This window comes from Scardinius erythrophthalmus (genome assembly GCF_964197995.2).
Source record: "Scardinius erythrophthalmus genome assembly, chromosome: 7".
NCBI lineage: Eukaryota > Metazoa > Chordata > Actinopteri > Cypriniformes > Leuciscidae > Scardinius > Scardinius erythrophthalmus.
In genome coordinates this window covers 6,175,504-6,247,592 of record NC_138227.1, presented here as the reverse complement: position 1 = coordinate 6,247,592, position 72,089 = coordinate 6,175,504, and the positions used below count along the sequence as shown (strand labels likewise).

The 72,089-nt window shown below is 40.9% G+C and overlaps 2 protein-coding genes across 3 annotated transcripts; both read left to right on the top strand.

Annotated features, from left to right (window-relative positions):
- The first annotated feature begins 25,354 nt into the window (after positions 1-25,354).
- On the top strand, positions 25,355-63,390 carry LOC308693492 (uncharacterized protein). Of its 2 annotated transcripts, none has more exons than XR_014030458.1 (4): positions 25,355-25,522; positions 60,980-61,349; positions 61,452-61,547; positions 61,783-63,390. XR_014030458.1 is itself a non-coding variant. In XM_081370413.1 (4 exons), the coding sequence occupies exons 3-4, from the start codon at positions 61,463-61,465 to the stop codon at positions 62,817-62,819; spliced, it is 1,122 nt and encodes a 373-aa protein (XP_081226539.1). In that variant the 5' UTR covers positions 25,355-25,522; positions 61,191-61,349; positions 61,452-61,462; the 3' UTR covers positions 62,820-63,390. The 2 variants fall into 2 exon arrangements, 1 of the variants encoding a protein (XP_081226539.1); XM_081370413.1 differs by having other exon boundaries at positions 61,191-61,349.
- On the top strand, positions 26,890-55,230 carry LOC308693493 (uncharacterized protein). The gene is made up of 6 exons (XM_081370414.1): positions 26,890-26,957; positions 27,045-27,109; positions 27,638-27,722; positions 51,863-51,907; positions 52,079-52,313; positions 53,414-55,230. Exons 5-6 carry the CDS (start codon positions 52,229-52,231, stop codon positions 54,265-54,267), a joined length of 939 nt encoding a protein of 312 aa, XP_081226540.1. The 5' UTR covers positions 26,890-26,957; positions 27,045-27,109; positions 27,638-27,722; positions 51,863-51,907; positions 52,079-52,228; the 3' UTR covers positions 54,268-55,230.
- Positions 63,391-72,089: the final 8,699 nt, after the last annotated feature.

Below are 72,089 nucleotides of genomic sequence, written 5' to 3'. Positions count from 1 at the left end.
ATGTGGAATGGCATACCTGTGATTTCACAATCCCCGCAATATCGTCGCATAAATATCCTGCATATTCCATCGCATTTTTTAAGAAAACGTGCCACATAATCAAGGATTTTTGCCCGTAACAATCACAAAAAAACTCTGCGTTTTTCTGGAGGGACTAGTTAATGTTATTAGTTACACCGGTACTGCTGTGTTGACTCTGCTGTGAAAACTTGGCATTTTTTGTACCCAATTAGCATAAAGAGGCTGACGGATTTATTTAACTATTCCTATGATGATATCACTCACTATTCTCTATTCACTAAGTCACTATTCTGGCCAAAATTATGTGAAAAGTTTTTGGTCAAAAAACTTAAAAAATGTTGGAAAGAGGAATGCTAATATATTAATATATTATATTACGAATATATTACCTGGTGTTAATCCATCCAGGGGCAATGTCAGCTCTGTCTTGCCAGGTACAGGATCTTCTCAGCATAGATGGGTAGCCATGTTTCAAACAACTTTGATGCAGCATCCCAATGCAGGACAAGAAAGTTCTGTGCAATCTATAAAATGGAAAACACATTTTTAAAATTAATTCAATGTAGCACACTAATAAAACGTTTTAAACAATGCATCCTCATATTCAAGATCATATTTCCCTATACCTACCATGCCTTTGGTCATCAGGCGAGGGAACTCTTCGAGGATCTGATCGATGGTCCAATTGTAGTCCCTAATCCACTTGGCCCTGTAGACTGCCGTGTTCTGCATGTGGGTCTCTATCTGGCTGAGGGGCTGAGAATTGTTTCTCAACCATTATTTAAGCTGTGACACACGTTCGTCTGATATGGTACATTCTGTAAAAAAAGAACAAAGTTGTCAGTCACTGAAATATTATTGTTTTGCTTCATCAAATAATTATTCCATTTAATAATTACCTGGTATGAGAGCCCTTGCAAGAGCGCCATCAACTTAAGTTATACAAAATATAGAGAAAACAATCCTCCCTCTCTACAATTCATATGACAAATTGCATAAAGTTACATGTAAATAGTCTATGTTTTTACTGCACAATAATATTTGTGGCTGCTCACTGCATAGGGCACAGAAATATATTATATATTTCTTAATGTTACAGGCCCCGCGCAGAAGGCCAAGTAACGTTAGAGAGACAGTTCTGTTAAATAAGTGCATCCGATCTTTATATGTATACATAACTTAAACCAAACACAAATAAAAGTAAACTCATAATGAACACTATAACCTTGTAACTGGAGTCAATTTGAATCGAATTAAACGCATTTCACAATAACCTCGTGTGTTACAGCATTCACAAAATGGCGGACAATCTGCATAGACCTATATTCAACATATTCACAACCCCGAACGTCATTAACGTTACCCGAAATATCTGCGGTATGAACATATACATTTATATTACAGTGCATATTATCAAGTTGTTGTAACAATAGTACCTGCAAAATAACAGGACAAATTGATGAAACAGGAGACACCGCGTCACGTCGCACCAAATCCTCAGATGTGAGGGGGCGCAGGCGCGCACAGAGTCCTCCTTTCAGTTTTCAAAATTGTCCCGGTTTCTCACCACAAAAGACTATATTCTTTTTACACTAATCCTGTAATGATTTACTTTCAAGTCCCACATCTCCGCATGAATAAAAATAAACTTTTGCTTAATGTATAACACCTTACAAAAATGTAATTCAGACCAAATAAGCAGGCTATCCGTGCTGATAACGGCTAAATGGCTAACGTTAGCTACGTTGTTAGCCAAACCAACCAACTAGCCTCGACATCGACAATATACAGATAGTAATTTAATAGGTAACGCAACACAGACAATGTGAATTAGACATGTAGTGTACACATACCTTTTATTATTTGTTTGCCTCGCTGGATGATCAGTCAGGTTCTCTGCTGTGACGAGCGCTCGGTGTGTGGACTCTGGTGACGATATGATGACGTTCGAAGCACAAACAACCCACGTGCTGGGTCAAACGATATAATGTTGGATTGATGGATTTTGACTCAACACATGAGTTGCACAAAATAACCCAACTTCCATATAAATAACCCATAATGGGTAAAGAATTTCATAACCCAGCGGTTGGGTAGATTAAATAACCCAGCATTTTAAAAAAAATACCCAACTTCCATATAAATAACCCATAATGGGTAAAGAATTTCATAACCCAGCGGTTGGGTAGATTAAATAACCCAGCATTTAAAAAAAATACCCAACTTCCATATAAATAACCCATAATGGGTAAAGAATTTCATAACCCAGCGGTTGGGTAGATTAAATAACCCAGCATTTTTTAGAGTGTAGTGTTGCTGTAAAATGCCTCAAGATTTGTGTTTTATATGTTAGAGAACAAGAAAGAAAATTATTTAAAATTATTTTGATTGAACGCTTACTCAAAGAAATACCAAAATTAAAAGAGACTGGAAACAAATGTAGAAAAACAACAACAATCAGTTATTTGTTAATATATGATACAATTTCCTGAATTTGATCAGTTTTTTTTTTTTACTTTTTTTTAGTTACATAAAGCCTACATAAACAGATGTATATACATTAACGAACATCTGTGCAATAACAACAAATAAAATTACAATTTCACTGACAATGTGTAATTTTGTGAATAAAAGGTTTCTACAGATCCAATAATTAAAATAAATGAGATTCAGATAAAGCAAACGTATAGTGAAATAAACTTTAATTCTGTGATGTTAGTTTTGTCATTTAGCTGTCAGTGTAAGGTAGTTCTTTGTTTCTAGTAAAACGTCTCTGGTTACTGATGTAACCTATGTTCTCTGAATAGGGAATGAGACGCTGCGTAGCTTTAAGATGCAGTGGGAACGCCCTCTGGGTGTGCCGATTGTCTGAAGCCCTTATAGAATCACGCCAATTCATTGGCTGATGGCACGGGCGCCGCCCCAATGCTCTTACGTCGTCAAATTATACAGGCGCACGCGCCATCTGCTCCTCAGATTTCTCTGCCGAAAAAGAAGCTTGTCGGCAGCGCGAGGAGGTTGGCAGCGAACGCAACGTCTCGTTCCCTATTCAGAGAACATAGGTTACATCAGTAACCAGTGACGTTCTCTTTCATAGGTTCACTCAATGCTGCATAGTTTTAAGACGCAGTGGGAACGAAATACCAAACTCGCCAAGCTAAGCGCTGCCGTAACTAGTACAATGACCAGATAACACACAACTGGTTCAAGCAGATAAAATTTGGGAACCTGGAGTCATGTCGAGATCCAAACTGTAAAATCTGACAAAAGTGTGTGGAGAGGACCAGCCTGCCGCCACACAAATGTCTTCCAGATGGGCCCCTCTAAAAAGTGCTTGAGAGGAAGCCACACTTCTGGTGGAATGTGCCCTGATGCTAAGAGGTGAAGGCAGACTGTGCACCTCATATGCCAGTGAAATAGCCTCTGTAACCCAGTGGGAAAAGCCCACGGCGGCCAGCACCAAAACATACCAGCTGGTTAGATTTTCTCCAACCGCCAGAGCGATCCACATAGAACTTCAATGCTCGGACAGGACAGAGCAAATTAAGTTTCCTGTCCTCCTCAGAAACAAAAGGAGGAGGATGGAAAGAGTGAATGTTAATAACCTGAGAGCGAAATGCTGTGGACAATACTTTGGGCACATATCCTGGTCTCGGTCTCAAAGTCACCCTGACCAGACCAGGAGCGAAGTCCATACATGACTCGCTGACAGAAAGAGCTTGCAAATCCCCCACCTGCTTCAACGAAGTCAAAGCTAACAAAAGAGTAACCTTGAGAGTCAGAATCCGCTCTGGAGCTGACTCCAAGGGCTCAAAGGGAGCCTCCGTTAAGCCCTCCAGGACGACCGACCAAGAGAGAATTCCAGGGGAGCGTGCTGGTTTCAGGTGCCTAACCCCAAGCATAAAAGCTGAGACTAACCTCAGTTTACCCAGGGGGATCTCATCCGACTCTCTATGAGCGGCAATAGCAGCAACGTATACTCTCAGAGTGGTAGCGGCAGCTCCAGAAGCAAACTTCTCCTGTAGGAATTCCAGCACTGAACCCACTGGGCAGCTGACTGGATCCCTAGCATGTGCTGAACACCATGACTCAAAAACCTTCCACTTAGAGGAATACAGCCTTCTCGTGGAAAGGGCTCTTGTACTTGCAATGGTCTCCTAGACGTCAGCGGGAAGACCAAAGCTCAAAGCTAGCGGCCTCTGATGGGCCATACACATAGCTTCCAAATTTCGGGGCGAGGATGCCATATCCTGCCCTGAAGCTGGGATAGTAGATCCTCCCTGACCGGAATCTCCCAGGGGGTGGATTCCAGAAGAGGAACCAGCTCTGAGAACCACGGCTGGGACGACCAGAATGGGGCTATAAGTAAGAGACGGGCTTTACAAGGGACACTACCGCCATATTGTCCGTTCTGACAATGACATGACGTCCTTTGAGAAAAGGTAGAAAGTGGTGCAGAGCCAGAAAGACGGCTCTCAGCTCCAAGCTGTTTATGTGCCAAGAGAGGGTCTCACCAGTCCAGATCCCACATGCTGGTCTGCCTTCGAAAACCGCTCCCCAGCCGGTCAGAGAGGCATCCGACGTAATCATCTGGCGACAGAATACCGCACCCATGCTGACCCCTTTCCGAAGGAAGAGGGGGTCTCACCAAATTGACAGGGCATGGAAGCAACTGTGCGACACCTTCAACAGGCGAAGGGCTGGACCTGTGGGCCGAGCCCCTGAGAGCTTCATCCACCACAGAAAAGGTCTCATGTGGAGCAGACCTAGGGGTAGCACAGGGGAGGCTGCAGCCATGAGGCCCAGAAGCCTGCGGCAAGTGCCCACAGAAACATGATGGCCTAGCGTGAAGCGGGCCAAACATGTCACCAAACTGGAAATCCGTGCAGGAGCCAAGCGGGCCTGCATAAGAACGGAATCCATGTGTACCCCCAAGAAAGCTGTGTGTATAGCTGGGGTAAGAACGCTCTTCTCCGCATTTAACCTCAAATTGAGAGACTGAATATGACGGAGGACAATGTCCCTGTGGTGAGTCACTAACTCCCTAGAGTGGGCTAAAAGGAGCCAATCGTCCAGGTAATTGAGAATACGGATGCCCTGGAGCCGCAATAGGGCCAGAGCAGCATCCATACACTTCGTGAACGTCCTCGGTGCTAGAGCGAGGCCAAAGGGGAGGACCCTGTACTGGTACGCTCTTTCTCCAAAGGCGAACCTGAGGAACCTCCTGTGTCGTCGTATGACCTGGATGTGAAAATAGGCATCTTTGAGGTCTACTGTCATGAACCAATCTTCCATCCGAATTTGAGATATGATATCTTTCAGCGTCAACATCTTGAATTTCCCTTTGTAAAGGGAGGAATTTAGTTGGCGGAGGTCTAGTATGGGTCGCAGGCTGCCGCCCTTCTTTGGGACTAGGAAATCAAGACCCCGTTGAAGCAGGGGGGGGGTTCGACAAAACTGAAGCGTGTAGCCGAGTCGAACTGTGCGAAGGCTCCAAGGCGATACCCCTGATAGGCGCTCACATTCTTGAAAGAAATGTGATAGAGGAAGAGGGGTGTTGCAGTGCAGAGGACATACCTGAGTCAGGGTGTCGCGCTGATTCCCGTGGGGTGGCATGGTTGGCCGTGGAGGAGAGCACCTGGTGTCCTGACACGTGATGGGAGGTACCACAGCCTGGATCAGAGTGACTGGGTCTGCCTGCTCCTGAGGAAAATGCAATGTGCCTCCAAGGATGCGATCGGCAGGTATAAAGTGCATCGGGGGTGAGGGGAGAGAGCAAAATGTGTCTCCTTCCTCCCGTGCCGAACTGAGTGAAAAGGGTAAAATAGGGACTGCACTTCGAAACACGTTGGGTGGCGAAAGTGACAGGGTAGGAAAAGAGAGCTGGTTAGAGGAGGGCAGAAACGGTCTGTCCCTTCTTTTTCTGACCGGAGGGTCAGGAACGGCTCGAGGAACCTGGAGCGGCCGGTTTGTTGGACCGCTTCAGCTGAAGACGCCTGTGAGGTTGCTGGCGGATAAACGGGCGACCGCAGGCTCCCCACACCGTGGTTGGTGGGGGATGAGCCGGGTCACTCCTCCTAGTAGGGAACTCCGCTCTATGAGAGGGGTGTTCTCTGGGTTGAGAAGGGAAGGGGTTGGAAGATTCCCTAACCCTCCTAGGCATAAATTGCTTAAACGCAGCCAACTGAGACTTAGCAGCTCGGAATTTCTCAACCACCGTGTTGACCGCCTCCCCAAACAGACCAGACTGTGAAATAGGGGTGTCTAGGAGAAAAACTTTCTCTTTGTCGTGGATCTCTGTGAGATTAAGCCATAGATGGCGCTCAGCGGCAACTGCACCCGCCATAGAACGGCCTACAGCGCGTGTGGTGTACTTGGTGGCTCTTAGGGCCAGATCCGTGGCTTTACGAAGCTCTTTGACAGCTTCAGGAGTCACTCCATTTCCCTCGTCCATTTCCTTCAGGACGTCCGCCTGGTAGGCCTGAAGAATGGCCATAGTGTGTAGGATTTCCCGATAAGGGAGGAAGTAGTCCTACACGCTTTAGAAGGCAGGAGGGAACGCGACTTCCATGACGGTGCAGGCGACTGAGCGAGGTGATTAGCTAATGTGTCCTCGACCGCTGGAATGGCGGAATAACCCTGCTCCACAGAACCCACGAGGTTGGTGAAGTCAGCGGCTGCCGCATTTGTCAGACAAGCAGAGAAAGGCTGCTTCCAGGATCTGGAAATCTTGTGATGCAGATCACTGAAAAAGGACAACTTTTTTCGCTCTGGCCTAGAATTAGGGCCACTAAGAAATCTCTCGTCGAGTTTAGACGACTGTGACTCGCGGGACTCTCGATAGCGTGCTTCTCCGTAGTGCGCGAAAGCACATCCATAAGCTCTGTGTAAGCCGCAGTAGGCCGCGTTTCCTGGCCGCTAGGCGGGATTGCGTCGTCGGTTAAAGCAGGCCCGAAATCCTCGGAGTCGGAAGCTGCAGTATAAATTACATCTTCCAGTCCGAAAGAAAGCAGGCTTCCAGCCTGCTCACTGGCTTTTGCATAAATCATCATGTGCGAACTTGACTGGCATGCCACGTGCGTGCTCGGGAGAGGGAGGGAGAGAAAGGGCGAGGCCCGTCTGCTCATACTCCACATCCTCGAACTCTACATCCGAACCCCAGGTTCGAACCCTCTCGGGAGCGCGACGGGGGGGAAACAAATGACTCCTTCTCAAAAATCGCGAGCCTAGAGCGGAGGGTTTTGAGAAGCAGATTGTCACAGAATTTATATTTAGACGATCCTAAAACAGCCTCACGCGCATGCGAAAAACCCAAACACTTAACGCACTTACTGTGAGGGTCGTCGCTCGCAATGAAGTGAGCACATGGCGGAGAGCAACGACGATATTCCATTGCACTTCACCGTAAGGAGAACAGAGTTCCACTTATTCCAGTCGCTGAAGTGCAGTAGACGATGAAGCAGTTGTAATCCGAATTTTCGGGCTCAGAAAAACCGAAAGGGAAGGGCATGAAATGGCTGCTTCATGAAGGCAGAGAAATCTGAGGAGCAGATGGCGCGCATGCCTGTATAATGTGACGTCCTGTGGCCTGTTGCACAAAGCTGGCTTCAGTTGCTAACAGGTAAAGTTCGAGATTAGTTTGAGCAAACTGGCTTTTTGGATTTTTTCTGAAATTAGCAGAAAACACTCGCATCGCGCCTGCTTGGGTTGCAGAATAATCAGTCCCCTTCTTCAAAAGCACTTATTGTAAATGATACGATTAGAGATCAACCTAGATGTGCTGTGTTTGACAGAAACCTGACTAAAACCAAACAATTGCATTACTTTAAATTAATTTTAGAATGACGGAACAATCATTTATGACACTTTATTCAACAAGAAAAACTCATTCCACATGTCATATGACATTACGCTATTTCAACGTCATTGCACACATGCTGTCCGTTCAGTTTCGGTTTTCAATCCAATCTAGTGTTTTACATGTCCTCTCGATTGGATTAGAAAAGGAATAAACCACCCCTTTCAATCCAATCAAAATTTCATTCAGATCGAGCTCATTCGGATCGATTAAGGTGTTTTTTTTTTTTTTTTTTTTTTTTTTTTAAATAAAATAAAACAACAGTGGTACTGGTATCTCATAACAACAAGTACAGCAATTTTTGTAAGACATTCAAATGCATACAAATGCTTAGAAACAAAGACATAAATAAAAGGAAATTATAAACCAAATTTAGAAAGACATAGTCACTGGGTACCCTCAAGAAAGTTCCAGAGGGAGGACCAAATGCGCCAGAACACCTCGGATCTTTGATGTAAATCATAAGTTAGTTTTTCCAGTGGTAAAAGTGTTGCCGCCTGACTCAGCCACATATTAATTGAAGGTATCTGAGCAGTTGACCATAATAATAGTATACATTTTTTGGCTAAATATATACAAAAATTCAATACACATTCTTTATCACGATCAAGACACAGTTCCACTGTACAATTCAGAAGATATACTTTTGGTGACAAAACAAAAGTCTTTCCAATTATTTTTTGAGTAATTTTGTGGATCTCTTTCCAGTACATTTTGATTTTGTCGCAGTCCCAAAATACATGCATCACTGTGCCAATGTCTACCTTACATTTAAAACATAGCTGAGAACAATTGGGAAATATTCTGTGGAGGCGAACTGGGGTTAGATAAATCCTGTGAATACGGGATAGATATTTGAGCAGACAGATAGCCACTCCTCATCACTAAAAATAGACCCCAAGTCCTTTTCCCATATCACCCTTAAAGAGTCAAAGGTTGAAAGACCAATATTTGACAACAATGTATATAATTCAGAGATCTTTTTTTTAAGTGTACATGAAGACAAAAGCAGTTTTTCTATTTCAGTAAGATCAAATTGTATATTACCTTCTTTTAACTGTAACTCCAAAAAATGTCGAATTTGAAGGAATTTATAAAAATCTTTACTGGGGAGACTAAATTCCTGTCTTAGCTCCTGAAATGATCTTATTTGGCCGTCATCAAATAAGTGACCCAATTCCGACACTCCTCTTGACCTCCAAGTCAAAAGGCCAATATTCTGTATGGGAGTGGGAAAATCGGGATTGAGCGAAATTGGAGACTTAAGAGACAACTTATTTGGGATGGATAAATATTTCTTAACATCCCTCCACACCAAAAGAGTATTTGTTACCGTAAAAATACTAGACAGATGTTGATTTTTTTGTACATTATGAATAAATGGTAGGGAGCATAACAGCCTGGGAAAGCATCTTGTGGATTCAATCCCAACCCAGCGTGAATCAAATCTGTAAATAAACCAACTTAACATGTGCTTAATTTGTGCAGCCCAAAAGTATAATTGTAAATTGGGTAGCGAAACCCCACCCAATTCCTTTGGTTTCATCAAAAGCGAAAGTTTAAGTCTGGGTTTCTTGTGATTCCAAATATACCTTGTAATCGAAGAGTTAATCCTCTTAAAAAAGTTTGTATTTAGGTAGCATGGCAGATTCTGGAATAGGAAGTTTAATCTCGGAAGAATGTTCATTCGTATAACATTGATCCTGCCAAAAAAAGAATTTGGAAGGATCGACCAATCTGATAAATTCTGATTAATTTTTGTAATTAAAGGGGGATAATTGGCTTTAAAGAGGTCTTCCAAATTGGGAGTAATATTAATTCCTAAACACTGAAATCCAGAAAGTGCAAGATGAAAGGGTGATTTTGAAATGGCTTCAGAGGGAGCATGCATATACAAAGCTTGAGATTTGTCCAGATTAATCTTGTACCCTGAAAAGTTACTATATTTTTCAATTACTGTAAGAATTACATCGGTAGAGGTGTCAGGGAGTTTAAGATACAATAAAACATCGTCCGCGTACAGAGATATACGGTGTTCCTCTAGACCTATTTTAATACCATGTATGCTACTATTAGTTCTCACAGCAACCGCAAGTGGTTCAATAACCAGAGAGAATAACAAAGGCGAAAGAGGACAGCCTTGACGACAGCCTCTGCTTACTGAAAATCTATTAGACAACATTCTATTAGTGTTAACCTGAGCTATAGGATTAGAGTATAGGCGTTTAATTAAATCAATAAAATTAGATCCTAACTGTATTTTATCTAAAACTGCAAAAAGGAAAGGCCATTCCACCCTATCAAACGCTTTTTCGGCGTCTAGGGATAAAATAAAGCAGATTCCTTGGTAAAATTTAAGTGATCTATAATATTTAGAACTCTTCGGATATTGTCTGAACCGTACCTGGATTTCACAAAACCAGTTTGATCTGAATTGACAACGTAAGGCAAAATATTTTCAAGCCGTCGAGCTAAGGACTTGGCTATAATTTTATAATCTACATTAAGTAAACTAATTGGTCGATAAGATGAACAATTTGTTGGATCTTTGTCTTTTTTCAGAAGCAGACTGATAATTGCCAATGACCAAGATTCAGGCAAAGAGTTTTTCTCAAAAATATTATTCATCACCTGCATTAAAATAGGGGAAAGCTCAGGCCAAAACTGCTTATAGAACTCTAACGGAAACCCATCTGGGCCAGGAGCTTTACCGGATGGCATTGACTGAATAGTATGCCAGATCTCATCCTTGGTAAAAGGGGCATTCAAAAGACTCCTAGCATCATCAGAAATACTGGGAAGAGAAATCTCATTTAAATAATTAAGCAAATCCTCATTTGATCCATGATAATCAGCTGTATAAAGGTTCCTATAGAAATCAGAAAAAGAAGTGTTAATGTCCTGAGGGTCAAAAGTCATGTTGCCTGCAGATGTCTTAATTGCTTTTATAGTTCTTTCACTCTGCTCCTTTTTTAACTGATAGGCCAAAAGGCGACTGGGTTTATTACCAGACTCATAGTAGCGCTGTTTTGTATAAAATAATAATTTCTTGGTATGTTCTGTGTGGTCTAAGTTAAGTTTAGCTTTAGCATTATTTAATAAAATCCAATTAACTTGATTTGGCAAACGTTTATGTTGTTTTTCCAGGTGAGATACTTCGGCTTCTAATTCTTTCCTTTTCTGTATCATAAGTTTTTTCCTTAAAGCAGCATAAGCAATAAGATGACCCCGCAACGTAGCCTTAGCTGCGTCCCATTTTATTGCAGGAGAAACTGGAGAGTTCTGATTGTCTTGCCAATACTGAGTTATTTTCTGTCTAAAAAAAGTGCAAAAACTAGTATTACTTAAGAACGAAGTATTGAATTTCCAATAATTAGACTTTTGAATAAGTATACTAATATCAATGACTAAATAAACCGGGCCATGATCAGATAACACAATAGGGCCAATTTGACAAGAACTCACATAGTGTATACAATCGGAAGGTATGAAAAAATAATCTAGCCTTGAATAAGATTTATGGGGGTGAGAATAAAAAGTATAATCTCTGTCTTTAGGATGCAGCTCCCTCCAAATATCCACCAGTCCCAGATCTTTACAAGTGTTACGTAATATATATGATGACTTGCAACCCATTGAAATCTGAGGTGAGGATTTATCTAGATTTCCATCAATTATGCAATTGAAATCACCTCCTAAGAAACCCATGTTTTTGCAGAGCTGATTAAACTTTAGAATCACATGAGACATAAAATTAGGGCAGTCCACATTTGGGGCATATACATTGCCTACAGTAATATGTTTTCCAACAATTAAACCAGAAATTAGCACGAATCTTCCTTCAGAATCATACTCAGCATGTTCAAGGGCGAATGGAATGTTTTTATGAATAAGAATTGCGGTGCCCCTACAATTTGACGCGAATGAGGAGAAGTATATCTGGCCGACCCAGTCTCTTTTCAGCTTCAAATGTTCCTTATCGGATAAATGCGTTTCCTGTAATAGCGCTATAGATACACCTTCTTTTTTAAGAAATGTAAGAATTTTCTTTCTCTTAATTACATGACCTATGCCTTTCACGTTCCATGTTACTAATTTAAAAGAATTAAGCATATTAAAAATTGCAACAAAAAGTCATATGAATGATAGTATGCAAGAAAAAAAAAAGTCAATTGTGCTAGTACGAGATACCGAATACGAACAAGAGAGTACCACAAATAGAACGCAAAACAAACCTATAAAACCCTCCCCCAAAGACCCCATCCCCAACTGATGAGGCACAGATAATATCAAAAAGTCACAAAACCAAATAAGGAACTTTGAAAAAGTTGACAACAGCATACTGAAACCACCAAGTTATAGCTCCGTCATAACCCGCTCCACTGACATCCCCAACAAATAATTATCAGTAATGGGTGACACCGTTGGAAAAGATAAATAAACAAATAAATAAAACATAACCAATAATTTTTATATCCGCCACAGACAAAATAACTTGAACGTTACAACCCTGCGTGGCGGGCGGCAACTTTCTGGATATTAACTGCTACCTTAGAAAGTATCCTACTTGTCCAATGGTATCATCAGAATGTTCCACCGAAAGTTAAAGTATATATTTCAGCCAAGAGTCAAATTTAGCTGTCAAGCGAGTCCAAAAAAGCCTTGGCTGAGTCCGGGTCGTTGAACAGGCGAATCTTTCCATTATGTAGACATCTAAGCCTGGCTGGATAGGCAAATCCGCGATACAAACCACGGGCGGCAAAAGCTTTCCCCACAGTCCCGAACTCACGACGCTTCTGCAGCAGTCCAGCTGACAAATCCGAGTAGAATCGAAGCTCTGAGCCATTGTGAGTGATCGTCTTCTTCATGGCGGCTTTCAAGATTGTTTCTTTATCAGTGAACCTCAGAAACCGAACTAAGATGCTTCTCGGAGCTGAGTTCGGGTTGGCAGACGCGAAGGTGGGAGATCTATGAGCCCTCTCAATGTCCAGAACAGAGGAACCCACTGGCAGGTCTAACCATTTTGGGATCATGTCTTGAAGATACGATAAAAGTGAACCAGAGCCCTCGGCTTTCTCCGGCAGGCCAACAATCTTCAGATTTTTGCGGCGGCCTCTATTTTCAAGGTCATCTACTTTTGCCTGCAGCTGATCTACCATCGTCTTCAAGTCAGTCACCTGCCTTTCCGTAGATGTCGCCGAATCTTCGGTAGATGAAATCCTCCGTTCGGCTTCTTCCAGGCGCGATTCGGCGCCAGTGACTCTCTCAGAGAGAGCGGTAAACGAATTCTGAAGGCAAGAAACGGAGTTGGCGATACCCTCCAGATGACTAGTGATTCCATCGAGGCGTGATCCATTAGCCTTTATTTCTGATAGAATCAGTGACATATCCAGGTGCGAATCGGCTGCGTCAGTGTTAGCATTAGCCGAGGGCGCATGGACAGTAGGCTTCTTCGTATCCTTTTCTTTAGCCTTCTGCGAACGCGTCGAGGCGAAAATAGGGAAATCCTTATCAGAAGGTGTGTCTGACATATTTATAGTTTGTTCAACGAAATGAAATTAGAATTCGGAGGAAAAAGCGTGATTTATTAAGTAAGTCGAGCGGAGCAAAGAACTCACGCAGCCACCTCACTCCGGGTCACGTGACATCCCCCCGATTAAGGTGTTTATATGAAGGCTTTTCAGTCCGATTGAGCCGTCAATCCGATTACTTACTTAGGCCTTTAAACTCCCATAGGAACATAGGCCATCGACGAAGCTCTTCCATCCTCTCCGGTCTTGGGCCCTCCGCTCCAGATGCTGCCACGTCAGCCCTTCTTTCTTCATCTCCTGTTCTGTGGTTCTTCTCCTGGTGGTTCTCGGGCTGCCTCTCTTCCTCCTGCCCTGTGGGTTCCACGTCAGCGCCTGTTTAGTGATTGATTTCTTTCTCCTGAGTGTGTGCCCTATCCACTTCCATTTCCTCCTCCGAATTTGCATTTCTATTGGGTCTTGTTTGGTGAGTTTCCACAGGTTGGCGTTAGAGATGTTAGGCCAGTATATTCCTAGGAGGCGTCTGAGGCACCGGTTGGTGAAGGTCTGCAGCTTATTGAGTATGGTGGTGGTAATTCTCCAGGTTTCTGAGCCATAAAGTAGAGTGGTCTTTACGTTTGAGTTGAAGATTTGCAGGTTGGTCTTGAGTGACAATATTCAATATTTTGAATATTGAATGTTGTCCTTCCTTTTCCGATCCTGGCTTGGACATCATCCTCCATGCCACCTTCCCTTGAAATGATGCTACCAAGTTATGTGAAGCTGTTTACATCCTCTAGTGCATTTTGATCCATGGTTATGGGTGTGTTGTTCTTGCTGTTGATAAGCAATACTTTAGTTTTTGATGAGTTTATTTTGAGACAGAGCAGAGCAGAGCAACTGTTTCCTCAAGTTTTCCAGATTTTTCCTGCATCTGTTGGTGTGTGTGAGCCAGTAGTGCCAGATCATCAGCGAAATTGAGATCTTCTAGCTGCTCTGTCAATTTGCATTTAATCTCCAATGGGTTTGGGGCTATTGGGATATCTGCTGTCAGTTGAGGAGGCTGCCTGTTGAGCAGGTCTCTGAAGTGTTCAGTCCATCTCTTCACCTGGTCTTCCTTGGTTGTGAGGAGTACACCCTGTGAGTTTTTAATATGTGCCTGTGCGTGTCTGAAATGGCCTGTGAGCTTTCTTGTAGTTAGGTATAGGTCTTTCAGGTTGTTCTTTCCTGCTGCTGCTTCTGCCTGTTGTGCCAAATCCTCAATACATTTTTTCTTGTCTCTCCTTACACTTCTTTTCACTTCTTTATTTGCTCTTGCATATTTTTTCTGTGCAGCCGCCTTGGTCGCTCTGGTTTTACTTCTGTTTACTACCTCTTTTTTCTTCCTCCTCTCACTCACTTTGCTATCTGTATCTCTGGATAGCCAGGGCTTGCTGTCTGTCTTCCTCCTCCCTACTACTTCTTTGCATGTGTCTTTCCACAAGGTTTTCAGACCTTTCCATATCTCTTCCACTTTGCTTGGGGTTTCTATTTCTAGGGCTTGGTACCGGTTGTGTAGTGCCACTTTGTAGAGTTCGGATGTACCTATATCCTGAAATTGCTGTGTGTTGAATTTGACCCTTTCTTCCCTGTGCTTCATGCATTTTAACTTCAACTGGATCTTTGCTGTGAGGAGGTGGTGGTCAGATCCTGCGTCTGCTCCTCTTCTGACTCTGACATCCAGCAGAGAGTGTCTAAACTTCTGACTTATGCAGATGTGGTCTATCTGATTTTCTGTGGTGTGGTCATCAGACACCCAGGTGGCTTTATGGATGTTCTTGTGTTGGAATACTGACCCACCAATGACCAAGTTGTTGTCTGCACAAGCTGCTGCGAACCTCTCTCCATTCTCATTCATGGTACCTAGTCCTTCTTTTCCCATTACTGTCTCAAAGCCGTTGTTGTTGCCCCCTATCTTTGCATTCATGTCTCCCATCAAGATCATGACGTCCTTCCTTTTCCTGGCCTGTAGAATAGTGTATAGTTGGTTGTAGAATTGGTCCTTTGTTTCATCATCTGTGTCGTTGGTGGGGGCGTAGCATTGTACCACTTGGAGGTTTATGATCCGTGAGTTGATGGGCTCCCAGATGAGAAGGGCCCTTTGTGCTTCCTTGGACAGCATGAACGCTACTCCCTCTGTGTGTGGTGCAGAGTCATCGGGATGTCCTGAGTTGAGTATGGTCTCTCAACTCGCCAGCTTGACCTGCCCTGACTGGAGCCACCTGGTTTCTCGCCCAACCCCCACCTTTGGGGGAATGTTTTGGAGTTGGCTTGTTAGTCCTCTTCCCTCCCCTATTTTCTTCCAGGTAATAGATTACAGCCTCCTACCACGTGAGGCCAGACATGCTTTGGGTCGTGTACAAGCTGTCTTGGCACATCAAGCCCAACCAACTCCTGCTGCTGTGTATTGAAAGCTGCACTAGGCAAGCTAACCCTACCAGCAGCGCAAGACAGGTCAATCTGATTACTAACAGATTATTTGGTCGCATGTGAACGTGATAGACATAAATCAAAAGGTCTTTAGAAGACGTGCCTACTGCTTCGTTTAAACATTGAGCGTTTAGTTTGACCTGTCCTGCACCGTAAAAACAAATTTGTTCAGTTTACTTATTGTGCAAACTCATTGCCTTAATTTAAGCATAACTTAATTGCATCAAGTTCTTCTTACTTAATCCACTTAATTTTTGTCAATTTAATTCTTTCTATGATCTGAGGTAGTGAACTCCCAGAGTGCATTGCGGCATGAATAAATTAATTGCTTTGTTTTACTATTTTTGGCTTTATGTTACCATTACAATTTTATTGACTATTGTTATTGGGGTTATAATGACAAGAGACAGTAAAATTGTAATGGTCTAATTATTAAATTAATAAAAATGAAAAAACAAAAAAAACAAACAAACGTTGCATTGGGTTAGTCACTCAATTAATTCATTTGTGCTTCGTTCCCACCCTTCTAAATTATTTTTGCATTGATAAGGAGTTATCACAAACTAAGACTGTTTAGTTGTGCTAACTTACAATTAATATATACGCTAGTAATGTAAGATGTCACCAATGTAACGGTTATAACTTGAAGTGACGATGATGTCCTAATATGTATGGAGTGAGTCTTAAAAAAGGTCTTAAAATGTATTAAATTTAACTCTGTGATTCCTGTATATATTATAATCTTGTACAGCAGTTGACATTCAAATTTTGACTTTAACAAGAGGATTACGAAATTTACCTTTGGTACATCAAAGACCTGATATTTGATAGACAGATCTCACTTGTTTTCTGATATTAAATCACGGTTCATTTCAATATTCACATTTATCCTCCTTGAACTCATTCTAACAATTTGATGTTTTAATATGTTTATGTCAAACCAGATGGAGGGAAAAGAGCAAAGGCATGGTCTAAAGTTAAATGTAATGATGCTGTAGTTTGTTTCAGCCTGTTGACACCTATACAATGAGCTTAATGTGCCAATTTACAGAAGATCTCAGACATCACCATAATGAATGAGCTGAAAACAGGGAACTCTTGGAGACAAATAGGCTTTTCAGCAGCAGTTTAACATGATGGCTCTATACTTTTTAAACGCAGATTGGATAAAAACACAGTGATCACAGTTCACACCTGCAGTGAAGCCCCTCCCACAACAATTCACCAATAAATACTGGGAATATTCCCATCATCCTACAAGAGAAGGACAAACTCCAGGAGTAGCAGCTGAAATCTGTGTGACTGTTAAAGATGGAGTTTATTAAAGAGGAGATTGAAGACATGAGGGATCCAGAACCATCCAGAATAAAACATGAAGATACTGAGGAACAAATAGGTTGGTGTCCATTCTTGATTCTTCATTGTTAACTGCTTTGGTAGATGTGAATTAATAAGCAGTATATGGATGATTAATGATTGAGAAATGCATCTGAATGATCATAACCTTTTATATAGCAGTTGTCAAACATATTTTTACTATATTAATAAGTGAATGACAGAACAAAACTTTGCCACATAAAAGATCTGAAACCTGATCTCTTTTGCTTTCTGCTATTAAATCAGGGTTCACTTGAACTGATTCTAACTGTATTTCTGTGTATTTTAGACCAGGTGAGAGTAAAAGAGCAAAGGCAAGAACTGAATGAAGTGAAGGAGGAACATCGTTACTTTAAAATTCAAAGAAAAAAAGCCAAAAAGACGCACACCTGCACTCAGTGTGGAAAGAGTTTCACTTGGAAAGGAGGCCTTAACACACACATGAGAATTCACACTGGAGAGAAACCGTATCCATGCACTCAGTGTGGAAAGAGTTTCATATCTTCATACCTACTCAAGTGTCATCTGCGTGTTCACTCTGGAGAAAAAACATTTAACTGTGATCAGTGTGGTAAAGATTTTATTTCATTATCAAATCTAAAAACACACCTGAAACTTCATTCAGGTGAGAGGCCTTATGTGTGTTCTCTCTGTGGAAAGAGTTTTTCAAGGCTGGACGGTTTTAAAGTGCACAAGAAAACACACAATGAAGTGAGAGATCATGTGTGTTTGGACTGTGGGAAGAGCTTTACTACAGCGGGCAATTTGAATGTGCACCAAAGAATTCATACTGGAGAAAAACCTTTCAAGTGCTCATATTGTGACAAGAGTTTCACTCAGTCTGGAAACCTGAAATTACACAAGCGAGTTCATACTAGTGAAAACCCGCATGACTGCACTCATTGTGAGAAGAGTTTTAAACATAAAAGAAGCCTTCTGACTCACATGAAGATATGTTGTAAGAAGTTGTCAGAATGAGCAACAATTCATTTTCATGTCAAATACATTCAAGTAAATGGTGTGAGATGAACAAAATATGGAGTTGGTTCCAAAAGCACAGTATCATCTAGTTCTACCAGAAAGATTCGGAAGGCGAGATTATATCACAATGACATTTATTAATTAATAGACCACAAATAAAAACGGTAATTTGAATTATAAAGTAATTTGGCGCAACCGACCCCCCCGGGGAGGTGAGGACAGGGACCATATTGATGGTGGTGGAGAGGATGGGGGTGAATGTTTGCGTCATCATCTGCGAACTCAAACGTGTAATTAATGATTTTTTTATACTAGGGCTGTGCGATCAGACTATATATATCGGATGGACAATATAAAAAGTCTATCGATACATATTATGCTCTATCGGTTATATCGTGGTGTCGCAAAAAAAAAAAACACTTTTTCATCATTTGAAGGACTGCAATCTTACACGCCGCCATGGTGATGCTGGCAGAAACGTGCATAACATGGCGAGTGAAGGGGTGACAGAACCGGATGAGTCCGAGCAGGACCAGCCAGAACAAACCGAGGAGCTCGTCCTAAACGAGAGGCTACCTCTGTAGCATGAACATGGTTTGGTTAAATTTCTATGTTTGGTTGACTATTATATTTTGTTATTACATGGCTTGGTTGAATTCTAATGTAGAATGCGGTGTGTTATTTCTTGATAACAGAGCGCTGCTAAGGATAACACACCGTTGCCATGCAAAACAGAGCATTGCTATGGACGCAGGATTCTAACCGTAGAGAGGGAACGGACTATTTTCTTTAGCGGAAGCAATACAATCGTTTTTAAATCAATAAACTCCTTTTTAAATCAATATTTTGTGTCAAATTATTGATTTATTTGGTAGGTAGCCATGTAATAAGCGGGATAATGTAGAGCGAGACGGTTGTTATAGCGAATACAACCCCTTCAGGCTGATTCAAGCTCCGCTTCGGGTCGGGGTCCTGATCAGCCTGTCGGGGTTGTATTAGCTAAAACAACCACCTCGCTCTACATTATCCTTTGCATAATGAACATGCTGCGATGTCAAGTTAGCAATGCTAGAACGTGTGCGCGTGAGGCATCGGCACAATCACAGGAATTTTTGTCCTTCTGAGGAGCCTGTTACTCCGTAATGTATGAATGAACAAGAAGGGTGGCTGACTGCATACTGATCCACTCAAGACTGGAAAAGTCTACAAAACATTTTTTATTTTATAAATTGCATCGTGCAAAGTGCATGTGAGTTAAAAACAAATAGACACCAGCAAGCAAACGTTTCAGCACATTGCTATCTTCAGTGCTCACTTAGCAAACAACATTCACCATTTTTTAAGCAGGTCAGCAATTAAGGACAATCAGCTGAATACAATTATCTCAGATAAACCTCAATTATCACAACTAGAATTCCAAGCAAGTTCCATCTTGCACACATATAGCAGAATGTTTCAGATATAGAGCTTCAAAGGATGATACAGCATTACAGACACAGGGGAAAAAAATAGTAATAATAATAATTATTTTACAAAAAACAAGAAAATTCTTCATTCATACCCTCAGGAAATAAAGATGTAAGTTCAAAGATCCAAAAAGCCTCCCTTTGCAATAATTTTCTATCTCTATCTCCACCTCTTCTATGAGGTAGAATCCCCTCAATGCCCAGGACCCAGGTGAAAATAAAGTGTACTTGAGTGCACTAAAAAAAAAACACTTAAATACAAGAAAGTACATTTGTAGTACATTCTTATTTTTTGTGCTAAAGAAACCTGTAAAAATTATACACTATAAATACACTAATTAAAAGTATATTTTTACTTAAGTAGTACTTAAGTGTAATTGCGAAAGTATACTAAATACCATTGATATTTTAATGTATTTTTAGTGCATATAAATAAAATATACTATTGAAAAAATACACAGAAGAGTTTTATTAGTGTATTTCTTACAAGTACATTTTTAACGCATTAAAAATAGTTCATTGTTAGTGCACTTTTAGATAGCTATCATAAGTTTAAATTAAATTAATTTTACTTAAAATATATTCAAAATGTAAGTCAAAAATTTAATTTTCCCAAATGTGCTATTTAAGTACACTTTATAAAAATAAACTAAATATTACTGATTCTTAAATTGATTTTAAGTGTATTCAGATAAGGTACACTATATTCAGAAGTAAAAAGTGTGCAAGGATCACTTTACATTAAATTTTAGTGGATTTTATATACCCAGGTGAAAAAGACGTAGTATTAAATGTACTCATCTTAGTTCATCTTCAGTGTGTCTCAAAATAGCAGTTGAGTACACTAAGATGATCTTAAGTTTATCTTAAGAAGTACTAAAGATAAGCTTTTAGTATATTAAGTACAAAATAAGTGCGCAAAAATAGAGCACTTTAAGTACATTATGGAAGTGTACTAATTAAGTGTACTAAGTGCACTTAAATAAAATGTATTTTAGTGGGGGGTTTTTTTCACCTGGGCAACTTCATGTCAGACAGAGAGTGGTTGGCAGACTTAAAATGACGAGAAATTGAAGATGTATCATCCTGTCTCCTAATGGCACTTGTGTGTTCAATCATCCTTGTGCGTAATGCACGTGTAGTTTTGCCAACATATAGTTGCATACCACTTGCAAAAAATTTGGAAAAAAAAGGCCACAATGTAAGTTCTACTTTGACATTCTTTGTGGCCTGTTAGTCACTAGCAAAATATTTATTTAACTATACAAATAGTATATAGCTATACACACTGTCAACTATAATTCAACATTCTCAACAGTAATATAACATTGTTAAGTAACAGGCTTATTACTCATATATAAACACAATAATCAGTCAATTACAGGCCTAAGCCAATAATGTACTGTTTCACTTTCCCTTTTAAAACATATTTCAAACACTTCAAAATGGAAATACTCAGGTTTGTGCAACAAGCATACAAAATACACTCACCTAAAGGATTATTAAGAACACCTGTTCAATTTCTCATTAATGCAATTATCTAATCAATCAATCACATGGCAGTTGCTTCAATGCATTTAGGGGTGTGGTCCTGGTCAAGACAATCTTCTGAACTCCAAACTGAATGCCAAAATGGGAAAGAAAGGTGATTTAAGCAATTTTGAGCGTGGCATGGTTGTTGGTGCCAGACGGGCCGGTCTGAGTATTTCACAATCTCCTCAGTTACTGGGATTTTCACGCACAACCATTTCTAGGGTTTACAAAGAATGGTGTGCAAAGGGAAAAACATCCACTATGTGGCAGTCCTGTGGGCGAAAATGCCAGATGTGAAAAGGTCAGAGGAGAATGGGCCGACTGATTCAAGCTGATAGAAGAGCAACTTTGACTGAAATAACCACTCGTTACAACCGAAGTATGCAGCAAAGCATTTGTGAAGCCACAACACGCACAACCTTGAGGCGGATGGGCTACAACAGCAGAAGACCCCACTGGGTACCACTCATCTCCACTACAAATAGGAAAAAGAGGCTACAATTTGCACGAGCTCACCAAAATTGGACAGTTGAAGACTGGAAAAATGTTGCCTGGTCTGATGAGTCTCGATTTCTGTTGAGACATTCAGATGGTAGAGTCAAAATTTGGCGGAAACAGAATGAGAACATGGATCCATCATGCCTTGTTACCACTGTGCAGGCTGGTGGTGGTGGTATAATGGTGTGGGGGATGTTTTCTTGGCACACGTTAGGCCCCTTAGTGCCAATTGGGCATCGTTTAAATGCCACGGCCTACCTGAGCATTGTTTCTGACCATGTCCATCCCTTTATGACCACCATGTACCCATCCTCTGATGGCTACTTCCAGCAGGATAATGCACCATGTCACAAAGCTCGAATCATTTCAAATTGGTTTCTTGAACATGACAATGAGTTCACTGTACTAAAATGGCCCCCACAGTCACCAGATCTCAACCCAATAGAGCATCTTTGGGATGTGGGGGAACGGGAGCTTCGTGCCCTGGATGTGCATCCCACAAATCTCCATCAACTGCAAGATGTTATCTTATCAATATGGGCCAACATTTCTAAAGAATGCTTTCAGCACCTTGTTGAATCAATGCCACGTAGAATTAAGGCAGTTCTGAAGGCAAAAGGGGGTCAAACACAGTATTAGTATGGTGTTCCTAATAAACCTTTAGGTGAGTGTATTATGACAACAGTCATCCTTCAATTCTTCAAAAATATTTTCACACAAATACAGACCTACATTCATTACCTCAATAATCTATCAATTACAGGCCTAAAACAATCATGTACAGCACTGATTCTCTTTCCCTTTTTCAACAACATAAAACACATAAAACACTTTTAACAATATAGCCAACAGATTTCAAGCAAGCAATACTCCCTCACTCTGAGGGCTCAGATGAGATTATCTCCCCACACATATATTCAATGTGATGGCTGTGATTGCACACTATCAGCAAGTGCTTTGTAGTCTGGCTCATAGTTTGACACAGCAAGTCTTACACTGTCTGTGAGATGTATATTAGTTGGACAAGATCTGTTCTTTGACTTGATTATTTTCATTTGTGAAAAGGCCATCTCACAGAGATATGTTGATCCAAAGTAGGCCTTCACCTTAAGTGCACAGGATGAGAGAAGGGGAAACTTTTCAGTGTTTACAAGACCCCAAAAATCACTGTCTCTTGACCTTGCTTTCAACTCGATGTCGTTTTGCAGTTCAATTATTTCCATGTCAACTCCAATTGGTAAAGCAACTACTTGCTGGAATTTGGTGGATACCTCCTCAATCTCAATGGGGAGGAACGGGTTTGAGATAAATACAACAGCCTCCTGCATGTCATTTAACTCCTGAAAATGGCTGTTAAATTCGGATGCCAGTTTCTCCATTTGGGAACAGAATTCCTCTCGGGAGAAAAGCATCTTTGTTTCTCATGTTTTGCGACATTTTTTGCGAGGTTTGGGAAGTGCACTAGGCTTCCATTCTTCAGCTGAGAAGCCCACACTCCTACCTTGGCCTTAAAGGCATTGACAGCGCTGATCATGTGGGTCACGTCTTTGTCTTTTCCCTGAAGCTCATAGTTCAGCTCGTTCAATTTTGCTGTTACGTCCGTGAAGAAACCCATGTCTAGCAGCCATGCATCATCAGACAGTTCCTCATGCTGCTCATTTCGTGACTCCAGAAATGATTTGATTTCAGGCAGCAAGTCCACAAATCGCTGCAGTACTTTCCCACGACTCAACCACCTTATGGAAGTCCATTTGCCCGAATCGAATTTACAATTTTAACGACAAGTGTCATGACATGAGACAAGTCCACTACTTTACTAGCCAGTGCTTGCTGATGGATCACACAGTGATAGTTTAAAAACCTGGGGAAATCGGGATCGCAACGGCCATCTTGTCCAGAGACTCTGGATTGGCAGACGTGACCTGAACAGTCTCTGGATCGGCAGACGTGACCTGAACAGACTCTGGATCGGCAGACGTGACCTGAACAGTCTCTGGATCGGCAGACGTGACCTGAACAGACTCTGGATCGGCAGACGTGACCTGAACAGCTCTGGATCAGCAGACGTGACCTGAACAGTCTCTGGATACTATTCACATGATTTTTTTAATAGTTGAAATTACTTAAATTGTAGACATTTTAGGATTAGGGTTACAATGCGAGTACCATACTTACAAGGGAGCCAGTCCACCACAGAGTAACTTAAACTGTTTGTCTTTCTTATCTTTTATATATAGTGGACAGAACCCACACTATGCAGGTGCCAGCTGCAAGGGAAGGAGAGAGACACCTGCAACCCTCTCTTTTCCCACCTTTTTGTCTTTTCTTCCTTCTCTCCCCCTCACTCTCTCTTCTCTCTTTCCTTCTTTCTCTTTTGACACACATTTCTGTTACCCAGTGTTAATCCCTGTTACCCAGTGTTTTATTCCTGTAATTAAATTGTATTTTACTTCTAAAAAAATAAAAGTTAAATCACTGTTTTTATCAGTTTTGTTTGGTCCATCATTTATGCTAAATCACAGTAATAGATAGACATTCACAGTTAAATACAGTAATTCTACAGCTGCTTACTGCTAAATTACAGTAATACAGTTTTTATTAACGGGGTTTAGTTACCCTTTAAAAGTATTTTTCAAGTATAAAAAATAACATTTGAACATAGTAGTAGGCCTACTGCAAGTGCAAAAATTATATATAAATAGTAAACTATAAGTATAATGTTAAGTTCACTAAAAGAAAACTTGCTAGTATACTTGCAGTATAACACTACTAAACTAGTAGTTTACTGAGAGTACACTAAAAGAGCAAAAATAATATATAAATGGTCAACTTTAAGTATAATGTTAAGTTCACTTAAAGAAAACTTGAAGTATAAACCTACTAAACTAGTAGTTTACTGAATGTATACTTCAAAGTTGCTACAAGTATTAAATAATAAACTACAAGTATACCCATAAGTTCACTTGCAGTACAAATGAGAAACGTAATAATGAACTAGTTGTGCACTTAAAGTTTACTACTGCTACACTTAAACATATACTTTTATATAAAAAGTGGGCCAATTTAGTCCCAAGCGGTATTAAAATAGTACACTTACAAGTACATATTGACATAGTATACTTACTACATAATGTATACTTAAAAATATACTTGAACATTACTTAAGTATACTTCATAAAATTAACTTTAAGTATACTTCTTTTTCGTAAGGGAAGTGATGGTTTAAAAGAACAGTAGTCTAAGACCGCAGGAGGAAACTTACAAGGTTGAGAATAGGGCACACATGATTAAATGCTGCCTAAAGTTAATAGGAAAACACCAGACTGGATTATACATTAATTTTGAAGAAGTGGGAAATGTAAAACATATACTCTTGATAAAGAGGAAAGAACTATATAGGGCCACGGAAAATGGAGTGAGTTTAAAAAACCTATTGAGTTTGCCTGGCACACAATCTATAATTAAGGATGCTATGATCTATATGAAAGAAACTCAGGATTTAGGTTTTATTATTTGTATTTTTACTTTATTTATTTTTAGTTTAGTAACATATATAAAATGACATCCCAATGAGTTTACACCGCAATCCAGAAGATGGCGGTAATGCACTTTGTTCGCAAATTGCCAATAAAAAAAAAAAAAACAGAAGAAGAAGAAGTTCCTCATTGAGAAGTTTTGTTTTGCCCTGCTGAACATCTCTGAGCGTTTCTGCCTGTGTTTTTGTCTTCCCGTGGATTATTCTTGGACTGTTTATTCTCTTCGTGATTCTTTGCTGCCTGCCCTGGACCGTTTTCTATTGTGGACTGATTTATGTAAGTTTGCTGCCTGACCTTATGCCTGTTTTCGCATTACGAGTTGCTTTGTCTCTACTGTTGTGTTTGCTGGAGATTGACCCTGATTGTACGACCAAGATTACTATAAAGCTTGCTGAAGCCTCTTTACAATTAGTGAAGATTTGAGTTTATATTATGGAATTGCCATAAAACCGGAATAAGGTTATATATGCGTTTTTCTGTCAACAGTTTGATGTGTTTTGGGCTTTTATTAACGCGCGTTAAACTCCACATATCATTTTGGCGGATTGAGTCTGGAAATTTCTTTTAAATGGGTTTAGCTTTGATTTTGAAGTTAATGTATGTTTATAGCCATATGTGTGACCTGTGTATTAGATTAACTGCAGTTACTGTTAGGGAGGACTGTAATTAACATGTCTTTTCTCATGCATCCTTCAGCTGAAAGACCGTGAATCTGAAGAAGTGTGTGTGTTGATTGTCTCTATGGCTGCACGATATTGGGAGAAAATTACATTGCGTTATTTATCTTGTTACAATATATATTGCTATATGAAAACAATTTCACCAGATGAATTGAATAGCTTATGTCTATTTGGAAAGAATGAATCAAGTTTAGAATGACTGGGCTGATTTTTTTAATGAAGTAAATCTGCATAGAAAGTAATAAACAAATTACAAGCATAGATACAATAGAACAAAGATATAGATGAAAACAATTTTCAGGTAAATCTATCTGTATTAGGGTACAGAGTCAGACATTGAATAATGAAATGCAAATAACACTGCATAGTCTTCACTGTATAAATTAAATATAATTAATTTAATTAATTATATTTGTTAAAGCAGCAAAAGTCATTTTCTCTTTCTTTTTTGTTGTTTGATTAGCCTTTCTGTGCGTCGTGAATCTGTGTATCACAGACAGCGCACTCAATTTGTCTTGGCTTGAATGGTTTAATATGAAGGTAAAAGGATGTTATAAAGAACTGTATGCGCAGGATAAGATTTGTGAAACTCTACATAAGATTGCAAGTGTAAATTAAATTTGCATGCGCAAAAGAAGATTTGTAAAGGTGTAAATCGCCTTTCAAGTGTAAGAAAAAAAATATTAATAAATAAAGTTATTCGTAAGTGTAATTCATGTATTGTGAAACTGCAGCTTCATGCTAACGCAAAATAAATAGGATCTGTATTCCTCTAACTTCCATTTTTCTGTGCTTATGTAACCCAGGGTAAATATAGAGAATAATAGTAAAATTAATTAATAAAATTAATTAATGTAAAATATAAATAGTAAACCTGAACACACCCTTCATTCATATCTTTGTGTAGGAGTCACATGGTAGTCTCAGTGAACGCTTTCAACCAATCATAGCACGTGAGCGCGTATTACAAGCTGCGGTGAGTTTCCCCAATCAGTAGTGTGAGGGGGAAGCCACCGGAGCAGCTGCACTCGGTATGTCTCTATGCAAGCAATGTTTTTTCCGCTTATTTTCCATCTTAAATGCTTGGTTAACTCTAGTATGCGATCCTGTATTTGTAGTGTTCACCACCGTCGTCTTTAGAAGCCGACTGGTGCCGCGGTGTGTCGAATATCTGCGGGAATTGGTGAGTCTGTTTGTTGTTGCGTCTGCTAGCATGTTGCTATTGGCATTGACATCATTATTGACATCCTTATTTATTATAATGACGGTTTCCGCTAGCTTAATGCTAACAACATTAAGTCATCTAAATGTATTTATATGAGCTGTGGTGGCTGGTGGCATTAGCTTTCCATTCGCTCCTATGGAGTTTTTATTGGGTTCTATGAATTGTAATGTAAACCTGGCACTTTGTATACAGTGCTATGGCTTTAGGTATTTAAATGGTTAATTTATATACTGAATGACAAGATTATCAATTGTATTGAATGGAATGTTATGTTGTAAATAATCCCAACATTTATGGGTGGTTAATTCCATGCATTTGAGTATTTTTATACAATTTTGCTATTGTCATTTAATGTGATTATGACAATTGCTTATGTAGTATTTTGAATACTATTGTGTACACGTAATTATAGAATATAAAACTAGCTAGTAGGTAAATTATATTATGAGTAGTGACTAAACCATGGGTCCTGTTTATTTAATACAGGCCAGGTGCGGCCAGTTGCGGGCCAGTTGATGGCGAGCTATTATTAACTGGAACAGAACCTGCCCCAACAACATCATCGCCCCCTGTGGGTTTGGTAGGAGGCTGTGCAGCTCTGCTCACCCCCTCCACTCTCATACACACACGCACACACAGCCATTCATTAAGCTCTGGCTCATGGACTAATTACATCTCACGGACCATTCGCGTTATCCGGACATGGTGTTCATCTTTTATGAGCAAACATAGTCCTATAGTGTGTTGTGGACTGTCTTTAATTTGAGTACTCTCCAGTTTTCCTGAGTTATATTTTGTTTTGTTTTTTCCTGTGAACTACTGAACTTTTCTGCAGATTTGAAATATTTTGTTATTATTGTTTGTTTTTGTTTTCACTTAATATATGGTACCAACACCAAATTTAAATGATCTGTCTCTGTGTTATTATTTACTTTTTCAACACCTCCTTGAGACGAACATTATCTTCTGTAGCCCAACCATTATTTAACTTTTTATAGCTATATTCATTTGTGATTTAACACATATACTCTGCGTATATGCTACACTTACACTTTTGGCGCGGTTTTAGCGCGCAAATACGGCCAAAAGTATCGCAAGCCTGTGAACAGCAATTTGCAACTGAAACCAACAGAGTCAGGAAGGGCAAAACAGATTAATTGCGTAAAATCAAACTTTGTTGAAAAAATAAACTGCTGCAAATGTCTAAATGACTTGTTGTGTGCATGGGGCAAAAAAGTTCCCGAAATAGTTCCCGTCTTTCTTTTACATGCGCTTCCAGTTTTGGCACGATTCTCTCACTCATTGAGTTTTGCAAGCGCGAAGAGGAGGGTGGGTCCACCTTCTTCATGTAGGCTAGCCAATCAAATGAGCTTCTCGATGACTCTCAATTTACTCTATCTGATTGGTTCAATAAACACGCCAGTCACCAGAACACATCTTATTCTTTATTTGGCTCAGAAATGTTCTCGTAGCCAAAATGATACTTTAGGGAAAAAAAATCTCAGAATGCTTCACGTTAAACTTCGGTCTTCCGACCTTTTACCATCGTGTCAATTTTCAAAGATATTCAGTCAACTCAATTCATTAAAGGGTTAGTTCACCCAAAAATGAAAATTCTGTCAGTAATTACTCACCCTCATGTTGTTCCAACTGTTACATAACTACCCGTCTAGGGGTTGGGGAGTCAGTAACAACAATAATAAAATAAAATTAACTTAAACTAAACAAAGAAAATTAACTCTTGGAGAGAGTACCAGGATATTCCAACCTCCTGTCCCAGAAATCACACAACCACAAAATTCCAAATAATATCTTTGTATTTGAAAATAATAAGGAATAACAAATCACAAGAAAGATAACAAGAACAAAATTTAGTAAGTAGGCTACGATGAAAAGAAATAATCTCTTCGGGGGAGAGCTATGCCAAAATAACAAACAAAACTTAAACTAACTAACCCATAAATCTTAATAACTTACCTAGAACAAGATAATCCAATAAATAAATAACATAAATCTTCCCTCCCTCCCTGTCTATCCATAAACAGGAGAAAATGAAGGATACAAACAAAAATGGCACCCTCCCCCTACCTTCCCCAAATCAGGATAATTGAAGATAACATACTTAACATGAAAATAAGAAGTAAATCAAACATAATACAGGTTCAGTTCTCTTTTCAATTTAAGAACACTTACAACATGTCCTGAGCTCACTTACTCACGAACAAATCAACAAATGTTTAAGCACATAAATCAACAATGCGATCTGGGCCAACAGGAGGAGGAATTAATCCTGGCATCAAAAGTCTCTCTCGTCTCTCAACCGATCCACTCCTGGTTATATCCTTGCTCCTCCCCTTCACCCTCCAATCACATCAGGCATCCAGAGATTGAGTACAGCTGGGTCGAATACCTGTCGTAATAATGAAAGGACAGAGAGACAGAGCAAGGAAAACAAAGAACAAAAACCAGATACACATTTACTCCTATATGACACACCGTATACATCCTCAGACGTAACACCCCCATCACTAAATTTTTTTGCATCAGTAAGAATGCAAAAAAAAAACGATTTCACCTCAAGTCAATCATCAGCTCCCCGCACTCGGGACAGCGCATCGGCCACTACATTGTCCGAACCCTTCCGATGTTTAATCTCAAGATTGTACTCCTGCAAAACAAGTGACCAACGCATCAAACGCTGGTTGCTGTTAGACATTTGTGACAAAAACACTAACGGATTATGATCGGTGTACACTTTAATCGGGCTGCAGTGACCTCCCAAATACACTTCAAAGTGTCGCAATGCCAGCACCAAGGCCAACGCCTCCTTCTCAATAGTGCTGTAATTGTACTGACACTTGGAAAATTTCTTAGAGAAATAACACACAGGATGCTCAATTCCGGAGTCATCCTCTTGTATCAACACTCCACCAGCTCCAACAGCACTTGCGTCCACATTCAGCTGAAAAGGTCGTGTGAAATCAGGAGCGGAAAGAACTGGCGCGTTACACAATAAATCCTTTACTGCATTAAAAGCATGATCACACCTTTCACTCCATTTAAACTTCCTCGAAGTGCTAAGAAGATCGGTCAGAGAGGACACCACCGTTGCGAAATTATAACAAAATCCACGGTAGTATCCTGCCATTCCCAAAAACCTCCTAAGTTCTCTTTTAGTTGCAGGAGTAGGAAAATCACGGATTGCACTCACTTTGGCCACCACAGGCTTCACGTGCCCCTGACCTACCATTTTACCCAGGTATGTGATCACTGCCTTTGCAAATTCACACTTTGAAAGATTCAAAGTTAAAGAAGCTTCCGCCAGACGGTTGAACACTAGGTTCAATTGGTTCACATGTTCCTCCCAGCTGTTCGAATAAATTACTAGATCATCTAGATATGCTTCACAATTTGGCACTCCTGACTAGGGATGGGCATCGTTAAGAAATTATCGATATCGATGCCATTGTCGAGTCTGCTTATCGATGCGATTCCTTATCGATTCCCATATCGATTCCTGTACCATTTGCTGCACACTTACAGCGTGGCTTTGAGAGTTGTTGGCTTTGAATGTCTAATTTAAAGTGGTTTTAGAGAATGAAAACCAAGTGTGCAATATCAATACAGAAGTTGAATGCTTTGACATTTCTAAAAAAAGTAAACATTTCTAAAACAAAGCTTTGTATTGTAAACACACTTAGTCGTGTGTGCTAAACTATAAAAGAGTAAACAACGCATCATGGTTTACATTTTAACTTTAACTTTTATTGTTTTCACAAAAACTTCAATTAATCATTTAACATTTAAAAATTTCTAGCAGTTCTTGTGCAGGAGAACAAGCATGTCTGCTTTTTCTGGGAGGATCCTTGATCTCTCCAGGCTGATCATTGGTTACTTACATCTAGCATTAATGTTTTGATATAATTTATAAGCCAACCTACCATTGTTTGTGGAGCGCAGGCTGTCAAATATAGTGCACTCCTGGTATTTAATGCCATGGATGTTATTTAAATGTTTGAGCATATTTGTTGTGCTCCCCCCTGAGATGCTGACACGCATATAAATGATGACAGTTATATGAAATATGCGTCCGAGGTTTTGCGTTCCCAAACGTACATTATCGGAAACCTAAACAAACAGCACATGAGGAGACTGAGTATATGTGGAGCAGCGTTTACTATGAACGGAGCTGATCTGCACGCATATAAATAATTAAAGCCTCGTGCTTCTCTGTAAAAAAAAAACAGCGCATATATTTTTTGCGCATATCACAGCCTTTACGATTTCATGATAGCACTCTGCTATTTTATGATTGTAACTTGTTTTAAATAGATCGCGTAGCCTTAGAAAACGGTGTAATAATGCGCTTCATGGATTCGATCTAAACAGGCTATGAAAATGTGAACTTGGAATATAAATCTGACGGCACGCACTTATCACACTGTTGGATTGACTTGGTTTACTTCTGTTGGCGGTAAAGAAGATCAAAACAGACTAGCGCGCGAGCCGACAGCATCACCACCACTACCATCTCTCTCTCTCTCTCTCTCTCTCTCTCTCTCTCTCTCTCTCTCTCTCTCTCTCTCTCTCTCTCTCTCTCTCTCTCTCTCTCTCTCTCTCTCTCTCTCTCTCTCTCTCTCTCTCTCTCTCTCTCTCTCTCTCTCTCTCTCTCTCTCTCTCTCTCTCTCTCTCTCTCTCTCTCTCTCTCTCTCTCTCTCATCAGAGATGACGTTTCACGGCCAAATCAAATAAACAATCGGAGGAGAGCCCTTCTAGCCAATCAGAGGTGAAAAAGGTGGTAGCCTACCTTCTCCTACCATCCTGGGGAAAAAAAAATATTGCACGCGGGAATGGCGCTTTTGGGGGATTTAAAAATCCAGTCACATACTGTGACGTCGTGCCGCGACGCGGGAATGGACGGAACGGAACGTTCGGAATCGTTAGTGGAATCGTTAATGTGTGGACGTGTACGATTCCGATGGATCGGAATGTTTGGAACCGGTTCCAAACCGGAACTTGGAACCGATTCCCAAGCCTACTCCTGACAAAACTTTCTGCATCAGCCGCTGGAAAGTCGCTGGGGCATTCCGCATGCCGAAAGCCATCACATTATATTGCAGAAAGCTGTCAGGAGTGACAAACGCAGATATTTCACTAGCTCGGGCAGTCAAAGGGACCTGCCAATACCCCTTGAGCAGATCTAGTTTGGTGACATACCTAGCGGAACCAATTCGATCGACACAGTCTTCAATTCGGGGTAAAGGAAAAGAGTCTGCCTTAGTCACACTATTAACCTTACGATAATCCGTACAAAAACGGAAAGAAGAGTCTGGTTTCTGAACCAACAGACATGGAGAACTCCATGGGCTTTGACTATGAACAGCCAACCCATTTTTCAGCAAATATTCAGTCTCATTTTTCATCGCTGCTCGTTTCAATGGACTCAGTCGATACGGGTGTTGTTTGATGGGCAAAGAAGTACCCACGTCGATATCATGGCACAACACTGTAGTTCTCCCAGGAACATCAGAAAAGAGAGAGGGGTATTTTCGTATTACACGCACCACATCATCTCTTTGGTAGGGTATCAGATGTTCAAGACGAGAATCTATATTACTCAAAACAACTGAATTTTCCAGACGTACCCCAAAACCTTGAAAGTCACCTGCCACATCATCCTCATGATCCTGCTCAGAACTTACGAGGATAGGGGCCGCAGGCAATGATGATGATGGAGACTGTGTCACGTCTCGCACATGATAGGCCTTAAGCATATTGATATGACAAACCCGACTCTTACGTCTTCGATCTGGTGTGCTTACAACATAATCCGTCTCGCTCAACTTTTTTTCTATCACATAAGGACCAAAGAATTTCGCTTGAAACAAAGACTCAGGGATAGGAAGTAGAACGAGAACAGACTCTCCAACACAAAAGTTACGCGATAAACTTTTCTGATCGAAGAGCCTCTTCATTTTAGACTGCACGCCAGCCAAATGAGTTTTAGCAAAAGTACACGCCTGGTGTAAGCGTTCACGAAAAGAACTTACATACTCGAGCACTGATACAGGTGAACTAGACTTTCTCAGCAACTGCTCACTCAAGAGCTTTAATGGCCCACGAACGGTGTGCCCAAACACAAGCTCAACGGGACTAAAACCCAAAGACTCCTGAACAGACTCGCGTATAGCGAACATCAACAACGGCAACCCGTCTGCCCAATCTTTTCCCGTCTCCACACAGAAGGCACGGAGCATAGACTTCAACGTCTGGTGGAACCTTTCAAGGGCTCCCTGCGACTCTGGGTGGTGTGCACTAGACATTTTATGGGTTACTCCCAACTCAGCAAGCATCTGTGCAAATACTTTCGAGGTGAAGTTGGACCCCTGGTCAGACTGAATTGTTCGAGGCAGACCAAAAGTAGTACAAAACTTCACCAACTCTTTTACAATAAGAGGAGCTTTTATCGAGCGCAGCGGAATAGCCTCAGCATAACGCGTTGCGCAGCACATAACTGTCAGAACATACTGATACCCGGTTTTCGATTTGGGCAGTGGGCCCACACAGTCGATTATCAACCTTTCAAAAGGTTCAGCCAGCACAGGGATGGGACACAAAGGTGCTAAAGGAATCTTTTGATTCGGTTTCCCAGCACGTTGACATACATCACACGAACGGCAGAAATCCGATACAGCAGACTTTAATCCCGGCCAAAAATAATACTTGGAAATGCGCTGAAATGTTTTCGTGACGCCCAAATGTCCAGAAAGAGGATGGTCATGAGCCAATTTCAAAACTTGTAATCGATACCCCGATGGTAAAACAATCTGATAGCTCACCCGCCAATCCACAGCATCAGAACGTGGAGGCTTCCATTTCCGCATGAGAACCCCATCATCCCAATAATATGACGTATCCAGGTCACAGATCTGATTAACATTAACTGCCATCTCACAACAATTTTGCAACGTAGGATCAGACTTCTGGGCCAGGGATAACTGATCTCGACCCACAGGTAAAGAAACTCCCTCCGATGTCGAAGTTTCTGAACTGGACTTTATTTCAGACTCCACAACTACAGGAACTTTTCTAGGTTCAACATCAGTACCAAGAAACGTGTCTGAAAGGTCAATTACATCGTTAAACTTCCTCAATTGCGACCTTGTTACCACACAAGCAGGAAACACTGAGGGAAACTGAACAGACAGGTCAGGCTGAATGCTGGCGACAGGTCGATTAGCCACCACGGGGCAAGGGAAAACGTTAGCTCCCGCAAGGTCATTCCCAAGGATTATACTAACCCCGTCCACAGGAATTTTGGGGCGCACACCCAGCTCAACAGCTCCTGTAACCAGATCAGATTTTAAATAAACACTATGAAGTGGAACATGCACACATCCCATCTCGATACCTCGCACAAGCACATTTCTACCTGTATATGACTGATCCGAAAAGGGCAAAACATCCTCACACACAAAGGACTGAGCAGACCCTGTATCTCGCAAAATCAATACTGGTTTCGTTTCAGAATCATTATTAAATGATACAGTACCAGGCAGAATAAACGGTCCATAGGTAGACTCGGATTCAGAGACAGATTGAGCAAAAGCCACATGTTTAGTTTTAACAGTCATTTTCTGCTTCCAGGCCTTACAATCAGAAATTAAATGGCCAGGATCTAAACAAAAAAAACAAACCCTGCTCTCAGCTGTCCGCCCCGAAGTAAACTGACGGGCTGGCTTTGCAACTTTCACTGGCCTGGACATTTGAGGAAAGACACGAGATTCTTCCCTCGCGATATTACCTATGGGATGATTAGTTCTCTCAGGGCGTGTTCGATGTGTCAAAACAAATTCATCCGCTAATACCGCGGCATCAAAAAGAGAATTGACCTTTTGTTCATTCAAATATATCACAACAGCCTCCGGCATACAATTCTTGAACTCCTCTAATAGCAGTAACTCCTGGAGTTGCTCAAAATTTACAACTCGACTCGCTAAACACCATTTTTCAAAAAGTACCCTCTTCTCTCGTGCAAATTCTACACAAGTTTGCTTGAAAGACTTTGAATGAGACCTAAATTTTTGACGATATGCCTCCGGGACTAATTCATATGCCCTTAGCACTGCCACTTTAACAATAGTCAGGGGGCCAATTCTGAAAAGGGCTTCCGTTAAGACTTTTGCGGACATGTTTTGGTACAAGCTGTCACCCTATTTTTTTAGTTAGAAGAGACCCATAGGTAAGATATTAGGGTGGTTGTCAAGCTGAATTTTTTTTTGTGTGACTTGTACAAGCAATTTCAGGCCAATTTTTTGGTTTCCTGCTCAACACGACATGCCAACAGTAAATGTTGAATATCTCCACAACCACAAGGACCATATTCATAAAAATGGTATCAAATGAAAGCCAACACTCATGGGATGTCTGCTGAAGTGTCAGAATGAACATTTATTGTACAGTGTAAGAGACAACAGAACTAGAACATGAAAAAAACTATCTCCGCCTAAAGAGAACCAGTTTTCAAAGTGAATATCAGCTTGGAAACATAACCTAGTATCCCAAAACCTCTATCAATCAGTACCCATATCTATGGGAATGAGTCAAGCCAAGTTTAAAGCTTGTAGGGAGAGACAGTGCAATGCTGCACAAGTTATAATACTTTAATGTCAAGGCGGAAATTTAGAACTGTAGATGATGGTCTATGGTGCTATTTGACTTAATTAGTGTACCAGGTTGTAACACAAATTATATTACATTCACATATCACTATAGTTATTAATTCCATCCTAACAAAACTGCTCTCTCACTTCTTTAGGGTTGGGGGTTAGTAACTAGTTAGTAGTAATAACTATGTAATAGTCGTATGGCAAAGGTATGTTTTTCCCCATCAAAGCAGTGGCTCTCAGGTTGGCAGAGGTTGGCTCTCAGGTTGTCAGTCTCATCCCTTTGAGACTGAATGGATTGAATAAGCAAGGTCAAGCTAAGCGCAATGCAAATAATGGTGTGTGTCTATTATATTGCAAAAATATTGCACAATATTATACTACAATAATCTCCAGAAAGAGCACAAAGACACCACTTCCTGAAAAATCACTTCAATCAAAGGGCTTTATCTTGGCTGTATTTTCCATATTTGTCTTGACAAATGAAACATTGTTCCCAATCAATATCTCTTCCTATTTGTTTTTCTTTGGACGCTAGGCTTACAGCTTCCACTGGATCCATGTTATCTCATCTGAAGGCAAATATATTTGTCACTACACTAGTCTGATTGGTTTCTGAGTGGATCACTACAATGTCCTCTGACATAAGCTGAGAGCTTTGCTATCTAACAAACTTATTAACGCTTTTAGCTATAGCAGACTGTAAAATAGGCTGCTGTGCAGCAAATAAAAAACTATATTTCCATTACACATCTGCACAAAACTTAATTTACCTATTAGTAAGTAAGCTAGTAATTATGAAAGTAAATTAGCCTAGCTATACACTCACCTAAAGGATTATTAGGAACACCTGTTCAATTTCTCATTAATGAAATTATCTAATCAACCAATAACATGGCAGTTGCTTCAATGCATTTAGGGGTGTGGTCCTGGTCAAGACAATCTCCTGAACTCCAAACTGAATGTCAGAATGGGAAAGAAAGGTGATTTAAGCAATTTTGAGCGTGGCATGGTTGTTGGTGCCAGACGGGCCGGTCTGAGTATTTCACAATCTGCTCAGTTACTGGGATTTTCACGCACAACCATTTCTAGGGTTTACAAAGAATGGTGTGAAAAGGGAAAAACATCCAGTATGCGGCAGTCCGGTGGGCGAAAATGCCTTGTTGATGCTAGAGGTCAGAGGAGAATGGGCCGACTGATTCAAGCTGATAGAAGAGCAACTTTGACTGAAATAACCACTCGTTACAACCGAGGTATGCAGCAAAGCATTTGTGAAGCCACAACACGCACAACCTTGAGGCGGATGGGCTACAACAGCAGAAGACCCCACCGGGTACCACTCATCTCCACTACAAATAGGAAAAAGAGGCTACAATTTGCACGAGCTCACCAAAATTGGACAGTTGAAGACTGGAAAAATGTTGCCTGGTCTGATGAGTCTCGATTTCTGTTGAGACATTCAGATGGTAGAGTCAGAATTTGGCGTAAACAGAATGAGAACATGGATCCATCATGCCTTGTTACCACTGTGCAGGCTGGTGGTGGTGGTGTAATGGTGTGGGGGATGTTTTCTTGGCACACTTTAGGCCCCTTAGTGCCAATTGGGCATCGTTTAAATGCCACGGCCTACCTGAGCATTGTTTCTGACCATGTCCATCCCTTTATGACCACCATGTACCCATCCTCTGATGGCTACTTCCAGCAGGATAATGCACCATGTCACAAAGCTCAAATCATTTCAAATTGGTTTCTTGAACATGACAATGAGTTCACTGTACTAAAATGGCCCCCACAGTCACCAGATCTCAACCCAATAGAGCATCTTTGGGATGTGGTGGAACGGGAGCTTCGTGCCCTGGATGTGCATCCCACAAATCTCCATCAACTGCAAGATGCTATCCTATCAATATGGGCCAACATTTCTAAAGAATAAGGGTGTCACGATTTCGATTTTAAATCGAAATCGATCGAAATTAATGCTCAATCTCGATTATCGAATCAAAAAATGGAATCGTCAATGCTGCCACGCCCCATATGTCACGGCAGCTCGGCTTGCCTGTAATAGGTAAAACTCTTTTTCTCGAGAATATTGAAGCCTTTATTTTAAAACACATTGCAGCTGCACAGCGAGAGCATCATATCTCGTCTGAGCGAGCTGATTGTCTGCGCTGCGGCAACTGCACGAACCTATGGCGAGTTAGCAGTGGCGTACGGTCCAATGGGAGCGCATGGCGCCCTGCCAACCTCGAGCGCGCCAATTTGGACGTGGCTGGAGGGTATAATTCACAAAAAACTCGCCAAAGGATTTTAGGTTTAAATCGACTGAAGCGAAGTACCTGATATGAGCGAAATAGCACGGCAAGGCAAAGCAGTACTCGTTCCCTTATCTCTAAGGGAACCGAGGTTACCCAAGTAACCAAGTAGCCTACGTTCCCTTACGAGAACGTTCTCTCGTACTGCGTTGCAAACGCTGTGGGAACCCAATTTAAAACGCCGTGCTATTCGCCTGTGACTGCTCTGAGGAGTCCAGGGAGCCCCGGGACTATAATAGCCAGGTAATAGGTTATATTGTTTAAGTTTCCAATTGACTGAAAATATAAGTTATTGTTACATTATGTTGTTAATAAACGTTTTAAATTTGACAATGTAGTGTGTGGTATTGCGAACAAAGGTCAGATATTATTATATTGCATAAAAGTCTTAAAATGGCATAGCTTGTGCTTTCAATTTATTTTTTTAAAATCGAGAATCGAATCGAACCGTGACTTTAGAATCGAAAATGTAATCGAATCGAGGATTTGGAGAATCGTGACACCCTTACTAAAGAATGCTTTCAGCACCTTGTTGAATCAATGCCACGTAGAATAAAGGCAGTTCTGAAGGCGAAAGGGGGTCAAACACAGTATTAGTATGGTGTTCCTAATAATCCTTTAGGTGAGTGTATGTCTGGTAAGTATATAGCTAGTTGGAAAACAGTTTAGCTTACCTGTTTCTGGCAACATTTGATGGTAGAATGGTAGAATCTTGAGGTAAATGTTTGTGTAGACAAATAGATCAAGTTAATCTGTTGTGTGATTGTGTGATTCACTCCTTTATAAAGTTTTGTTCAGACTGTACTGTTGACACCTGCTGTGATCATCTTCTCTGGATCTGCTGCCTCAATCTACTGCCAAATCACAGCTGTGCTGACACAACAGTGCCCCTTGTGGTGTGATACTCTTGTGGCATTTATTGATTATTATTTTTTAATTATCATGCTTGCACATAAGTTGGATTATATTGCACATTTGCCCAAAATTACAATAGGTAACATGGAAGAAAATGGAAGCACTTTGGGGAAAAAAAATCCGCTTTTACCACTTTTAAGAATATAGTGTTAAAATGGACAAAAAAACATTTTCTAAGCTGACAACCTGGCTAGAACACATGTTGAGGGGATAAATATTAATACTGGATAGGTTGTATACTTGTACCAAAAAGTGTCCGACAAAGTTTTAATATCAGTTTTGGCCCCCTGACTACAACCTCATAATCGAGCGACTGATCTACAGGCAATGCCGCACATACTTCTTGGGCTTTCCCAGATAAATTGCACTGCAATAACAACGCCCACATATCCTTAGGCCATCTTAATTTCACCGCTATACGTTCAAAGGCAATGAAATATGAATCGACTTCCGCCTCCCTAAAAGGAGGAACAAGCTTTACATATCTACTTGCATCAAAGTCAGAGCGCTCAGCCGAACTCGACTGACTTACCGACGTTGTCGCATCCGAAAGAAGTTCAGCCCGAGGAACTAGAATTGGTTTACTTGCCATCTGATCCCTTTGTAAATCCAACTGACGCAATGTAACTACACGATCTGTTTCTGCTTGAACAACGCGCAGTTTAATCAACTCTGCCTCGCATTCTTGCTTCTTAATCAACAGATCTAACTCTTTCATTTTAACAGCCAATTTACTTCCTTCATGTGAATCAAAATCAGAAGCATCTGCCTTGAGAAAAACCTCAGAATGCTCCGCCATTTCGGACTCCTCCTCAACAGGTGCCTCTGATTGATCAGGCAAAATACCAGCAGAAACCAACTGGTCAAAAAGATGTTCTTTAATAACCTGTTTGGTGGACTCTTTCGGTACGCTAATATGAAAAAAATCAGCTATAAGAATTAAATCTTTCTTCCTACAGCGATCATAAACCTCTATAGTAGGATTAAGAGAGAATTTTATTAAATCAAAATCCATATCTTAACGCCTCTGCCCCTCCCACAAAAATTCAAAGACTTCCAAGCAAAGACTTAGAGAAATGAGCACTCACCACAACGAGTTATACTGCAAACATCATACCGGATTCTATAACAAGAGACACATCTCCAAGTTATCAAATCAATTAACACAATTATCAGATAAACAAGCCCCCATTTGTTACATAACTACCCGTCTAGGGGTTGGGGAGTCAGTAACAACAATAATAAAATAAAATTAACTTAAACTAAACAAAGAAAATTAACTCTTGGAGAGAGTACCAGGATATTCCAACCTCCTGTCCCAGAAATCACACAACCACAAAATTCCAAATAATATCTTTGTATTTGAAAATAATAAGGAATAACAAATCACAAGAAAGATAACAAGAACAAAATTTAGTAAGTAGGCTACGATGAAAAGAAATAATCTCTTTGGGGGAGAGCTATGCCAAAATAACAAACAAAACTTAAACTAACTAACCCATAAATCTTAATAACTTACCTAGAACAAGATAATCCAATAAATAAATAAATAACATAAATCTTCCCTCCCTCCCTGTCTATCCATAAACAGGAGAAAATGAAGGATACAAACAAAAATGGCACCCTCCCCCTACCTTCCCCAAATCAGGATAATTGAAGATAACATACTTAACATGAAAATAAGAAGTAAATCAAACATAATACAGGTTCAGTTCTCTTTTCAATTTAAGAACACTTACAACATGTCCTGAGCTCACTTACTCACGAACAAATCAACAAATGTTTAAGCACATAAATCAACAATGCGATCTGGGCCAACAGGAGGAGGAATTAATCCCGGCATCAAAAGTCTCTCTCGTCAACCGATCCACTCCTGGTTATATCCTTGCTCCTCCCCTTCACCCTCCAATCACATCAGGCATCCAGAGATTGAGTACAGCTGGGTCGAATACCTGTCGTAATAATGAAAGGACAGAGAGACAGAGCAAGGAAAACAAAGAACAAAAACCAGATACACATTTACTCCTATATGACACACCGTATACATCCTCAGACGTAACACAACCATGTAAGTCTTTCGTTCATCTTCGGAACACAAATTAAGATATTTTTGATGAAATCTGACAGAACTTTGACTCCTCCATAGGCTTCCAGTGTGACCGAAACTCACCGGCCCAGAATAGTTATTAAAACATCGTTAAAATAGTCCAAGCAACTACAGTGGCACTACATTAAGTTTATCATGCGACGAGAATACTTTTTGTGCGCAAAAACAAACAAAAATAACGACTTTATTCCACTTTTCATTTCCTTCTCTCTGGGCCTCGTAGTGTTTTTGCGCTGCGCGTCTGTGTTGCACGTCATCACGCAACACACACATGACCGGCGTCGGCCAATAGTGAGCCTACGTGGTGACGTGTAACACAGACGCGCTACGCATTGTGCGCAAAAAGACTACGCGAACCAACTAGAGGCCCAGAGAGAAGGAAATGAAAAGTGGAATAAAGTCGTTATTTTTATTTGTTTTTGCGCACAGAAAGTATTCTCGTCGCTTGATATACTTAAGATTGAGCCACTGGAGTCACTTGGACTATATTAACGATCTCTTTAATGACTTTTCTGGGCCAGCAAGTTTCGGTCACATAGAAGCCTATGGAGGAGTGAAACATGACTCAGATTTCATCAAAAATATCTTAATTTGTGTTCCGAAGATGAACAAAGGTCTTACGCGGTTGGAACAACATGAGGGTGAGTAATTACTGACAGAATTTTAATTTTTGGGTGAACTAACCCTTTAATATGCGTGAGGGAGGGAGAGAGAGCAAGACAGTTTGAAGACGGTGAGAATGCGTGCTCGACCGGGGCTTTCCCTGTTAATCAAGCGCAGCAGTCATATACATCACTCAGCGGTCAAATAAGGCTTTGGCGGGTCAAAAATACGCTTTGGCAGCCACCAAAAAATTGTCATTGCAGGAAGGGCTTTCTGATTTCTTTCTGAATTCTCATGTCTGATCAAGCTCAGAAATAAGAGAAAGTCAAGTCACCTTCATTTATAGCACTTTTAACAATATAGATTGTTTCAAAACAGCTTTACAGTGATAATAGGACATTACCGTAACAGATTGTTTATGCTTTACAATGATAATAGGACATTACCGTAACAGATTGTTTATGCTTTACAACAGCTCTTGGAAAAAGTTATTGTCCAGCTAATGTTAGTTTTGATTGATTGATTCACTTCCATTGTGAAGATCATTAGTTATTAATTTAGGGGCCGCTAACACAACACCGTTCTAATAGGAAAACCCTTAACGTGCTCTGGCCGCCTATCCGCACAAAAAAGTGCCTGGTGTCTCGAGAACGCACTCCCTGAAATAGGTTCGAAGGTGCAACCGATTATCTGTTATCTCTGTGCAAACCTCAAAAATGCAAAACCTGCGAAAACGCAGACGTCAGCATTAGGGATGGCGAAAACTGAAAATTTTCCTGACCGACCACCGAGCCTCATTAGCCGGTTGAAACTGGTTTAGTTTAAAATGCTATGCTAAAAATTTGATATTTGAAATAACAGCCATTTTGAGCCGCGCCTGCAATTTCGCAACTCTGTCGCATCTCTCTGCCGCTCTGCCTCCCGCTCACACACACACTGCCCCAGCGCCGCCCTTCCACTCACGTCACTTTTTTTTAATCCCCTACAGCGCGAAACATGAGTCCCGCAAACGCGGCGCCAAGGAGCTTGTATGTAATCGGATGACAAATGGCTCCTTAGTTTCGAAATGGTTTGGGTACAAGATGATCGCGTTGAAAATAAAGGCGTTTGTCTAGCGTTAGAAGCTCATTTGAAACATTGCCGTGGCTCATTTAAGAAAATGACAGCTCCGATCGAGACGCCGCTTTAGTTTGAGGTAGTGCTAACTAGGGGTGTGACGGTTAGTATATAACCGTGAGACCGACGGTTATAGTTGAACACCGTCATTACAACTCTATAACCGCCAAAACCGTGTTATTAAAATATTTTTTACAAACATTTTTTTTATCATAGAGAATGTTTAAATACTAATTAAAAACAATTGTTAACAGTCTGTGTTATTAATGGTCTACGTTAGGGGTGGGCGGTATGACAAATTCAGTTTCACGGTATGACTAATTTTATTTCACGGTAACGAAAAATCGACAAATAGGGCTTTGTATAATAAATAAACCCAAATACTTTAGAAATGAAAAGTAGGCTACTTCACTTTGTTTGAATTTTATTTTTATTTTATTTGGTAAATTATTTCTTTGGTAAACTATTTTTAATAGCTAAATATAGTAAACAAAACACTCTCATCAACTTTTAGATGAACTGCCCCCAACAGATTGATATTAAATACAACTCATGTTGAGGGCTGGGTACCGAGTTCGTACCTTTTTAGGTACCGACCGAATTGCATCGATACTATCGAGTATCGAAAAATGACTTGTTTTTCGGTACCAGATTTCGATACCTAAGGGGTTAACTCCTCAACGTCAGTGCTCAAACAAATACATATGAAATGCACAACGACACGCCTAAAGTCGGTCACGCACATACACGCGCACACAAACTGTCCACGCACATTCTCGTATGAGACGCGAGCACACACACACAAACTTGCACACATACTCAATGAGACGCGAGCACACACACTCACAATACCCTAAAGATGTGGAAAAGTCGATCAAAAGTGTGGCTACATTTCTCCAGGCTCGATGCCAACAGCGATGCAGTATTTGCGGTAAAATAATTGCTGCAAAGACCGGTACCGCAACAGATATGATGAAGCCCTTGACAGTGCACGGAGTAAACATAAGAGCAGAAAGTTGCTCCGTCTTTGACTGGTAAATGAAGAGATACCTTGTTGATCACTCTGACAGTTTCAAACGCACATAACTATAGAACCCATTCTAAATGCGCATGTGACCGCCATCAGCGTTTCTCACAGGTTCGCGTTTAAAGTCTGTGTAGAGAGAATGGTGTCGTCTTAGCGGCCCCTAATTTAATAACAAATGATCATTGCGACGGAACCAAATCAATTAAAACTAACTTTAGATGGAAATAACTTAACTCTGCTGTAAAGCCGAAACAATCTCTGTTACCTTAAATTATACGCTTATCTCTGTAAAGCTGCTTTGAGACAATCTACATTGTTAAAAGCGCTATATAAATGAAGATGACTTGACTTGACTTGACTTGTTTATATTGCAATAATGACCTACTGAATGTAGGCTACACTGCCGTTCAAAAATGTGTTAGTCAGAATTTTTTTTCTGTAAGGATGCATTAAAGTGATCAAAAATGACCTTAGAAATCTTTTGTAACATTACACATGTTTTGTTTCAAATAAATGCTGTACTTTTGAAATTTATATTCATCAAAGAATCAGCTTATCATAGTTTCCAAAAACTGTTTTCATGTTTCTGAAGGATCATGTGACTCTGAAGTAATGATTTTGAAAATTCAGCTTTGACAACACAGGAATAAATTACATTTTGAAATATATTCAAATAAGATTTTAAATTGTAATACTATTCCACAATATTACAAGTTTTACTGTATTTTTGATCAAACAAATTCAGCTTTGGTGAGCATGAGCTCTTTATAAAAAAATATTTTGTTCCTTATATGTATAAGGAATATTTTGTTCCTTTGTGCTTTTTTTTGTTCCTTTGTGCACTGGCTAAGGAGCATGAGTCAAACTGAAAAAATAAAACCAAAGTTTTTCTGAGGTAATGTGTTATGTAATCTTGTTCAAATGGATTTCATAAAATTGGTATCGAAAAAAGTATCGTTCAGGAACCGGTATCGAAATCAAGGTATCGGTATCGGTATTGGTATCGAATTTTTTTTGAACGATACCCAGCCCTACTCATGTGCAATTCAACTTTAAATAAAGTGTTGCTGAATAATTTTTCAATCACATGTCATTGCTTTACTTCATCAATCAGTTTATAATATCTGAATATTTTATATTGAACTATTCTATTCATAATAAAGGGCTTGTTTTGCTCTTTTTGTGATATCTGGCAACCCGTCACAAGCTTTAATCAAGAGAGGTTCATCAAGTTCATAAGTGACTAGGAGAACAGCATTATGAAAACCAAACAGCAGCTACTAGTGTTGACTAAGTAGTGTAAATTATACACACCTTGTAACTGCGTCATTATTTTACATAGCTCGATGAACACCGACACACCGCGCTCCCTCTAGTGCATGTGCACGCGCGTGTCTTTTGCATCAGTAAAATGCGATCGGTTAATTTGAGTGGCAAGTTGTAATCACGCATTAAATGAAAGCAAGATTTTATCAGCTGGTTCAGTGGCCAATTGTTTGGTGTTAGAAATATATAACTCGTGCTGCATATTTAGTAATTTTGCCTCAGATACAGGATTATACATTCGCTTTAACAAGGTTGTTCATTACCACGGCAACCGCTCGCGTGTCATACACTGAATGCGAGTTTCGTGTTTAAAAAGTAACTATACATAAGACAGAAAGATGCAGATAACTATACATTAGGCTATTTAAGGTTATTTCTATTCGTTACGATATTGATATATGAACTGTTGTTGTTGTCAAGTAGGCCTAAGCTTCATGCTTTCCCCATTGCGTTCGTGCACTCCTCTAAACTGTAGCCTATGGGTGCTGCACTGCTCTAGTTGACTGCTGCGCCTTTCTCCCCGAAAATATCACGTTAACAACCCTTTAGAAAACGTAATTCCTATGTGGATCCTCTTGATCTGCTTTCTCCATGTTTCTTTGACAAATCTCAGTGTCTCAGTCTCACGCACGCTGCATGTGAGTTAACCACGCCCACTTATTTACATGTCGCGGTATACACGGAATGAAAAAATCTGTTACGGTAGACATTTTCTACCACGGTAACAATACCGCCCAGCCCTAGTCTACGTCGTTTTCAACTGTATTTGATTCTTTGCCAAGTACCCCTTGACCGACCGCCAATCATTTGAGATAGAAAATAAAAGCTATGATATAACCTAGTGATTTGCCATCATTATGAGATTTATTAAACAAATGAAAAACATTTGCAATAATAAACATTAGCAATGAACATTTGCAATCGGGAGACATGGTTTTTACCACTTCATTAAGTTTTGCTTTGTAGAAAGCCTTTCTTTAAAGCGAATTTCGTTTTGTACAAATTGTCTTAATTTTAATAAATGTTTCATCAACCAATTGCATGTATTTAATAAATAAAAGCAAATATAAAAGACAATATAATAACCGTGACATGGAGGCTCCGATGTGCCGCGTTCACTTGCATTGCATTGTGAAGTTGAACTAGAGCGCATCACATCGTAAATGAATGAAACTCAGCGTAGGCCTATGCCTCATACATTAAATATCTTTTCTGCATTCTTTCTAGAACAGACAAGGGCTTTCTTGCGGCTCACATCAGCAGAGCATTGCATCGTCCATAGACCGCAAAACAATCAGCGGATGGCGGGCGGGTGCGGCTTTGAAATCTGGTCAAAAAACATTGGTGCGGATGATGAGTTATGTGATGCGGTTGCGGATGAAATAATACCCCATCTGCGTATCTCTATTGATGACAACATTGAACACTACACAAATATTAATTTTAACAGACGAACGTCGCCCAAATGTGTTGTGTCATCGTGTCCAGACGCAGGTCCTTCATCAGATCTGGATATGGCCTGGATCCGGCGGACTGCAGTAAACCTCGGCTAAACAGAGACTAATGAGCCCCTTTCACACAGTGCGCTGATCCCGGCAAATTGCCAGAACGCCTTCTGTGTGAATGCAAAAACGACCCGGGATTGATGCCGGCATCGATGCCAGGTTGGGGACCTAGTAACATTGCCGTGTTCAGTCCTGCAACGCGCGCTGTGTGAATAAAATCCATTATAATGCCATGTCGTAATTAGGGGTGTAATGGTTCACAAAATTCACGGTTCGGTTCCATACAATACACTTGTGTCACGGTTCGGTACGTTTTCGATACAGCAAAAAGAAAGAAATGCCAGAGATTTTTTTTTCCTTTAATTAAAACTAATATAATAAAGTATGATTTTTTTTTTTTTTTTACTTTGAGCAATGATGGAGCTATAATAGACTCTTCTTAGGAGCATATAAAACAAAACAGCTCCTTGGAAAAAATGAAATGTGGCCTAATATTTTAGTAGGTATAAACAAAGGTTTAGTTTAGTTTAGTTCAGAATCAGATTAACATTTGAGGGCAGCAATTTTATTCATAATGTCAAAATAAAACCGACGTAATGTTACTTGAAAGCATTATAGCCTACTATTCCTGCCAAACTTCCAGTTAGTGTTACTACAGTAAATCCATGGTGAATGTTGCTGATCTGTGGACACTGGATAGTTCATTCATGGCACAATGTTTCTTCCTGGTTTCCACGTCAGCGCTGTTTGATCCGTTATTAACGGAGAAATGTGAATGTTTCTCACTAGATCTCGCAGCAATGTTATTACTTCTGTGGCGAATTCAAATGATTTCTTTACTGGATCTCTTAGCGCTGTGTTGTAACAGTGTCGCTTGATCAAGATCGGCTGGCGCTGCTTTGGTCCAAACTGATAAACGGTCCGTCAACCACACAATAACGAGTAGCTCAGTTTCGTTCCGCTTCCATTACGTTTGCCATTTGATGTTGGGCAATGTTGTGGTCGTGTCGCTCTTATGAGCGTGCTTGCCACGCGCGACCCGCCTACATTTGAAATGACGAAATTTTGGTCGGCAGGAAAAATGGTCCAACGAACCGTTCGGTCTGAAAATGCATACCGAACACCGAACCGAAAGCCTCTTACCGAACGGTTCAATAGGAATACGTGTACCATTACACCCCTAGTCATAATGATGATGCTGAAGCCGGTATCGTTCGCCAGCTGTGAAACGGTGCGTAATGCGCAAGTTTATGATTGAATCAGAGAAAAAAATGCACAAGCGTGGTTTCTCGAGAGAGAAATTGCAGCTCATAAGCAAACTTAAGGCGCTGCTGAGACATTACAAGTCACATCGATGTCACGTGTCTTTACGGGATTTGTATGGGTTGTGTGTGAACGCACTCTCTGATTCCGGAAAATCACTGGCAGTGTGAATGAACCAAAATCAAACGAACCCGGGTCACTTTATCCATGTATTTTCCGGAATCTCTGTGTCAAAGGGGCTACATTAGCGTAGACGCCATCCTTCTCATGAAATGATCATGAATCACGGATCAACTATGATACCTATACTTGACATCGCACATCCTGCGATGTGACTGTTGTGAATGCGCACATCGCGATATCGATGCTAAAATAATACGTCGTGCAGCCTTATTGTCCTCTGTCAACAAACTGCTGATGTGGTTCATTTGTGTTGCTTGGAGAAATCTGCTATATATTTACAAGACATTTTTGTCAAAATTCACTGGTGTGTAATTTGATTTGTATAATGAAAGTTCAAAGACAAAACATTTAGCCTATTATCTGAATAACTTGATTCTCTTGTTTAAAGGGGCTATATGTAGTTTTTCTACTAAAATGAATCCTTTTTTTTTTATTGCCTGTGTGAAGGGGTTGTAATCTCACATTAAAATCATCCACTTGGCGGGTTTTGCTATTACCTCTGAAAGCAAGTATTCCTATTTCTATGTGAAGGTGCCGGGTCAGATTTACCGCGAAATCCAGTCACGTGACCTGCATGTGCGCTCCCGAGCCTCGTCTACTGACTTTGTACTCAACAGTGACGACACTGCAACATATGACATGGACTTATGACTTATGCAACTTAGGGTAAACGTACCTATTAAGCTCACTAAAATCTACATTGAGACATTTTTAGTGCACAAGATATTGGTTTTAGTACAAGAAGTTATTTTAAAATAAAATATTAATCTCTCACACTATAATATTTCATTTTATTTTAAATGACAAAAGTATTTCAATTAAGATGTACATCATTAAATATAAAAAGTCTGGCTGTGCTTAATGGGTACGTTTTGTACCCTTTAAGCACACCCCTGTTCCCAATAAGCTCACAACAAGTTTTATTAAAAATTCTTGTTTATTTTAAACAACCTTTTTAAGGAATAATTGAAAAAAGTTTTATTTGAAGGCACAGAGTCAATCACAAAAAAACAGAACACTAAAATCAAGCAACAAGGCATTCAATTTGATCAGGTAGCCTATCCTATTCATAGTGACGTGCCATTCAAACTCATTGCAACATCTAGACTAGTCCACGTTCTGGTAACACATATTGAAAAATCAAATAACAAAACAAACCAATGTGCTCCTTAAAGGGATACTCCACTTTTTTTTTGGAAATAGGCTCATTTTACAACTCCCCCAGAGTTAAACAGTTGAGTTTTACCGTTTTCGAATCCATTCAGCCGATCTCCGGGTCTGGCAGTATACTTTTAGCATAATTAATTAAACCGGACAGGACCATTAGCATCTCTCTCAAAAAAATGACCAGAGAGTTTCGATATTTATCCTATTTAAAACTTGACTCTTCTGTAGTTACATCGTGTACTAAGACCGACGGAAAATGTAAAGTTGTGATTTTCTAGGCTGATATGGCTAGGAACTATACTCTCAAAATCGCAACTTTTAATTTTCCGTCGGTCTTAGTACACGATGTAACTACAGAAGAGTCAAGTTTTAAATAGGAAAAATATCGAAACTCTTTGGTCATTTTTTTTGAGAGAGATGCTAATGGTCTTGTCCGATTTAATGATCTATCTATGCTAAGCTATGCTAAAAGTGGTACCGCCAGACCCGGAGATCGGCTGAATGGATTCGAAAATGGTAAAACTCAACTGTTTAACTCTGGGGGAGTTGTAAAATGAGCTTATTTCCAAAAAAAAGTGGAGTATCCCTTTAACTCTCTGGGTCAGAGCTTTCCTGTCTACTCCAAACTTCTTGGACAGATACGACAGGTTTCTGATGGCTCTTTCTTTGTATAGATGACATGCCTCTTTCATTTTTGGGCATACACTATAGTTTCGTCTAGCTTTTGTCATCTTACGACTGTGAAAGTAATTTATTAATAATTTTTTTGAAGATTAACATAGTGACAACCATCAGTTAATATTTAAATTCTGATTATGAAGTATTTACATGGACGTTCAATGTGGATGAGCTTAAAGGGAGCACACACTGTGCTTAATTGGAGCAAAAACAATTTTTAATTAATAAATATTAAATTAAATTTAAAGGAAAATATTTAGCTAAATTAATAATCTAGGTAATGTATTAAGTTTATACCAATTTTAATATGAACAACTATAATTGACAATATCTATGAAATTATGCTTTTTCTAATAGATGTCACACTGAAGCTGTGTGATTGTCATAGTAGTGCACCCTTTAAGCTCACCTAACAATAATATGAATTCTTTAAAAATTACAGCAGTTTAAAACCACAGACTATCAATAAAATGTAAAATTATAATATTATGGATTTAAAAGTACAAGCCATTAATGCCTGTGAAGTAATATATTAGTGTAGCACACAATCTTATACAGCTAGTAAGCTAGCTATGTTCGTAGCATCTGGGCTATGTTGCTAAAACTATCCTTTAGATCTAACTGTAAATATTTCCCACATCCAGGTTCCAGGTTATAATATGCAAAAGTCTAAACATTAATCTCTTAATTTTGCAATAAGAAGACGTACTTCTTCAAAATAAATGTTTAAACATATAAAAAATGCACATTTGAGGGGCTCCTCTTCTGGTGAAAGTTTTCAGACAGCTTTCAAAATAGCCGCCAGACAGTGTGAACACATGGATACACATATCTCAGTGTGCAATGGTATGATTGGTTTAAAATTACAGGAGGTATATAGTAACAAACACATCAATTGGTTAATACATCAAATAGGATAATACATTGCTCATTCTTTTTATAATCTGAGCTCCAAGATGGGATTGTGCTTAATGGGTACTTGAGCTTAATAGGTACGTTTACCCTATGACATGTCTGCTAACACTAATAAACGACCTGCTCCCAGCACAACACAGACTCCAACACAAACTCCACATATTGATAAACAAAAAAAAAGTTTTATCTGCTGAAGCTCGTCAGGCCAAATGTGATTCGGATCAACTTCGGACGAAAACACGGATCAACATTGGCAGGGCTTTTGAATCATGGAGAAACCTCTGCTTTGTTTTGGGTATAAAAACAGACCTGGAGTTGGCTTTCATCCTATTGGACAGGTAAGCTAACATTAATAGCCTATTATTGTAATGTTGCAGTGGGAGTTTACCTGAGTTTCCAGCATGTTGTGTGATGCTTTCTCCGGTGTGTTGCGTCTCAGTCTGGCCGGTACCCAGAGTGCTTGCTCATGAGTTCGAGTATGCGCACAAGCACTCGCTTGTATTGGTTGCAATCTGAAACATCACCGCTAGAGGCCGCTGAAAACAACATATAGCCCCTTTAATTCTATAGTTACCTTTTACACAAAACATAATTTTCAACGTTAAATATAATGATGTCTGATTTTATAAAAAAAATGTAATTAGTTAAAATGCTTAATAGGCTATATTATTTGATGCCAATCATAAGAGCTGTGAAATCAAATAATATAGGAATATAAATGCACTTATATCATAATCTTGTACAGCAGTTGTCGTTTACATTTTGACCTTTAACAAGAGGATGACAAAACTAACCTTTGGTACATCAAAAATAAAATATTTGATAAGCAGATCTCACTTGTTTTCTGTTATTAAATCAGGGTTCACTTAAAAATTCACATTTATCCTCCTTGAGCTCATTCTAACAACTTAATGTTTTAATGTTTCAGACCCAGTGGGAGGTGAAAGAGCAAAGGCAAGAACTGAAGTTAAAGGTGATGATGCTGTAGTTTGTTTCAGCCTGTTGACACCAATAAAATGAGCTTAATGTGCCAATTTACAGAAGATCTCAGACATCACCATAATGAATGAGCTGAAAACAGGGAACTTTAGGAGACTAAGAGCTGCTCAGTTTAACATGATGACTCTGTACTTTTTAAATGCAGATTGGATAAAAACACAGTGATCACAGTTCACACCTGCAGTGAAGCCCCTCCCACAACAATTCACCAATAAATACTGGGAATATTCCCATCATCCTACAAGAGAAGGACAAACTCCAGGAGTAGCAGCTGAAATCTGTGTGACCGTTAAAGATGGAGTTTATTAAAGAGGAGATTGAAGACATGAGTGATCCAGAACCATCCAGAATAAAACATGAAGATACTGAGGAACAAATAGGTTGGTGTCCATTCTTGATTCTTCATCGTTGACTGCTTTGGTATATGTGAATTAATAAGCAGTATATGGATGATAAATTAGAAAAATACATCCAAATGATCATAACCTTGTATATAGCAGTTGTCAATAGGGCTGTCATGGTAAAGGATTTTCCCTTGCGGTAATTTTGAGTGGCTTAATAGCGTGGTATGCGGTATTATCGCCATTTTTTATTTTATTTACTTATTTTTTTATTTATATTTATTTGTTGCTATATAAATAAGTGTTACGATGTGGTCAGCATGCACAAAAACACAAGTACATTTTCAGTAACCAATGTAACCGAAACTAAACCGCGTCTCTGCGCATTGAAAGACTGTCACTCAGTTACATTTTTACGGCAACGGACTGTCTTTGAGTGAGTCATTAAACCGTTCAAAAACGCTGATTCATTAAAAGATAGTAATCAAACAAGGTGTTAATTATTTTTAACTTTGAGCTCCACTTTTCAAGGCTCAGCTGACCAGCAATGCGTCGCATGGGTAACACAGAAGCTGATGCTTCACTTAATAGAGACCAATGGCATTGATTCATTTTTTTTTTTTCGTCACTTCCTCGTGCTGTGGATCCTGACAAGCGATGACACTGATGGTCACCTGATGGAGTTTCAGGTCACCATTAGGTCACTTGATGGAGTTTTTCGGTTCCTTGCCACTGTTGCCTTTGGCTTGCTCAGTTGGGGATATTTTGGGGATATTTAATTTAATTTTATCAATCAATAAATTCCACTAGAAACAAACCTTGTTGTATTATTTTAATTTAATACTGTGAAGCTGCTTTGATACAATCTGTATTGTGAAAAGCGCTATACAAATATACTTGACTTGGCTTGATGCCAATAATGGTAATTACCCTTAAACGTTAAAAGTATGATATGACAAATATTTCACTTTCCTTGGATACCTCAACCTTTTCACGACAGCCCTAGTTGTCAAACATATTTTTACTATATTAACAAGTGAATGACATAACAAAAAGTGAAAGATCTAATCTCTGTTGCTTTCTGCTATTAAATAAGGGTTCACTTGAACTGATTCTAACTGTATTTCTGTGTATTTTAGACCAGGTGAGAGTGAAAGAGCAAAGACAAGAACTGAATGAAGTGGAGGAGGAACATCATAACTTTACAATTCAAAGAACAAAAGCCAAGACTCACACCTGCACTCAGTGTGGAAAGAGTTTCACACGGAAAGGAAACCTTAAAATACACATGATAATTCACACTGGAGAGAAACTGTATACATGCACTCAGTGTGGAAAGAGTTTCAAACGGAAAGAAACCCTTCACAAACACATGATAATTCACACTGGAGAGAAACTGTATACATGTACTCAGTGTGGAAAGAGTTTCACACGGAAAGAAACCCTTAAAATACACATGAGAATTCACACTGGAGAGAAATTGTATAGGCCTACATGTACTCAGTGTGGAAAGAGTTTCACTGGTGAATCGGGTCTCAAGTATCATCTGCACATTCACTCTGGAGAAAAACCATTTAACTGTGATCAGTGTGGTAAAGATTTTATTTCATCATCAAATCTAAAAGATCACCTGAAAGTTCATTCAGATGAGAAGCCTTATGTGTGTTCTCTCTGTGGAAAGGGTTTTTCAAGGCTGTACAGTTTTAAACTGCACCAGAAAACACATGATGAAGTGAGAGATCATGTGTGTTGTGACTGTGGGAAGAGCTTTACTAGAGCTGAGAATCTGAAAAGTCATCAAAGAATTCATACTGGAGAAAAACCTTACAAGTGCCTATATTGTGATGAGATTTTCACTCAGTCTGGATCTCTGAAAGTACACGAGCGAGTTCACACTGGAGAGAAGCCGTACGACTGTACTCGGTGTGGGAAGAGTTTCACCCAATCAAGTAATCTAGGGACTCATATTAAAAAGCATTGTTCTGTGTTATAGTGAGCAAATGTTTGTTAGATTCACAGGTAACACGTTACAATAACAAGGCATGAATAATCATGTAGTAATTCCTGAATTAATGGTTACTTCAACATGAACTCATGGTTAGTGAAGATATGAACCACTGAAGAGTGATCCTTAACTATGACAGGAGTCATAATGATAATGATTTCTATGTTTGATTAGGAGAATCAGTGAAATTAATGACAAACTAATCATGTGCCTTTCAGTAATGTTTATGATGAAGCGGCTGATGTCAGTAGTTTAAATTATGACTAATAAATTGTTTAAATGTATTTCAAAGTCAAAATATTTATTTTTTATTCTTATGGAGCCTGATTGATTTAGTTTACCCGTAAACTTTAATTAATGCATTAACATTATCTGTCTAACATGTACTAACATGTTTAAGGCTGCTGTTATTCATGCATGAAGCATTATGACTCCTGTCATAAATAAGGATCACTCTTCATTGGTTCATGATTAGTTCATATATTCACTAATCATAAGTTAATGTTGAAGTAACTATCAATAACTATTAATGCAGGTATTAGTACATGATTATTCATGCCCTGCTATTGTAAAGTGTTACCTTCACATTAATGCAGGTATTAGTACATGATTATTCATGCCCTGCTATTGTAAAGTGTTACCTTCACATTAAGTAAATGTGTGGTTAACTAATAAACTAGTGTTGCTGGGAATGCCACAAGAATTGTGTTATATGTTGGAGAACAAGAAAATTATTGAAAATTATTTTGATTGAACGCTTACTCAAAGAAATACCAAAATTAAAAGAGACTAGAAAGAAATGTAGAAAAACAATTCCCTGAATTTGATCAGTTTTTTTCTACTTTTGTTTGTTTAGTTACATAAAGCATGTTATTACATAAACAGGTATATGTACAATAATGTATATCTGTACAATAACTGTACAATAACAACAAATTAAATGACCATTTCACTGACAATGTGTGATTTTGTGAGTAAAAGGTTTCTACAGATCCATTAATTAAAATAAATGAGATTCATATAAAGCAAACATATAGTGAAATAAACTTTAGTTCTGTGACGTTAGTTTTGTGGAATTAACTTTCTGACTTATCATTTAGCTGTCAGTGTAAGGCAGTTCTTTTTCTCTAGTAAAACAACAACAAAAATGTCATGTGGCCTGTTGCACAAAGCCGGTTTCATTTGCTAAAAGGTAAAGTTCAAGATTAGTTTGAACAAACTGGCTTTCCCTTTCGTGGTCACTACGAGTTACGTCAGTGACGACAAATGGGGTTTCGCTTACAAAAAGCCTCTCACCTTCGAGTATACAAAACGAGCCAATGGCAAGAAAATGCCATGGGTCTGCGGAATTTGCATAGCGTAAGTCCTCCCCACGTCGTGGGTATATAAGGAAGTACGCTGGCAACATGCAGATATGTTTTTGCTTCGGAGCCAAGAGTTCTCTTCACTCCTGCAAGCCATTCTGAATCATCTTCACTCTACGAGACGAGCGGCTCTTCAGTGTGTTCGTGTGACAACACGTTCCAGCGAGATAGCATTGCCTGCTGCTGATCTGTGCAGTGATCTGCCGACAGTGTGTATGTTTCTCCCTGGGCGCTTCAGCACACAAAACGGCTCGCTCGTGTATTTACTGGACGTGTATTTACAGGCTGATCTGAGGGTTATGGTATGGCATAATACAGACGAGCTTTCCTCGGGCCACGCCCCCCTCCACATCGCAAACCGTGTGGCTTCTGTGTGTGCCTGGTTCCTCTCGGGGACCCAGTGTTTTCATTCGGGGCTCCAGCAGATGGTGTTGTGTCACTCACAGCATCACAATGCGGGCTTGATTCCTCTGAAAATGAGGATTTGACTGTGTTGCCTCCTTCGGGAGTGTCAGCATTAGTCGAGTCAGATCTAGAGCTGATGGCCATGCTTTCCCGGGCAGCTGAAAGCATCGGTTGGAGTGGCGCCGCCCTCCCCCCGAGCGCTGTAGGCTTGATGATTGGTTCCTGGGCACGTGTTGCTCTACAGCACTCGCTCCCAGTGCCTTTCTCCCGGACGTGCATCAGGACGCCTCCGGCTCGCGAGAGTCCCCGTGACTTATCGCAGCCCGCGGGCGTCCTCCGCCTTCGCTGCACTCGATCGTGTGGCGATCATGGGCTGTATATTCTCTGTCACTATCGTGGCAGTGTGTCGCCTTCGCCTTTGAGGCAGCGCTGACCCGGGAGTTCTGTCAGACCAGGCCGCCGTAGAACGCTGGTCCTCCCCTGGCCAACACTGACAGAATGCGAAAACTTGACCACGCCCCCACGCAGGGACACTATGCCTCCCATGTCCGGGCTGGTCGATCCGCCACGCACACTACTGACCTCGCTCTACAGGCGACATAGGTTCCTGTGTGATCCCTGGGCCAGGTGATGTCCACAAGTGTGGTCCAGGAATGGGTCAGCCAGGTTGATGTCAGGGGGTCTGAGAATTCATTTTCACAGCTCCCTCATGTCCCAGGCTGGGCTCCTCGGCGGTGTGGTTGAGGACTCTACCCTACAGCCTTCGACCCCCCCCCAGAAGCAGACTGAGGCCTTCTGCACTAACGGTGATCCGTCCATTCGGTCTCCTTAGTCTGCTTCCCGCAGAGGCCCCTTGAGCCTTCTCTGGCCCCGAGCAGGTGAGGGTTGCAGGAGGGCGGCACCGCCAATCTCCACCCCTTAGCAAGCTAAATCCCTGGCTAGGCAGCACTCTTGAGACCGGCGGCTTGCTCGGCGGTGTGGTTGAGGACTGCGCCCAACAGTCTTCGACTCTCCCCTGAAGCGGACTGAGGCCTTCTGCACCAACGGTCATCCGTCCGTGCGGTCTCCTTAGTCTGCTTCCTGCTTAGGCCGCATCCCTGCGGCTCCTCTCCTCGAGCCTTCACCGCCCCCGGGCAGGAGCGGGATGCAGGAGGGCGGCACTGCCCGTCTCTGCCCCTTAGCCGGTCAAACGCCAGGCTAAGCAGCACTCTCGAGATGGGCAGCTTGGAGATAGGGCTCAGTTCTTCTCAGGAGTTAGTAGCAGGGCCACTCCTTCCCCGATGGAGGGCCAGGGGAGAATCTATTGTTTCAAGAACTGATGCTCCTTCTTCCGAGCCCCAAGAGGCTGTGGATGACAGTGCGCGTTGGTCATGAGCCTCGCCACTTTCGTCCCCCTCTGTCGCCAAACCCCTGCCAGAGCACGCCCCCGTGTAACACTGGTCCTTCCCTGGCCTCCTCTGGCAGGACGCGGCTAATGACTGTGCCCCCACACCGGGCCACTATGCCACCTACGTCCGGGCCGGTCATTCCGCTGCACCACTGAGGGTACGTCTGTGGTTTGCATGACCCTGCTGGCACAGTTCTTGGGAGCCTGGCTAGAGCTCCGAACCTGTTCCGCTGGGTCTCCCGAACCATCAGGCTCGGCTATGCGATTCAGTTCGCACAGTCTCCTCCCCGCTTCAGGGGAGGCCGCTTCACTATGGTCGGTGACAATGCCCCTATCATGAGAGCGGAGGTTGTCACCCTACTGGTGAAGGCTGCAATCGAGACTGTTCCTTCAGCCGAAATGAGGTCCGGGCTTTACAGCCCCTACTTCATTGTCCCGAAGAAATCCGGTGGGTTATGACCAATCCTGGACCTCCGCATCCTGAACCGCTCCCTTCACAGGCTGACGTTCAGGATGCCTTGGCCAAACGTATTTTCTATGTGTGCGGCCACAGGATTGGTTTGCAGCGATCGACCTGAAGGACGCCTACTTCCATGTCTCCATTCTTCCTCGACACAAACACAGTTTGCTTTCGAGGGGCAGGCATACCAGTACGCAGTTCTTCCATTCGGGCTAGCCCTGTCTCCTCGCATCTCGACGACCGGCTGATCCTAGCTCACTCTCGAGACCAGGTTTGCGAACACATCTTTGGAACCTCCACGTGTGGCTCCTGGATGGGACCAGGCAGGTTGAGTACCCTACCACCAGCGGTGGTGGCTACCATCACTTCCGCTAGAGCATCGTCCACGAGACATGCCTATGCGTTGAAGTGGAACCTCTTCGTCAACTGGTGTTCTTCCTGTCGTGAAGACCCCACGAAATGCCCGATCAGTGTCGTGCTTTCCTTCCTGCAAGAAGGGTTGGAGCAAAGGCTGTCTCCCTCCAGCCTGAAAGTGTATGTTGCCACCATTGCCGCACATCACGATGCAGTTGAAGGTAAGTCTCTGGGAAAGCATGACCTGATCATCAGGTTCCTGGATACGTGCCCAAGGTTCCCACCACCCCCTTTTGAGACCAGGTGGCGAACCTGCAAGCGCTGCCCTCGGAGGAGACAGACCCAGCCTTGGCACTGCTCTATCCAGTACGTGCTTGCATAGACAGAGCGCAGTGTTCAGGACCTCAGACCAGCTCTTTTCTGTTATGGTGGGAAGCTGAAGGGGAAGGCTCTCTCCAAGCAAAGGTTGTCTCACTGGTTATGGGACACCATTGCTTTGGCTACCAGCAGAAAGGTCGACCGTGCCCCCTTGGTGTGAAGGCCCACTCCACTCGGATTGTGGCCTCCTCTTGGGCTCTAGCGCATGGCGCCTTGCTAACAGACATCTGCAGAGCTCCAGGCTGGGCAACACATTCGCGAGATCCTACAATCTCCTAGCGGAGCCAGTTTCTTCTCATGTACTCGCTTCAATCAGCCGGCACTAGATTCTGCTCAGGTGTCTTCGCTTGCTCACCATTCCTCTCCACAGACGGGATACGTGCGATATTTCCTCAGGTGAGCCTCCCGCGGGCCCTGAGTTCCTCCAGCGCTGTTGACGCCAACACCGGAGTTATGCCACCGCCGTCTCGGTTACAAACAGAGTTATGTCTCCCTGCCACTTCTGCTGTACCGCTGAAACGCCGGAGTTCAGTCTCGACTCCTCAGCGAAGAAACCTATCTGCATGTTGCCAGCGTAATTCCTTATATACCCATGGCGTGGGGTGGACTTACGCTATGCAAATTCCGCAGACCCATGGCATTTTCTTGCCATTGGCTCGTTTTATAGACTCGAAGGTGAGAGGCTTTCTAAGCGAAACCCCATTCGTCGTCACAGACGTAACGTCTCCGTTCCCTAGTCAGGGAAAAGAGGGTTACATACGTAACCAAGACTTTTTCGGGCTCAAGAAAGTGGATTGGTTTTTAGTTGTTCATCACCATGGTAACTTGCGCTACACGGCTAAGCTGCTCTAGAGCAGGTTTTATTATGGGTTAGAGATCGCAGACCAAAACTGGACCAATCAGTTCAGTGACAAAGCCACTCCCCCTGTATCTCTCACTCCAAATCAAAGCAGTTTATAGTGTGAAACAAACTCTAGAGACCAAATTGTCCATCTTTTACTGCAAATTATGTTATTTATATTATAAGAATTATAATTACTTTTGATTCATGATATATATTCATATAGTTATATTAGTTTATTAACTGACAAGTAATAGTCTGTATTAAGTGAAGTTTTGAGTTGATATTAATTATGGAAGTGCCAAAAAACCGAAACAAGTTTATGTAGCCTATGCTTTTGTCCGCCAACAGTTCAATGTGTTTTTGGAGTTTTACTAACGCTTGGGTTTGTTTTATGTTGCCGCCTTCGCGCCAAATTAGAGCGTGCGGTTTTCCCTGTTAATGCATTTCTTCACAGATAATTAATTTATTAATTTATTATTTTATTAATTCTAAAGTGCACAAAAAGATGTATATTTTGTTTAAAAGAACCTGAGCTGTCAGAACAATAAATAATTTATAAAAAATTCAAGAAAAATACAAATCAGAAAACTTGACAGGATTTGTTTGAACATCAGAACTTGTTCTCTACACTACGCACACACTCACAAACTCTCACTCAGATGCACACACTCACAAACTTGTTTTTTTGGGCTGGGCGGGGCGGGGCGGGGCGGGGCGGGGGGGGGGTGGGTTGTCAAAGATGTTATAATCTTTAACAAAATGTTTGACATTATTTGACAAGCACATGCACACAAAAGACAAGTCTTGCGCAGTCGGATAATAGGTAATACTAATAGCAATAATAATAATGATAACAGAATTATAACAGAATATTAATTATAAATACAATGTATATAAAATAAATATTTAATATGAAATAATACAATTAAAAAAACAATAAAAACAAATACAATGGATTGACCACCTTGGTATGTTGTGTAAGGTATTTTGCAGCTCATCCTTTCTGAGCATATAGTGACGTTTCTCTGAGTCATTTAGAGCAAAAAATGAAAAATTCTGCTATAATATAAAATAAAATATACCCCTTTGTAGTGGTACTTGGGACAGACAAGAAAGTGTTTTCATCTTCTGTCGATCTGATTCAAATCAGTCTGCTAATTCAGTGGTAAAAATTTAATTGTTGGTTTTATTTATATTGTTGTCCATTCATCGAACTTCCATGCCTCTTATATAGTAATTATATATTACTATATACCAACTTACTAATGCTCAGACACATCTCTGTGAGTTATTGAGTGGCGCGACGCAATGAATCGAAATGATTGAAATTCGTAATGAATTCTTTTAATAATCGATTTTAATCGATTTAATCGATTTTTTGTTGCAGCACTACTATGAAAATAGATTTGTTTTACTTTAGCCTAAGTTGTTACAATGAGTTCAAGGAGGATAAATGTGAATATTGAAGTGAACCCTGATTTAATCATGTTTTCAAATGTGTATTTCAGACTAGATGGAGGGAAAAGTCAAAGACAAGAACTGAAATTAAAGGCAATGATGCTGTAGTCTGTTGACACCAATAAAATGAGCTTAATGTGCCAATTTACAGAAGATCTCAGACATCACCATAATGAATGAGCTGAAAACAGGGAACTTTTGGAGACTAAGAGGCTTTTCAGCGGCAGTTTAACATGATGGCCCTGTACTTTTTAAATGCAGATTGGATAAAAACACAGTGATCACAGTTCACACCTGCAGTGAAGCCCCTCCCACAACAATTCACCAATAAATACTGGGAATATTCCCATCATCCTACAAGAGAAGGACAAACTCCAGGAGTAGCAGCTGAAATCTGTGTGACTGTTAAAGGAGCCGTATGTAAGATTGTGGCCAAAACTGGTATTGCAATCACTTTCAAATTACTGTAGAGTGGTGTATCCCCATGATTTCTTAATGTCTATGTACATTTCTTACATACAGCTCCTTTAAAGATGGAGTTTATTAAAGAGGAGATTGAAGACATGAGGGATCCAGAACCATCCAGAATAAAACATGAAGATACTGAGGAACAAATAGGTTGGTGTCCATTCTTCATTGTTGACTGCTTTGGTAGATATGAATTAATAAGCAGTATATGGATGATAAATGATGGAGAAATGCATCTGAATGATCATAACCTTAGCAATTGTCAAACATTTTTATTAACAAGTGAATGACAGAACAAAAAGTGAAAGATCTGATCTCTGTAGCTTTCTGCTATTAAATAAGGGTTCACTTGAACTGATTCTAACTGTATTTCTGTGTATTTTAGACCAGGTGAGAGTGAAAGAGCAAAGACAAGAACTGAATGAAGTGGAGGAGGAACATCATAACTTTACAATTCAAAGAACAAAAGCCAAAAAGACGCACACCTGCACTCACTGTGGAAAGAGTTTCTCACAGAAAGGAACCCTTAAGACACACATGAGAATTCACACTGGAGAGAAACCGTATACATGCACTCAGTGTGGAAAGAGTTTTTCTCATTCATCAACTCTCAGAGATCATCTGCTCCGTCACTCTGGAGAAAAAACATTTAACTGTGATCAGTGTGGTAAAGATTTTATTGTATCATCAAAACTAAAATATCACATGAAAGTTCATTCAGATGAGAGGCCTTATGTGTGTTCTCTCTGTGGAAAGAGTTTTTCAAGGCTGGACAGTTTAAAACTACACCAGAAAACACACAATGAAGTGAGAGATTATATGTGCTTTGACTGTGGGAAGAGCTTTACTACATCTGCCATTCTGAAACAGCACCAACGAATTCATACTGAAGAAAAACCTTACAAGTGCTCATATTGTGACAAGAGTTTCACTCGGTTTGAATCTCTGAAATTACATGACCGAGTTCATACTGGAGAGAAGCCGTACGACTGTACTCAGTGTGGGAAGAGTTTTTCTCATTCATCAAGTCTCAGAGTTCATCTGCTCCGTCACTCTGGAGAAAAAACATTTAACTGTGATCAGTGTGATAAAGATTTTATTTCATCATCAGATCTAAAACAACACCTGAAAGTTCATTCAGACGAGAAGCCTTATGTGTGTTCTCTTTGTGGAAAGAGTTTTTCAAGGCTGGGCAGTTTAAAACTACACCAGAAAACACACAATGAAGTGAGAGATTATATGTGTTGTGACTGTGAGAAGAGCTTTACTACATCTGCCATTCTGAAACGGCACCAACGAATTCACACTGGAGAAAAACCTTACAAGTGCTCATATTGTGATAAGAGTTTCACACGGATTGAATCTCTGAAATTACACGAGCGAGTTCATACTGGAGAGAAACAGCGAGCAAATTTTTGTTAGATTCACATTAAGTAAATGTGTAGTTAGTTAACTAATAAACTAGTATTGCTGTAAAATGCCACCTGATTTGGGCTTTTATACGTTAGAGAACTGTAATGAATATTGGAGAACAATTGAGTATGAATTTTTCTAATAAACCTTCTTCTGAAAACTCCCCAGAAATTTAATATATTAAAGAATGGTTGAATGCATTGATTGTAACAGATGAGGATGAAACGGAAAAAGAAATGTTAATGTCACAGGCAAAGTTGAGATTTTTATGGACGATCTTATAGTTGAACACCTCCAACGCAAAAAGAGCTTGCAAGACGGATAAGAAGGAGAGAAAGGACACTTTCTGGTTCCCGTAGTGACCGCTCACGTGGTGTTTGCATACTTTACTACAGCTGAAGTGAAATAAATGCAATATTTGCCAAATAATACACAAATGTTTCAGAGACATTTGCATTCAATAGTTTATGTACTGCTTATATACAGCGTCTGTTTGAACAAGCATAAAGTTCAACATAAACTACTGTCAATGATGTGGAGTCTATGTTTTTAATCAATAAAAACTTGATTTTTTATTTTTAATTTGTTTTAATTTGATAAACATGACACAATATAACATCGCAACGACATGAAAAGAGTGTTTACTGTTATAAAAAACTGATTTGTGAGCTTTATAGGAACTAAAGGTGTCCGAATAAACACGAAACACACGTGATTTGATAAACATGACACAATATAACATCGCAACGACATGAAAAGAGTGTTTACTATTATAAAAAAATTGATTTGTGAGCTTTATAGGAACTAAAGGTGTCCGAATAAACACGAAACACACGTGATCGTTGTGATGCCGTGAATCCGGCCAATCGTGGAACAGCTGTGTCGTCAACAGCCCAGTTCTCCGGCTACTCTCGAATTGCTCTCGCGGTACTTTGATGGCATACGTCACAGTCACGTGGCGTCGGCACTGTATCAAGTCAGACAAAATTTCTAACTGGCATGCACTGCTTCAAGTCAGCCGCCGATCGGTCTGCGCAGAGCTGCATGAAGTCGAACAAGCCTATACCTAAACCTACCAATCTCCACCCCCTGATCCCTAAACCCACCCCTAAACCTACCCATCTCCACCCCCTGATCCCTAAACCCACCCCTAAACCTACCCATCTCCACCCCCTGATCTCTAAACCCACCCCTAAACCTACCCATCTCCACCCCCTGGATCTGGACCCAACTCCGCCCCCTGGATCTCGTGTACTGCAGTAAGGTGCTACTGTCAATCTAACGTTACGCAAGTTCAATGCAGGATTCGCACACCTGCTTGTCCTGAAAGATGAGCAGTCACAACTTTAAAAACAGAAGCTGTTGTTTACAGGCCAAAACCCTTAAGTATGATTTATTTTTCGTTGATGTGTTTTCCTGTAATAGTTTGTATTGTTAATTGTACATTGCAGCAAAGAAGTAAACAAAGGACAACACTGTTTGGCTCAGCTCCAGTTTGTTAAATGCTAATTCATACTTATCCGACAAACACCTACAAACTTGTGTTTAATCTCACCAGCGAACTTGGAATGTTTGTGTTTGTTGTCGTTTATGTGATCAGTGTAAATTATTCTTTGATTAGAGCTTTTATGTATTATCTACATGTGTGTTTATCTATAGGCATGTTAAACATGGTTCTGTGAGACAACAACAAATATAAATAAAAAACTTACCATTCTGAAACGTCCTTTAACAGCTGTTCTTGAACTGGTTCTGCTCGATACTCTTCACTAACATTTTCTGGGTCTGATTCGGGCTCAAACTGGTATGGCAATATTAACGCCATTTTTTTATAATACACCGAAGCACAAACTACCGGTAAAGGTAAGGGGCGTGACGTTTCCGAACAATGTGCACTCAGCATTTAATGAATCACAACACAAATGGCAAGCTAACCAATCTCAGCCCATTGCATATATTTGACGGAGGGGTTTCATAGAACCAGGAAATCATCAGACCATTTTTACAAGGAGGGACAGAGCAGTGCAGAATAAAGGTAAAATATGTGAAACATAATGCATTTTTCAGCATGAATACATGTTACAGTGCACTCCACAATCACAATCAAGCATTCGAAAAAAGGTGTTTAACCACCCCTTTAAAGAAACACGCCGACTTTTTGGGACTTTAAAGGGGTCATATAATGCCATTTTTGTACAAGCTAATATGATTCTTTAGGGTCTAAATTAAAAGTTTTTAATATACTTTAATTAAAAATTCTCATTAGTATTGTAAGAAAACACTCATTTTACCTGGTCAAAAACAGCCCTGTTTTCAGCACGCCGTTTAAGTGCATGTGTCTTTAAATGATAATGAGCTTTGCTCACCCCGCCCCTCTGTTCTGTGCATACACCGTTTCTAACACAATAACCATAACGCATTGTTCATTATAAATGTGCTGGAGTAGTTTTCTCTCCCTCCAGCAGGAGGCGTTGTAGTTGTTATGAGTGTTATGTTTAACCTTTACTAGCATGAGAGTGAGAAAAACAGCACATGTTGAAATATGGTTGACAGCAGAATCCACTTCTGACGTGATCTTCATTCATCCTTCTTTGTTGTCTTACAGAAAGCATTGCTTGTGAGTATTTTATGTTTAATATGAGTCTTGAAAACAATATTTGCGAACATTTTTGTTAAACAAGATTATATTTGATAGTTTTTAGTTTTGATGAATGTTAGCCAGACTTTGCATAAATACATGTGAACATACATTGGAATACAGTCTACATGCTGTTTATTTGTTTCTTTTTGTAGTTTCACTCTGTCGATAATTGAAGGATACGTCAATAAAAGGACATCACACCTGTCAATTGTTGAGGAGTTTATCTATCTGCATAGCTGTGTCTGAGTCTAACAGTGAGGGCAGAATAGTGAAAAAGCACCTATCTACGCGACAACAAGTGGATGTTACATCAGCCTCAGCATAATCAACTATGTCTGAAGAAGGGAGAAAAAGCGCAGCGTCCGTCTGCTCCAAGAAATCGCATCACTCCAAAAGCTCTAAAGGTTCAGTTAAATCAGCTGCCAGTATAGCCGCTCTCAATGCTCGAGCTAAAGCTGAAGCAGCTCGTACAAGAGCAGAATTTGCAAAAATGGAAATTGAAATGAAAGTTAAGAAAGCAGAGCTTAAAGTAGAAGAGGTGCGCCTGGATGCCACACTACAAGCACTACAACAGCAGTGTGATGCAGAGGCCGCACAAGCTGAGGCGTATGTCTTTGAGAAAGCGGCCACTGATCTTGATGAAGAATCTGCATCGGGGTCCGTGAAGGTAGATTCCACAGAACGTACTCGCGACTATGTAAAACACCAAATAATCCTAAAGGCAGATTCAAGTCCATTTCGCATCACAGAGCACAATGATACTCTAGCAACAACTGTCCCATACGAGCCACCAAAACAAGAACCAGGCCAGTCTACGGACATAGAGTATCCCAATCTATCCCCAAGTGTAGACAAACGTAAAGATGTTCCCCAACTTTCCCAAAGCATTCCTGTGCAGAAACTTTCATTTGGAGCATTACCGACACATCAAAGTACGGGATACACTCCACAACATGGCAATATGACTGATATAGCCAGGTTTCTAGCACGACGTGACTTGCTCACTGGCGGCCTCAGAAAGTTCAGTGACAAGCCAGGAGACTATTGGGGATGGAAATCTTCATTTAACAATGTTATTGAGGATTTGAACCTGTCTGCTAGCGAAGAATTTGACTTGTTGATCAAATGGCTCGGAGCAGAGTCCGTTCAATATGCAAAACGTCTGAGAGCAGTGTATATTAACAGACCCTCTGAAGGATTGGGCAAAGTATGGGAAAGACTGGACGAGTGCTACGGCTCCCCTGAAGCCCTGGAGAAGGCGCTACTCGACAGACTTGAGCGGTTTCCGAGAATCTCCAACAAAGACCCATACCTCTTGAGAGAACTTCAAGATCTTCTCCTAGAGATAGAGGCTGCAAAGGAAGAAGGCTATATCCCAGGCCTACTGTACCTCGACACTGCAAGGGGCATTCATCCTGTTGTGGAGAAGTTACCCTTCAGGTTGCAAGAAAAATGGATGACGTATGGGTCTAAATACAAGGAGGAGCATTCTGTATCATTTCCACCATTCTCAGCATTTGTCACCTTCATTAGCAGGGAATCAAAAATGCGCAACGACCCAAGCTTTAAGCATTCAGTGCAACCCGGTATTGTACCCACTAAGATGAGGTTTCAGGACAAGCAGAGTAAGAGAGAAGCAATCTCAGTCATCCGGACTGAAGTGGTCAGCACTGAGCCAAATCCAACTGCAGGATCAAACATCCATGACCCAAATAAAGAATGCCCAATTCACAAGAAACCTCACGCGCTTAAAAAATGCAGAGCTTTCAGAGAAATGCCTTTGGAGGAGCGTAAGGTCTATATGAAGAGGAATCTGATATGTTTCCGATGTTGCGCATCCACTAATCATCAGGCAAAAATATGTAAAGCCGAGACCTTTTGTGCAGAATGTAACTCCAACTCACACATTACTGCTCTTCATCCTGGTCCTGCACCTTGGGCAACCACCACAGAGCCCTTTTCCGACAACGGCGGGGAGTGCAATATAGCTTTACCTACGGCCACGTCTACATGTACGCAAGTCTGTGGGAGTGAAGTTGAAAGTCACTCATGTGGCAAGATCAGTCCTGTATTCATTTATCCACAGGGCTCCCCTGAGAAGAAACTCAAAACCTACGCTATTTTGGACGACCAAAGCAACAGGTCACTTGCCAGATCTTCAATCTTCGATACGTTTGGCATCACCAAAGGCTGCTTCCCGTACAAGCTGAGAACCTGTGCAGGCCTTAAGGAAGCTACGGGGAGGAGAGCATACAACTTTATCGTCGAATCTGTTGATAGCAAGTCACGCCTTAAGCTCCAAACACTTATCGAATGTGACATGCTGCCGGACAATCGCAATGAGATTCCTAGACCTGAAGCCGCTCGTAACCATTCCCACCTCCAAGACATTGCATCCGACATTCCAGATGTTGATCCTGACGCTAAGATCCTGCTTCTCATTGGTAGGGATGTTATTCAAGCACACAAAGTTCTTGACCAACGCAATGGACCTCCAAATGCACCCTTTGCTCAGAAGCTAGCTCTAGGATGGGTGATTATTGGAAACATTTGTTTGGGTGGAGCTCACAAACCCGTACAGGCAAGCGTTTTCAAGACGAACATTTTGGACAATGGTCGCCCGAGTCACTTCCTTCCATGCAAGAACTTCATCCAAGTAAAGGAACGCATCATCCCACAAAGCCACAACAAGGTCAGTCTCCCTAACCATACTAAGAACACATCCATCGGAGAAACCGTGTTCCAACAAACAAGTTTGGATGAGAGACCTGGTTACTCTCAAGAGGAAACAGCCTTCCTGCAGATAATGAATAAGGAAGTCTATCAGGATAATACAAATAGTTGGGTTGCTCCCCTGCCCTTTCGTTCACCTAGGCCACGCCTTTCCAATAACAAGCAGCAAGCCGTCCAGCGCCTAGCTTCAGTTCGTCATATGCTGAACAAACGTCCTCACATGAAAAGTCACTTCCAGGAATTCATGCAAACCCTGTTTGACAACGGCCATGCGGAAATGGCGCCACCCCTTACTGGACAAGAAGAGTGTTGGTACCTTCCCTTCTTCGGAGTGTATCACCCCCGCAAGCTGGACCAAATAAGGGTTGTCTTCGACTCTAGCGCGCGATATGAAGGAGTGTCCCTCAATGACGTCCTTCTTACCGGTCCGAATCTCAACAACAGCCTGCTGGGAGTGCTCATGCGGCTCCGTGAAGAGAAGGTAGCTGTAACGGCTGATATTAAGCAGATGTTCCATTGCTTTGAGGTCAGGGAGGACCATCGGAACTTTTTGCGTTTTCTCTGGCACCAGAATAACGACATGGAACAACCAATCGTGGAGTACCGAATGACGGTACACGTCTTCGGCAACAGCCCATCGCCTGCAGTAGCAACCTATGGACTCAGGAGGGCATCAGAAGATCCAGAGAAAAGAGACAATACAACAAAACATCTTGTGGAACGTCATTTTTATGTCGATGATGGGCTTGTCTCCCTGCCATCAAGTACTGAGGCCATCTCTGTCATTCAAAAGGCTCAAGAAACCTTGGCCTCATCTAACTTGAGGCTGCATAAGATCGCCTCTAATGACATCACAGTAATGAAAGCATTCTCCAAGGAGGATCTTGCAAAGGGTCTGAAAGATCTCGACCTAGGAGCAGACAGTCCACCAATGCAAAGGAGTCTTGGAATAAGCTGGGACATTGCAACAGATGAGTTCACCTTCCAAGTGTCTACCGCTGAGAAACCCTACACTCGTAGAGGGGTACTTTCCATCATTAACAGTTTGTACGACCCTCTAGGTTTCGCAGCTCCGGTCAGCATCAAAGGCAGGGCCCTTTTGAGAGAGCTTTCAACGGATGCAGGTGAATGGGACGACCCACTTCCAGAACGAATGCGAGAAGAATGGAGTACATGGAGGGAATCCCTGAAGCATCTTGAACAAGTGCGAATACCAAGAATGTATACATCCATATCCTTCTGTGGTGCAGCCAAAAGGGAGCTCTGTATATTCTGTGACGCGTCCACCAAAGCTATTGCTGCCGTAGCTTATGTAAAGGTCACAGATACAGAAGGCAAGAGCGAACTTGGATTTGTGTTTGGCAAAGCTAAACTTGCCCCACAACAAGAGATAACTGTCCCGAGGCTGGAACTATGTGCAGCTGTTCTTGCCATCGAGATTGCAGACTTGATTTCAGAGGAGATCGATGTTCCATTCCATTGTACAAGGTTCTTCACAGACAGCAAGGTAGTACTTGGATACATACAAAATGAATCCAGAAGATTCTATGTCTACGTGTGTAATCGAGTTCAAAGGATTAGAAAATCATCCAGCCCAGAACAATGGAACTACGTGCAGACAGATTTAAACCCAGCCGATGTAGCTTCCAGGTCCATTCCAGCAAACACTCTGATGTCTAGCATGTGGCTCAAAGGACCAGATTTCCTGCTAGCAGCGCACGCAAAAGAGACCAAGTGCTGTTTTGAGTTACTCAGTCCAGACTCTGACCCTGAGATTCGCCCTACGGTGACAGCCTTTGCAACTCGTCTCACAGACTCTTTCCTAGATCCAAGTCGCTTTGAGTCCTTCTCAACTTGGACATCACTGCTTAGAACAATTGCAAGACTCGTTCATATCACCAGATGCTACAAGGGAAATGCTTATGGAAGCAAGTGTCAAGGTTGGCATATTTGCAAAAGTATCACCCCAGAGGACTATGGGAAAGCAAAAAGCATTATTCTGAGCTGTCTTCAACACAAGACTTATCCTGAAGTCTTTGTATGCATCGAAGCCCAGAAAGAGATACCAAAGCAAAATCCACTTAGAAACTTGTCGCCCTTCAAAGATGACGCTGACTGCCTTAGAGTTGGAGGTCGTCTTTCACAAGCAGACATGCAAAATGATGAAGCACATCCTTTCATCATCCCAGGAAAGCACCACGTGAGTACACTACTGGTACGGCATTATCACCAACAAGTACAGCATCAGGGACGCCATTTCACAGAGGGCGCTGTAAGAACAGCCGGATTATGGATTGTTGGCGGAAAACATTGCATCAGCTCCATCATTCACCACTGTGTCAAATGTCGCAAACTGAGATGGAACACAGAAACCCAAAAGATGTCCGACCTACCAATTGATCGTGTAACTGTCTGCCCACCATTTACTTACGTTGGCGTCGATGTCTTCGGACCCTGGACTATCAGTTCTCGTCGAACTCGTGGAGGTCTTGCCAATAGTAAGCGCTGGGCCGTCATTTTTACCTGCTTGGGTACCAGGGCCATCCATATCGAGGTAATCGAGTCAATGGAGTCATCCAGTTTCATCAACGCCTTACGACGGTTCATCTCCATTCGTGGACCAGTAAAGCAACTCAGGTCTGATTGCGGAACCAACTTCCTGGGTGCATGCAAGGAGCTTGGTATAACCTCAAACCAGTGTGATAACCCGGAGATACGAGATTTCTTGGATAGGAATGAATGCACATGGGTCTTTAACCCACCTCATGCCCCTTACATGGGAGGAAGTTGGGAGCGCATGATTGGGATTGTGAAGCGTATTCTCGACTCAATGTTAACTACCAGCTCAGTTCAGCTGCTGACCCATGAAGTTCTCGTTACCCTTCTTACAGAAGTAACCGCCATCGTAAACTCTCGACCTCTCATTCCTGTCTCATCTGATCCCGACTGTCCCTTCATTCTTACACCTGCTACACTCCTCACCCAGAAGAATGGATCTCCATCTATCCCTCCTGGAAGCTTTGGCAAATCAGACTTGTACGGACGCCAGTGGAGACAGGTGCAGCATCTTTCTAATGTCTTTTGGCACCGCTGGAGAACTCAATACTTGCCAACATTGCAAGATCGAAGAAAATGGCAGACGAACAGGCCAAATCTACAAGTAGGAGATCTTGTACTTTTAAAAGACAACCAAGCCAAAAGATGCCAATGGCCCATGGGAGTTGTGATCAATACCTTCCCCAGCCGAGATGGAAAAGTCAGGAAAGTAGAGATAAAAGTTGCTTCTGGGGGTACGTGCAAAACTTTCTTGAGACCAGTTACGGAGACTGTACTTCTGCTGCGCAACTCCAATGAATATAGCCAACAGTCCTAAGAATTAAGGGTGACATCCTATGGACGTCAGGCGGGGAGTGTGCTGGAGTAGTTTTCTCTCCCTCCAGCAGGAGGCGTTGTAGTTGTTATGAGTGTTATGTTTAACCTTTACTAGCATGAGAGTGAGAAAAACAGCACATGTTGAAATATGGTTGACAGCAGAATCCACTTCTGACGTGATCTTCATTCATCCTTCTTTGTTGTCTTACAGAAAGCATTGCTTGTGAGTATTTTATGTTTAATATGAGTCTTGAAAACAATATTTGTGAACATTTTTGTTAAACAAGATTATATTTGATAGTTTTTAGTTTTGATGAATGTTAGCCAGACTTTGCATAAATACATGTGAACATACATTGGAATACAGTCTACATGCTGTTTATTTGTTTCTTTTTGTAGTTTCACTCTGTCGATAATTGAAGGATACGTCAATAAAAGGACATCACACCTGTCAATTGTTGAGGAGTTTATCTATCTGCATAGCTGTGTCTGAGTCTAACAGTGAGGGCAGAATAATAAACGTGGGATTATGA

Bases quoted from the DNA above. Each gene is read 5' to 3' on its own strand.
- LOC308693492 (XM_081370413.1), top strand. From the start codon at position 61,463: ATGGAGTTTATTAAAGAGGAGATTGAAGACATGAGGGATCCAGAACCA. The intron at 61,548-61,782 runs GTTGGTGTCCAT...TGTGTATTTTAG, and splicing joins AGATACTGAGGAACAAATAG to ACCAGGTGAGAGTGAAAGAG.
- LOC308693493 (XM_081370414.1), top strand. From the start codon at position 52,229: ATGGAGTTTATTAAAGAGGAGATTGAAGACATGAGTGATCCAGAACCA. The intron at 52,314-53,413 runs GTTGGTGTCCAT...TGTGTATTTTAG, and splicing joins AGATACTGAGGAACAAATAG to ACCAGGTGAGAGTGAAAGAG.